Source organism: Lissotriton vulgaris, chromosome 4_1 (genome assembly GCF_964263255.1).
Source record: "Lissotriton vulgaris chromosome 4_1, aLisVul1.2, whole genome shotgun sequence".
Taxonomy (NCBI): Eukaryota; Metazoa; Chordata; class Amphibia; order Caudata; family Salamandridae; genus Lissotriton; species Lissotriton vulgaris.
Window position 1 is genome coordinate 1,605,554,879 of NC_141691.1, and position 72,089 is coordinate 1,605,626,967.

Genomic DNA, 72,089 nt, shown 5'->3' on the forward strand with positions numbered 1-72,089 from the left:
CAGTCACTTTGTTTTGATTTTAGATATATGTAGGGTTTCCACAATTAAGGTGATTTGTGCTCACCTTTTCAACAATGAGGTGATGTTGTTCACCATACTGTTTCCTGTATTATGTGTATTGTTGTTTATACGATACCTATTCTATCATTTCCAGCCCTGAAGAAGTCGGGGGTAATCCCCAAGCAACAAAACACTTGTAAGGCTGGACGTTTTGTTTGTTTGAATAAAAGGCAAAGAAAATACTTTATGTGACTATACTAGCGTCTGTGCTCCAACTACATGATGAACTGTCACAGAACACTTACAGAGTGTGCATAGAATCTTTTGTTACAGGGACGTGTAGGATTCGTTGATCCTTCACAATTTATGTTTTGCAGAGTGTTTTCCCCTACCTCTTCCACCACATAATCTATCGAACCAACATATTACACGCAGATATTGACAGGCGCCATCACTTGCTATACAACTAATACCCCACATCACTAAGAACCTAATAGTGGGTCTGTGTTCACAGGGATCCCTACACCCAGCTGAGACTTAACACACTCTTGGGTTAGACCTTTCCATAGTAGTGAAGTCTTTGTCTCATCTAGCTACTCACCCATACCCTTCTACCGATCTCCTGTTAGTTCCTTGCATCAAGTGCTCGCTTGCTCATTATCTCCTGACTGTCCTGTTTCAGGTTGCATCCACTGGTGCACCTCCAGGATCTTTAGCTGGCATGGGGAAGAATTCAATAACTCTTCCTCCTCTTGGTTCACACTATTTCACTTTTTCTTGGGTTTTGCTATCCTGAGACATAGACGTGGGAGGAGGCAGCTCAGTAGGAGTAAAAGCTCTAACTCCGTACCTTAAATGGCTTACTTGGTATTCCAGTTTTTACCTATGTCTGTTTCATACCATAAACTTGGAATTCAGGCTTGCATTTATTGGCTTTCTCCTGCTAGTTCAAAAGTGCAGGCCATTGCTTAACGTCTGTCTAATTTTTAGGGTCCTTCAATTTGTTTTTCAAGGTGCTCACCCAGTCTATATCAAAGGTGCCATGCTCAGACAAGATTTTCTTCCCATCCTCATTGGTGAGCCCCACCCACTATTTCAGACATTTGCCCTTGACTTTACAGTACTAGCGGTACATAGCGTGAATAGGAGCCCCTCTCTGTGGGGGTTCATTATGCTTTGAATTTCTGTCCCCCTTCCTGCTCCTTCATTCATACACTGAAGAGAAGAAGTCATCTGCTTCTCTTGTGCAGCAGCCCATTCCATGGAGGTAGGATTGGAAAGGAAACAGAATGTAAGGTATGGAGTGTAGGGAAGTCGAATAAACACACAGGAGAAGAAATGAAGATGGACGAGGTTTTATTTAGATGCTCTCGTCTTAAGTCCCAAGCACGTAATGCCCATAACTGTACACAGCGTTTTACTCCCCACATTCCACATCTTCAAAAGATCACACAGAATCCCAATGCACGAGCTTGTCACGAGCTACAGACACCTGAGCACTCGTGACAGCTCATGTGAACATATGTACATACCCAACACACCTTCCCCCTTTAAAATGCAAACAAAATAATAAAAAAAACAACAACAAAAAAAAAACTAGTTCATCACAAAATCATTAAATCGAACTGGTAAACGATGAGAACGTGTAACTCTAGTGTTGTCCGAGTTACATTCAGCACGTACACATTCCCCTTTATCACTCTGTTCTCCAACATCTAAAAAAACATTGCTGTCAAAATCATCCACTGATCGACTAATCCCATTAAACAGGGAAACTCTGCTCAAATTCCACACAGAACCACCATCAACCCTGACCGCATTCCTAAAAACTTCAATCACTTTCCTTGGACTTGACCACACAGGAAAACCTTTACTCACACCCTCTTTCTTTTTAATGCGAACAAAATCACCCACCTTAATAGAACGACTGGACGTAGAGCCCATCCTCTTAATCATATTATGTTTCATCTTATCCTTGTACAACTGAACCCTGTGTTGAACAGCTTCAAAATCCACTTTCAAACAATTCTCAAAACCAGCTAAATTTCTTTTTAACCACCAAGGAACTAACTTTGTGCTAGGCTTCCGTCCTCTTAAAAGCTCAAAAGGAGTGACCAAAGTCACTGAGTTGGGTGAAGTCCTGTAAGCTAACAACATAGATTGCAATGCATTTCTCCAATTCAAATTACCCTTGATAGAAAGTTGTATGGCTTCTTTGATCACACGGTTGAACCGTTCAACCTGGCCATTTGCTTCAGGATGGAAAACCGCAATCTTTCTATGAATGATACCACATTTAACAAAAAACTGTTCCATTTCCTTGCTCACGAACTGCGGACCATTGTCAGTCACAACTTCCTGAGGAATGCCCTCTCTGCAAAAAATCTCATCCAAAAACTCTATCACCTGACGAGAAGTAACCTCTTTAACCATCTTGACCTCCGGCCATTTGGAATAATAGTCTATAAGGACAATACCAAAAGCTTCCTGTTTTGGTAAACAACCAAATGGCCCAATAATGTCTATCCCCAGTTTCCGCCAAGGACCTGAAGGTAAGTCAATAGGACAGGGTTCGGGACGTAAAGCAACAGCTGTTTTGTCACTGTTAGAACAAAAAGAACAAGAACGCACAAAATGGTCCACACTAGAGTCAATCCCTGGCCACCAGAAAGACTCCTTTAAACGTCTTCTGGTGAAGGATATCCCCAAATGTCCCTCATGGGCAATTTCAAGTAGAGTGTTTCTAATAGAAAAAGGTGGAACAATCTTGTCACCCCGAAGAATTAAATCACTCTCCACAGCAAGTTCTTCCTGAACCTTAAAAAACCCCATCATATTTCCAGATAATTTTCTCTGTTCCGGCCAACCATGCACAAGATACTGCTTGACACTGCACAATTCCAAATCTTTACTCATTTCTTCCATCCAAACATCCTCTTGCAAAGAAAATTGTTCACCACACACTAAATTAACATCATAGAAGGTGAAAGCAACCTCACACTCCTCTTCGTTAACCACTTCAGGAGAATTCGTATCGGAAATCAGTCTGGACATGCAATCAGCATGTACATTCGCCTTACCCTGAACATACTCAATACTGCACTGAAAAGATTGCAATCTTGAAGCTAGTCTTGCAAGACGCACCAACATAGTTCTGCCTCCACCTGGAGCCATGAGATACACCAGAGGCTTATGGTCAGTTTTTATCAAAAATCTAGTACCCCATAGGAAAGGCTCATGTGAACATAGGTACATACCCAACATGGAGTCTCTCCGGAATTTCTTGAACTGATCTCTCATGGAGGGATGAAGGAAAGGTATCATACACTCACACTCAAAGATCCCCTTACTGTTGGAATTTCTTCAGTTCTTTGTTGGAGGAACTAGCGAACGGGCTAGTGCAGCTGGATCTGAGACCTTCTTTTTCACACACTTTTATCCTTCAGGGGTCTGTGCTTGGAGTCCTGGTACTTCTGCCTATCTTCTCCATTCCTGTACTATTCTTGAGAGCTCATTCGCTCCATGTGATGGATTGTTTACACACTGTTTCCCCTACAGGAGTGCTCCCATTCCCATTGACATGTATGGTATGGACCAATGCATGCAAAGCAAAGTAAAAAATAAAATGAACACAGTTACATTTCCCCTCAATATAGTTCATCGTTCTTACACAGTCCAGCCCATTCACTGAATCCAGTGCTGGATTCCACCTCAGTCCTTCTGCAGAAATATCTCTCTTACTTCTTGTGACTGATATTGTCATGTGGAATCCGCTCCAGTGCTTGTCCGCTTTTGCCAATCAAGATGTTTCCTGGCATAGCATGCACCCAGGTGCTGTGAAAGAAAAGAGAAATCTGCAGTTCTTGCTACCACTCATTGTGCAATCCACTGCATCCTGACTGTGCAGTTTTAAAAACGTAAATTAGACTTGTTGAAATAAACCCTTTTGACAGGCCCAAACTTCCTTTTAAATATTAATAGGTCACCCATAAGTAGGCCGTAATCACATCAGCGCGGCGCAGATTCCTGCGCTGTGCTGAACGTTCTAATGAGCCAACGGGCATGTTTCCGTCATGAGCACAGGCCAACCGACGCTCATGACGGAACCGTTCCGTCAATAGCATTGAAGGGGTTAATATCCATAAGGCATAGAGGATACCCATAAGGGGAGAGGATGTGGCCTAACAGATAAGGCGGTCAACCTCAAATCTGGGGATCCGGGTTCGAGTCTCGGCAACAACGCTCAACATCCTGTGATTCTGGGCAAATCACTTAATCTTCCTGGGCCTACCAAAAATGAATGTGTAATTGTGTAACACAACTGGTGCTAATGTAAAGCGCTCAGATACCTGATACCTTCGGGTCAGGTTCGGCTATATAAAACTCAGCAACAAACAAAAAGGCAGGGCGCATGGTATTTAAAAGCAGAACATGTAAAGGTTTAATGTTAAAATTCCTTACAGTGAAAAGGCCCTAAAAGCTATTTTCACTGTAGCAGAGTTGGCTGTTCCACAGGAAAGCATTGGGATTCAATATTAAGTTAATATATGTTATCTATGACTAGCAGACAGCTATAGATTTCATTTTTGAATTTTTTGACATATCTTTTACAAGCTCAATTCACTAATGAATTTGGATTTGTGATAAATATTTCGCAAAGATGACTTTTAGAAAAGCTACCTTTCCCCGCCTGAAGTCCCTGGTGGGAAATTTTGCATTTTTCTCTCCCAGTTCTGCCAGCCAGCAATTAGCATTTGAACAGGTGTGAATGGGGTATGAACTTGCTCCTATGAGCAAACAATAGACTGACCTGAATTGGCACACATCTGAATCAGACAGAATATGCAGGGTGGGGCTGTGAGGATCCTTTCTGACATTTAAGTGTCAAGTCCTGCTTGAATGGCACATCCTCTTTGACATGTATGCTAGGGTTTTTCATATGACACTTGGGGTACACTTCCGAGAGACCTCCTTTGTCACAGGCAAATATCAGTTGACACTTTGGGCAGGGCCCTTCTTTTGTCCCTCCAATCAGACAGGCCCCAATCACAGTGGGCTTCTTTTTAACATTACAATGTCAAAGCCTGTTTGATAGGTCTGCTGTGTTTACATATAAAAGCTGGGGCACACTCTGAGGAAAGGAAACATGATGCCAAAACAATTTGTGTTTATCTACTGCCTGGTTGCTGAAAACTCAACTTTATTCTACAAGACAATTGTCTCTGAGGGTGTTGTGTTTACCCTCCTCAAACAGGATTCTAATTTAAGATGTTGGAGGACACTAAGATTGCCATAGTACACTCCCCACCCACCACCCAGGGCTTAGAGTCCAGGTTGAATCTAATCCGAAGCCTTTGGCCACCTTGAAAATTGCATCCGACCACCTTGAAAATGGCCAAAGTAGGCATGGTTAGCACTGGGAACCTTTACTCCATTGTTGAGGCAACCCCAGGGATTATTCCCACCCAAACATTTGTGCAGGCGTAAATATGGCACCTTCAGGTGCCCACATCAGAACATTATTGGATCTGTGGAAGATCAGAAGAGGCCTGAACCTTATGTCTGAGACCTGAGAAGAGCCTAGAAGACTGGACGTGCTCTCATTTATGTACCCAGGACAAAGAAGTGGACTCCAAGGGTCATAAGGTTGACCTCCTATTCAAGCTACTAGGATACAACAAGCTACAAGAGGCCTTTTCCTGCAACTGACCAGCTGACCAGTGGCAACTGGGCCTGAGCTAGACTCTTCTGGTGGCCCACGGTTGCCACCTGGTGCATCTCTAAGTGTCTCGCCTCAGGTCCTTTGGGGCTTTAGAGGTGTACTCATGTAGTGGATTGGGAAAGAAAAAACTAAAGTCAGAAGGCAAAATCTTTGACCAGGATGACCCTGGTCAGAAGGACTCCTAGCTTCATATAGAAGAGAGCATATGCTCCGACACAGGGAAGTTACAGAAGCACCAGCAGGGATTTACTAATATTTTTGGTGGATTACAATAGCATTTGCAGTAAAAAAATGTTAACTTTCTTCAACAAAGCAGTTTAATTCCATAAGGGTGAGAGTTAAAACAATGTAGTTCCTGCAGTAGAAGCCAGATGTAAGTATCTAAACTTGACTGACCCATTAGATTGCCATACGCACTCAAATTCTCCATGAATTTGCACTTTTAGGTCACAGATTGCCGGGCTTACTTTTACCCATGACCGGGATTAGTGTATGCAGAAACTCTTTAATCAACTAATCTCACCATAATCCAACACAATCACCTATTAATGTAGAAGTAAGAAAAAAGGACACAATGCCATGAACAGGTACAAAATCCCCATTTCAAAATAACTTCTATGTGACTCAAATACAACAGTGTACTCCCCCAGAACTTCTTGTCGTGGTGTAGGAACTCATATGTGCTTGCCAACAGGCATGGGCACGTTGAAATGGACTCCAGACAAATTGAGGTCATAGATCCTACTCCAGGCACTTTGCCACTGTAAAGAAGAGAGGAGGTTTATGCACTGTTTTTGACCTGTACAGAAAACGTACATTTTTTCCTCACTAAATATTAGGCAGCTACAATAGTGCATATACTATCTTCCATGCTGTCTTCCATAATGGAAGGAACATCTTACAATTTATTGTATGGGCCAGTCACTAGTACAAGACATTTTTACATTTTATTTGCCCATATTGCTCGTTTCAGGTAGATTGTCTGGCATAGTAAATGGCTGCTAATCTAATTTGGAGAAGCAGAGTGAGAGAAAAGTGGGAGGTAGGCATAAAGGGAGTTTGCTCGCTGCATATGCTCAGTGAAATAATGCCATGAAACTAGCAAACCCTCTATCTATTTTATAATGCAGAATGACATGATACATTTCAAGTAAAATGTTTTTTGCAGTTTTAAAGTAAATTCAACAAATGAAGTGAACATATTGCAAAACGATGCCTACAAATTGCAGCCTCAATTCAGACAATGGAGCAAGCAGTTTATGAGCAAATGTCAAACAATATTTACTTGGTAACAAATCGACATAGTCTCAATTTATGTAATTTTTCAAAGGAAGCTTTCTGCCCTTGTCTGAGTCCCAAAAAAAGAGAGTTGCTTATTCTCCAGCCCCAGCCACATGTTGATTTAGATTAGTACACCATTTGATTGGGCAGAAGTTCTGTGTTCCCACTTAAAAGGATTGCTTGCTGCAGTCTTCCTGCCTCCTGTTTTTCCATCATCTAACAGATGGGTACTGTTAGATTTGGGGGTCTCTAGTTGGCAGAGGTAGGTACCTTTGACCAAATAGGGACCCTTGCGTCTCATCAGAGTAAGGGGGTACACTCCTAAAATAACCCCTGTTCACCCCCTTGGAAGCTTGGCACAAGCACACAGGCTTATCTCAGAGGCAGTGTGTAAAGCATTTGTGAACACATACAGAAACCCAGTGACAACACTCCAGATGGACACCACACAAGTTGTAGTATTTTTACATAGACTTAACACAAGACCACAAACAACAAAAATCCACGATACTGTACTTTAAAAATGTACGCACATGTGGACAGCTCGACGCACGTTTGTCTCTCCGTGCACGTGCACATGCTGAATTGATTACAAAAAGCCCTCGCATGGCGAGAGCAGCGCTGTGCGCTGTACATGCATTTGCAATCGATTTAACTTGTGCATGCTTATGGAGGGACAAAATAAATACACGCACAAGGGGACAGCCCGACGCCATCTTTGTCCCTCCGTACTCGTGCACATGCTAAATTGATTACAAAAAGCCCTCACATGGCGAGAGCAAAGCTGTGCACTGCTAACCCCAGGCGAGACCTACAAATGGTAAAATTAGCTTAGTTCTCTTAAGATGTAAAATGTGACACTTTGAGTTCAATGTACCTTTGGATGCGTAACGCTAAGTGTTGCAGGGAAGGTGATGCGTCGGTTCCTTACACGCAAGATTGGTGATGCGTTGGGTCCCTACTGATGCGTAGAGGATGCGTTGGTTCTTCTGGGCGTGGGGAGGTAATGCGTCGGTTTCTTACTGCGCTTCCGTGGCGATGTGACCAGCAACAGCGTGATGCGATGAAGATCCGGTGCAATGAACAAAAATGGCGTCTTTTCCTTGATGCAACACGATGCGTGCACGTCCGACGGTCGTGTGGCGACTCATCAATTCTTCTGAGCCACGACAGGCCATGCGACACGCTTCCCGTTGATGCGCGTCATTCGATAGAATGTCGATTCTCTTCTCCAGAGATGCGAGGCACTTCGGCAACGATGCGACAGTTGCAGCAGCGACACGCTTTCCTAGCGATGCGACAACAGCGTCTGCGTCTGCGACACGCTTCTCCGATGATGCGGCGGCGTCTGGTGCGACGTCGAACCTCTTCTCCGACGATGCGAGGCGCTTTCACGTTGTGAAGCAACAGCGGCAGTTCGGCGACATGCTTCTTCTTTGTGAGTCGACATTCCAGCTCCTTGCGACACGCAGTCCCTCAGAAAGCCCAACACCACTGCAGACACTTCAAAAGAACTCTTGAGGAGCTGGTGGGTGATGTTTGTTGTCCCTGAGACTTCAGCAGGAGGCAAGCTCTATCTCAAGCCCTTGGAGACACTTCACAAGTTAAATGAAAGTAGCACAAAGTCCTTTCTCCTCTCTTTGGCAGTCAGGCAATCACTGCAGGCCAATCCCTCATGCTTAGAGATAGTCTCTCCTCAGACTCTCTGGTTCCTCTCCTCAGAGGTGTACTCATGTAGTGGATTGGGAAAGAAAAAACTAAAGTCAGAAGGCAAAATCTTTGACCGGGATGACCCTGGTCAGAAGGACTCCTAGCTTCATTTAGAAGAGAGCATATGTTCCGACACAGGGAAGTTACAGAAGCACCAGCAGGGATTTACTAATATTTTTGGTGGATTACAATAGCACTTGCAGTAAAAAATGCTAACTTTCTTCAACAAAGCAGTTTAATTCCATAAGGGTGAGAGTTAAAACAATCTAGTTCCTGCAGTAGAAGACAGATGTAAGTATCTAAACTTGACTGACCCATTAGATTGCCATATGCACTCAAATTCTCCATGAATTTGCACTTTTAGGTCACAGATTGCCGGGCTTACTTTTACCCATAACCGGGATTAGTGTATGTAGAATCTCTTTAACCACATCTCTGCTGTGGTTATTTTTGCCCTGTGCTGGAAATTGCCATTTTGCTGGTGTCATGACGAGCTCAGCTCGTCATCAGCACAGCTCAACTGTGCCTCATGACGAGCTGAGCTCGTCATGAGCATGGAAGGGGTTAATCAACTAATCTCACCATAATCCAACACAATCCCCTATTAATGTAGAAGTAAGAAAAAAGGACACAATTCCATGAACAGGCACAAAATCCCCATTTCAAAATAACTTCTATGTGACTCAAATACAACAGTGTACTCCCCCAGAACATCTTGTCGTGGTGTATTGAGGTCATAGATCCTACTCCACGCACTTTGCCACTGTAAATAAGAGAGGTTTATGCACTGTTTTTGACCTGTACAGAAAACGTAAATTTTTTCGTCACTAAATAATTAGACAGCTACAATAGTGCATATACTATCTTCCATGCTGTCTTCCATAATGAAAGGAACATCTTACAATGTATTGTATGGGCCAGTCATTAGTACAAGACATTTTTACATTTTATTTGCCCATACTGCTCGTTTCAGGTAGATTGTCTGGCATAGTAAATGGCTGCTAATCTACTTTGGAGTAGCAGAGTGAGAAAAAAGTGGGAGGTGGGCATAAAGGGAGTTTGCTCGCTGCATATGCTCAGTGAAATAATGCCATCAAACTAGCAAACCCTCTATGTATTTTATAATGCAGAATGACATGATACATTTCAAGTAAAATGTTTTTTGCAGTTTTAAAGTAAATTCAACAAATGACGTGAACATATTGTAAAACGATGCCTACAAATTGCAGGCACTTTGAGTTCAATGTACCTTTGGATGCGTAACGCTAAGTGTTGCAGGGAAGGTGATGCGTCGGTTCCTCAGAAAAGGTTTCTTCTTGTTTCCCAAAAGTGATCTAAAGTTCTGGGGTTTGGGTTCCCTCTTGTATACTCATTTTCCCTTTGTTCTCTGAAGGCAGAGAGGCCTTGCCTAGTCCAAACAGTTCTGGTCAGTCCTGGAGCACTTTGTTGACAAGACTCCTACTTTCCTTTCACAGTGCAGGCCAGGGACATCAGACACACCACAGGAGGGGGAGCCAGCATAGTGGAGGGAAGGCATAGCCCTAATCAGGTCCCAGGTGCAACTCCCCCCTCCCATCTGCATGCAGATCTCTCTGTTCAGCCTTGTGCTAACTCACCCTGTCTCCTGGAATCTCCCAGCCCCGTCAATCAAACTCCAGACAAGAAATACACAACCTAGCAGAGGCAGGCATGGCTGGTTAGACAAGAAAATACCTACTTTCTAAAAGTGGTATTTTCAAACACAGAATGTTAAAACCAACTTCACTAAAAGTTGCATTTGATCATTCTGAGTTCAGGCATACTAAACTCGAATTTCTACCAAGTTCCCTGAGTCAGTTAGGATTATAAGATCTAATAATCAAACTGCCCATTCGGGCCTATGGAGAACAGGTAGCCTTGCAATAGTGAAAAACAAAAATGGCTGTAATTCACTATTAGGACATGCCACACACATCAGGGCTTGTCCTCCCTTTTACCTACAATGCACCATGCCCTTGAGCTAATATGCCGAAAAGGAAAGGTTTAGGGACTGGCAAGTGAGTCAACACCAGACTGCACACAGGCTCTGCAATGGCAGACCTGAGACACACTTTCATAAGCTGCTTCTATGGGTGGCACAACCAGTGCTGCAAGCCCACCAGCAGCATTTGATTTCCAAGCCCTGGGGCACACGCAGTGCACTGTACTAGGGTCTGACAAGTAAACCAAACCAGCCAATCATGGAGTCACTAGCCCATACATCAATTTACAATAGGGAGAGCATATGCACTTTAGCACTGATCAGCAGTGGTAAAGTGCCCAGAGTCATAAAACAGCCAACAACAGGTCAGAAAGAATGAAGGAGGAAGGCAAAAAGTTCAGGGATGACCGTGCAAAAAGGCCCAAGTCCAACAGGTACTCACAAACATTTACCTAGGGATCAACAAGTATAGTCTGTGGCATGCCTGAGAGACACATTGTTGACAGCAGGGTGTGGGTTGGTGTAACATGGACGTAGGGTGAAGCAAAGCATATTCACGGTGTGGATAACAAACTGAGCTTTCACGTGGCTTCTGTCTGCCACCCATGCTTTAACCTTATGCGCCAAGATTTTAAAGCTAAAGTATTAACTTTTTATCTAAAACATAAGAAGGAAGGAGATACTCATCTAGAGACTCAATTGCACAATGTGAAACCAAAAAGCTTGGGATTAATGTCAGCTTCCCCACTTTAACAAACTGTGTGATCATAGGCAACTATTTAATTTCACTTTGCCTCCCTTTTCTTCATTACCACATATGAGAGCACTTTGAATACACGAGTTCAGGATGTGTGCTGCACAAAACCTTCTCTTGTGTTTCATTTAATAAACTTGTATTGCTCCAATTATAATAAGAACCTAGACCACACAGAGAGTGCTCCTGACAAATTAAGCCTCTAATTTTACTAATGGCATTGTTATCGGAGGCATGAATGTAAGTTCATGTTTGAATATGATTACTTTGAATAAATGCCTTTAGAGGCAGTGATATAATCTGATGTACTAAGGTGAAATGCGACTGCATGTTAATGATATACACATTTTTTAATTTTGCAGAGTTTCCTTTATTTGTACATATTTAGTGCAAGATGTATTTAAAAATGATGGTGTTCCTGAAGATAAACTGTTCAGGACACCTCTTGCCCAGCTTTCCGAATGTCCGTACTCCATCAAGTAAACATTAGCAAATGGCTGCTGTTCACCAGGGGGCTGCATGTAACGTCATGTGCATGCGACCCCCAGACCATATTTTGAGTAGTACTGATCTAATATGACCGTCAAGTTCCCATCATAATTACATTATAGAATGTAAGACAAACGCCCTAAACCTATATATCATGCTGTAAAGGTACCCGTGTAGCCAGATTGGATTATTTCCTGCACAAATGGGAGACATGTTTCCCACTTGTGTGGGAGAAACACAACTGCCGGGTGACTGTTTTTTGGGCTGGTTTAGGTCCTGTGTGAGTCTATTTTTTCAAGGTGAGGTGGCATCCCGTTGTTCAATGTCTTAACATTAATTAATGTCATGAGCACTGCAGGCTGCTTTGCTGTCTGCCTGCCTCGGGCAAAGCTCAGAACCTCCTCTGCCTGTCTCACTCCCTCAGGCCAGCCACCAGCACCCGCTCTGACGCAGCAGCAGTGTGTCAGAGGCAGGGCAGGACTGGCCGTACTGTGCATCAAGCGTTTCCATGGGAGGCTGGAAGAAGTAGTGTGGCTCACTGGTTAGAGGCGGCAGACCCGAGAGCAGAGGACGGCCCGGGACCAGGGTTCGATTCCCGGCGCGGCAGGTTTCTGGACCAGGGTCAGCGGACTCGATAATTCTCTCGCCTCGGTGCCCACTCTGATCAGCGATCACACTCGGCAACTCTGGGCATTAGCTTGCCTCATCTTCACTAACAGCCCCACCAGACCACCGGGGATGCCTGGTCTCACCCTGGAGATACCCATTAAGGGACCATCTCTCAGGGAAGCCAGGAAGGGTTTCGCAGCGGTCGAAGCGCCTTGGGACCCTACGGGTAAGTAGTGCGCTATATAAATGCCAATACATTTACATTTACATATGGCCTGGTTTTCAGCAGTGGGGGCCGGTTTTGTTACTGGGGGCTGGTTTTGCAGCTGTGCAGCATTATGCCCCCCCCAGTAACAAAAGCAGCAAGCAGGTGTTCCCACCCTCCCAAGGGGAAGACAGTGGCTGATCCGAGACATTTGCTAGGGCTGCTTTGAGTTCCCAGTTCTGCTCGGGCCACAGGTTTACACTCAATAATAATACAAGTATTCACATCAAGCCGTGATGGCAAGTGCACCTTAATGTGACAAAGTTTGTTATTATTGACACCGTTCACCAGTGAGGTTTTGTTGCAGGGCCATCAATCTAATTCAGTGCACGAAAGCGCATACATTAACAGTCATGTTTGAAGAGAATGACCTGCCCAGCATGTCAACAATACTCCAATGATCATTGTGAGTGGTGCTCGGAAGGAGAGCCAAGCTTGGCATCAACTTAGTCTGCAAAAGAGCGCTGAGAATATTCTTCTCTCCTTTTCATGAGTTACTAAAGATTTCTCCAGGAGAGGCTCCTTTATGTGGGCGGAGGAGCGTCACCCCAATGCTTTCTCGCAGTGCGAGGAGCAGAAGTGTTTGGTTGGGGGTGGTGAGTGGACGGACCTTTTCTTGGGCAGGGGAGGAGTGGCTTGCCCACTGCTGAGGGCACTGACTGTTAGGTTGGCCCTCTGGGGCCGACCAAACCAGTCATGCGCACTCTGCCTTTTCTCAGCCTACATGGAGAATATGGCCTCCCCATAGTTGCCTGGCTGGTCAGCATCCCGACCAATCACAGCGTTGCCATTGCAGCATTATGATTGGCTTAGAGGAGGGAGGCTACCTGCTACCTGTTCAGGGGAGGAGCAGAGAAGCAGAGACGACGCGGGACTGGAACTGGGGCAGCGAAGGTAAGTACTTTTTTTTTTATTAAACCTCCGCCATGCGACCCCCTGCCCCCCCCAATCATGAGTCATACCGGCCGCGACTGGATTTCTGGAGTCACTCACGTGTTGAGCTCAAGGTTCGGCATGAGAGGGAAAAAATTAGCTCAGTCGGATGGCCTACCCATCTTGCTGTAGAGTCTGTGAACGCATGTGCCCAGAAATTTACAGAGGAATAATAATAACGGTAAGATAGCTCTGGTGGTTAATGCATGGGCTTGATTCGATATATGTGTGTGCGCGATTTAAAGTACTCTGACACTCTACCCTCACACTGGGATGAGTAGTGCTAAAAGAATACATAACATTTTTAAAAAAACAGTACAATTAAAAAAAATGTAGATACATTTCTGATGAATACTAGAGTTAAAAAAGTAAAAAAATATGCCTCCAAATCATAGTTTCTCCTACACACTTGTGAACTGATACCAATGTGAGTACAGTTGGTTCCCTCCATTGTATTGGCATCTAGGTGTTAGGCTTCAGCTAGCTACCAGTCTGCCTGAAATGCCAACAAAGGATGACTGAGGGCCCTTAAAGTAAGGCCTTTGTCTTGGGCCCAGTTGTATGTGACAATAAGAACTCCCCCTCAACTTCTGCAGGTTGGTGCTCTGAAAGGAAAGGAGACAAATAGCGCTGCAAAATTATTCTCAGTGTTTAAAATTACACTGGGACAAATTCAGCATATATAACTATTGCTGGCGCAGTTGAACATACGAAACTGTCTGTGACTTAATCTGCCACTGCATGGGCTCTGCTCTCATTCAACAATTGGCATATATGTGGCCACTGTAATGTGTGCTCTGAAGAGAGGTCAGGAATTGAGTGTACATGTAGTCTAAACTAAGTATGGGTGGAAAAAGTGTTCCGCTCGCGGAATTTGCGAATTTTTTGGAAATTTTGCGATCCGCGAATCGCGCGAAATTGCCCAAAAATCCGCAATTCGCGAGTTGGCAGATTTTTTTTTCTTGTTCGCGCTTCAAAAATACAATCTCGCGCGCGCGGCATTGACTTACCATGATTCTGCGTTCGCTGATGAGTTTTACTCCCTGTTCGTATGCGCTGCAAGATTTTGGTAGGTGGCCGAGCGATGCCGCGATCGCGAACACGTCATTGCGACCTGAAACAGGAAATTGCAAATGCGAACACGTCATTGCGACCCGAAAAAGGAAAAAAGGCCTCACAAGCAGGCTGGTTAAGTGGAAACAACATGTTCGCGACCGTTGCGATCGCATGCGCAAGTTCTCGTTCCCGAACTGGTAAAAAATCTTGAGAACTCGCAAAAAAAAATTATTTGCAAGCCAGCGGAATGTGGCGGATTTTTGCGAATCGTGATTACGAATTCACGTGAATTTGCGTATCCCGAATTCGCAAATTCCGTCCATGCTTAGTCTAAACACGTTATTGACCCACTGTCAGGTGCTGTGAGAAACTTGTACTGCTTTCAGCCTCAAGTAATCGTACCTTGTCATAAACATCCACCCACAACCCAGACTCACCCAAGCACTTGGAGATGACTCTGTTCACAATACGCACAAGGGTCATATTTTGCATGAAAAAATAACAAGAGAAACACACGCTGAAAAAGCAACTACTCTTACATCTATCACCGAAAGATTTGGGAAAGGAGGGGCATATTATCAAGAACGGCATTTAAAATTATTGCCGCTTTAGCCGCGGGAAACTGCCGCCAAAGAGGTGATAATGGGCTTGATAATATGCCCTTGAGAATTCCCATTGAAGCGCATGTTCTGGTGTGAACATGGGCATCTATGGAAATTCACAAGGGCATATTATCAAGCCCATTATCGCCGCTTTAGCTGCTGTTTCCCGCCGCTAAAGCGGTACCAATTTGTAATGCTGTTCTTGATAATATGCCCTGGAGTCTTTCTGCTCCAATAGCCATGCTTTCACTTGGGCCCTAAAAAAACTCATCAGCTGGTGACCGTCCTGAGCTCCACGAAGGCAGTCACTCCCCCACGCTGCTCCCAGACCAGTACCTGACCTGACCTGGTATCGTAGTGCTGCTCGCACTGTAATTGCTAATTGCACGAAAGCTGATCTCTGTGAACTGAAAGCATTGTCGCATTCTCGCGCTACTAAAGATTAATTGGATTGTTAGGAGCGCTGTGCCGCTAGACTGCGCATAGTTTGCTTATTGTTGTCCAGTGCTGCCTTTGCCTGATTGCCGATTTGCGCCTAATTGTGTAGATTTAACTAGCGATCTCTCTACCATTGGCTTTGCCTGTGCCCCAATTTCGCCCTGATTGACTTTTGGCTCGCTGCCATTTTGTTGTTGTTTGTTGTGCCTCCCAGCCCGGCTATCCGCCCCACTCCCGCCTACCAGCTGACCCTCCCTCCCTCTACGAGCTTAGATCCTACCTTCCACTTTAAGCACTGTGACCGTCCTGAGCTCCACGAAGGCAGTCGCTCCCCCACGCTGCTCCCAGACTAGTACCTGACCTGACCTGGTATCGTAGCGCTGCTCGCACTGTAATTGCTAATTGCACGAAAGCTGATCTCTGTGAACTGAAAGCATTGTTGCATTCTCGCGCTACTAAAGATTAATTGGATTGTTAGGAGCGCTGTGCCGCTAGACTGCGCATAGTTTGCTTATTGTTGTCCAGTGCTGCCTTTGCCTGATTGCCGATTTGCGCCTAATTGTGCAGATTTAACTAGCGATCCCTCTACCATTGGGTTTGCCTGTGCCCCAATCTCGCCCTGATTGCCTTTTGGATCGCTGCCATTTTGTTGTTGTTTGTTGTGCCTCCCAGCCCGGCTATCCGCCCCGCTCCCGCCTCCCAGCTGACCCTCCCTCCCACTACGAGCTTAGATCCTACCATCCGCTTTGAGCGCTGTGACCGTCCTGAGCTCCACGAAGGCGGTCGATCCCCCACGCTGCTCCCAGACCAGTACCTGACCTGACCTGGTATCGTAGCGCTGCTCGCACTGTAATTGCCAATTGCACGAAAGCTGATCTCTGTGAACTGAAAGCATTGTCGCATTCTCGCGCTACTAAAGATTAATTGGATTGTTAGGAGCGCTGTGCCGCTAGACTGCGCATTGTTTGCTTATTGTTGTCCAGTGCTGCCTTTGCCTGATTGCATATTTGCGCCTAATTGTGCAGATTTAACTAGCGATCTCTCTACCATTGGCTTTGCCTGTGCCCCAATCTCGCCCTGATTGCCTTTTGGCTCGCTGCCATTTTGTTGTTGTTTGTTGTGCCTCCCAGCCCGGCTATCCGCCCCCCTCCCGCCTCCCAGCTGACCCTCCCTCCCACTACGAGCTTAGATCCTACCTTCCGCTTTAAGCGCTGTGACCGTCCTGAGCTCCACGAAGGTGGTCGCTTCCCCACGCTGCTCCCAGACCAGTACCTGACCTGACCTGGTACCGTAGCGCTGCTCGCACTGTAATTGCTAATTGCACGAAAGCTGATCTCTGTGAACTGAAAGCATTGTTGCATCCTCGCGCTACTAAAGATTAATTGGATTGTTAGGAGCACTGTGCCTCTAGACTGCGCATAGTTTGCTTATTGTTGTCCAGAGCTGCCTTTGCCTGATTGCCGATTTGCCCCTAATTGTGCAGATTTAACTAGCGATCTCTCTACCATTGGCTTTGCCTGTGCCCCAATCTCGCCCTGATTGCCTTTTGGCTCGCTGCCATTTTGTTGTTTGTTGTGCCTCCCAGTCCGGCTATCCGCCCCGCTCCCGCCTCCCAGCTGACCCTCCCTCCCACTACGAGCTTAGATCCTACCTTCCGCTTTAAGCGCTATGACCGTCCTGAGCTCCACGAAGGCGGTCGCTCCCCCACGCTGCTCCCAGACCAGTACCTGACCTGACCTGGTATCGTAGCGCTGCTCGCACTGTAATTGCTAATTGCACGAAAGCTGATCTCTGTGAACTGAAAGCATTGTCGCATTCTCACGCTACTAAAGATTAATTGGATTGTTAGGAGCGCTGTGCCGCTAGACTGCGCATAGTGTGCTTATTGTTGTCCAGTGCTGCCTTTGCCTGATTGCCGATTTGCGCCTAATTGTGCAGATTTAACTAGCGATCTCTCTACCATTGGCTTTGCCTGTGCCCCAATCTCGCCCTGATTGCCTTTTGGCTCGCTGCCATTTTGTTGTTGTTTGTTGTGCCTCCCAGCCCGGCTATCCGCCCCGCTCCCGCCTCCCAGCTGACCCTCCCTCGCCCCTCCCCTCTCCACCATCCTCATTTGACAGATGCATTTGCGCACAGCGTTCACGCGCAGCGGTCGCGCCCCATGTGCGCCGAAGGTGCGCCAAAGGTAAGCCCGTCTACGCCCGTCCGCGCCTGGACCACGCCCAGCGCCAGACTCCCTGGTCCTCGCTATACGTCTCCATTCGCTTAACGTATGCCGCCGCTACTCTCCTTGCCCTTAACCCCGGACGCACCCCACAATGCTGCGTAGCTACCCCAGGACACACCCACCCCTGCAAATTCTCCAGCATCAGGACCCACACCAAACCCCCCTCCAAAAACATCTCCGACTCTAACCAACTGAAGTGCATCCTGCTGAACACCCGCTCGGTCCACAAACACGCCACTGAACTCTGGGACCTACTCGACACTACATCACCGGACGTCGCCTTCCTTACAGAAACCTGGATGAACGCCTCGTCAGCGCCCGACATCGCCATTGCCATCCTGGACGCTTACAAGATCATCCAAAAAGACCGCACCAACCAAACAGGAGGAGGCATCGCCATCGTCCACAAGAACACCATCCGAATCACGACCAGCTCCGACGACCACCTCGCTACCGCCGAACACCTTCACTTCCAGATCCACACCGACCCCAGGACCACACTCAGAGGCACCCTCATCTACAGACCACCAGGAACCCGCACACAATTCAACGAAGACATCACTGACTTCATCAGCCCACATGCCCTCACCTACGAGAACTACATTCTACTGGGAGACCTCAACTTCCACCTGGAAAAAAATAACGATAGCAACACCACCACCCTCCTGGACAACCTGGCCAATCTCGGACTCAAACAACTTGTTGACACCCCCACCCACTTAGCTGGACACACGCTCGACCCTATCTTCACCTCCAGCAAACACATCTCCTTCGATCACACCACAGCTCTCCATTGGACGGACCACAGCTGCGTTCACTTCAGCTACAAAAAGACCACGATCCACGTCCCACCACAACCCTTTCCTCGAAGAAACTGGAACAAAATCACCACCGACCAACTCTTCACATCGCTTAACCAAAACCCCCCACCATACCATCGGACCCAAACCAAGCTGCCACCAAACTCATATAATGGATCCCCCACAGCGCTGACGAACTAGCGCCCTTGAAAAACCACCAGATCAAACAAGGTAGCAAAAAGGCCCCCTGGTTCAACGATGACCTTAAGAAATCCAAGAAGCTATGTCGTACCCTCGAGAAAACTTGGAGAAAAAACCCAACCACTAACAACCTCACCACCTTCAAGGACGCCACTCGCAAACACCACCAATTGATCCGATCCACCAAAAAATCAGCATTCAAGGATTGACTCGACAACAACACCCACAACAGCAAAGAACTATTCAACAGCGTCAAAGAATTTACCAACCCCACCGCCGGCACCAACGACATCACTCCCTCCCAAGACCTCTGCGACTCTCTATCCTCTTTCTTCCACAACAAAATCGCCGACATTCATAACAGCTTTGATAACCTGTCCGAAGAACAACCCACTCCACCCACCTCCGAACCCAAAAACACTCTCACAACCTTTTCACCTGGAACCCAATCACGACTGAAGACACCATCCGTTTGATGAACTCCATCCACTCAGGATCACCAACCGACCCATGTCCCCACCACATTTTCAACAAAGCAGACTCCATTATTGCACCCCATCTCCGTGACGTCATCAACTGCTCATTCAACTCCGCTACCTTCCCGGAAAGCTGGAAACATGCCGAACTCAGCGCCCTTCTGAAAAAACCCACAGCGGACCCCTCTGAACTGAAGAACTACCGCCCCATCTCACTCCTCCCCTTCCCGGCCAAAGTCATCGAGAAAGCCGTCAATAGTCAGCTCGCCGCCTTCCTTGAATCCAACAACTCACTTGACCCCTCACAGTCCGGCTTCCGAGCCAAACACAGCACCGAAACCGCCCTCATCGCCGCTACTGACGACATCCGAACGCTACTGGACAACGGAGAGACAGTTGCCCTCATCCTACTTGACCTCTCCGCCGCCTTCGACACAGTCTGTCATAACACCCTCATACAACGCCTCAGCAACGTCGGAATACAAGGAAAAGCGTTGGACTGGATCATCTGGTTCCTCGACGGAAGAACCCAGAGAGTCCGCCTCCCCCCATTCAAATCTGAGGCCACCAAAGTCATCTGCGGCGTACCACAGGATCATCACTCAGTCCCACCCTCTTCAACGTGTACATGAGTCCCCTCGTATCCATCGGGCGACAACACAACCTCAACATCATCTCCTACGCTGACGACACCCAGCTAATCCTCTCCCTCACCAAAGACCCTAACACCGCCAAAATCAACCTACACGAGGGAATGAAAGAAGTAGCCGAATGGATGAAGAACAGCCGCCTAAAACTAAACTCTGACAAAACAGAAGTCCTCATCTTAGGATCATCCCCCTCTGCATGGGACAACTCATGGTGGCCTCCAGCTCTGGGCACAGCACCCATACCTACAGATCACGCTCGTAACCTGGGCTTCATCCTAGACTCCTCCCTCTCGATGACCAAACAAGTCAACGCCGTCTCATCATCATGCTTCAACATCCTACGCATGCTCAAAAAAAAATTCCGCTGGATCGCCACCGAAACAAGAAAGACAGTCACCCACGCACTAGTCACTAGCCGACTAGATTATGGAAACACCCTTTACGCCGGAACCACAGCCAAATTAAAGAAAAAACTCCAACGCATCCAAAATGCCTCAGCCAGACTCATACTGGACATCCCCCGTCAAGCTCACATTTCCGGCCACCTGAAAGATCTCCACTGGCTTCCCATCAACAAAAGAATAACGTTCCGTCTCTTCACCCACGCACACAAGGCCCTCTACGACATAGGACCCGAATGCCTCAACAAACGAATGTCCTTCTACACACCCACCCGCCAACTACGTTCATCTAATCAAGCCATCGCCCCAATTCCGCGCATCAATAGATCCACCATGGGAGGAAGATCTTTCTCCTACTTAGCGGCCAAAACCTGGAACTCTCTCCCCACTCACCTCCGCCTCACACAGAACCACCTTTCCTTCAGAAAGCAGCTAAAAACCTGGCTATTCGATAAGTAACGCACCCACCCTCCCCCAAGCGCCTTGATACTCTCTGGGTGAGTAGTGCGCTGTACAAATCACTAAACTTGAACTTGGACTTCTCGCCAAGACTGTGAAGTTTAGTTTAGTCTTTCCTGCAAGATGAAGGCAATTATGTAGATCCTTTATAACTTTAGTGCAAAAGTAAAGATTCACTGTGAAGGACTATGGAGTGGAGGAAGGGGACTTGTTAGAGTAGATGAATATCTCTTTTTTTAGCGTTTGTATATTTTACCTGAAGGGTGTGGGTCTGTCGTCTTACAGTGACGAACCCTGTAGTTTGCCATTCTGCTGATATTGGTATTGCTTTAACACCAGTGTGGTTTATTTATATTTAATTTATTGTTTGGTGTTAATCCTGCCAGATCTCTTAAACATATTACAGCCGTGCTGGAAAAATTATCTGAGTGGGAGTGCTGCCTTCTATGTACCATCACTGAAATAACAGGGATTATGAAAAATGCAAGATTCACACGACAAAAGGTTTAGCAAACGTGTCACGCACATTCAGCAGGAGAGTGGTAAATATGTGGCATGATGCCAATGGTGCATTTTGGAGGTCACTGTCGCAAATTTATTACTGAATCATGCTGTGGTATCACACTGCCATTTACAGATAGCACATTTTCCAATGAAATGTACACTTTGGGCCACATGTAGGAAGCCAAATTGTGATCGCAAACGCTGAAATTCACAGAATTTCAGCGTTTGCGATCGCAATTTGGGCAGTGTGCTATGTAGCAGACAAAAACTCACTCGCAAAATAAGGAATAGCAAAATTTGCACTTCAGGTTGGTGGGAATTTGCGATTTGTTTGAAAAATTCACTTTTTTGCATTTTTCAAAGAGCCATGTGACGCACAAACATGCTCTTAGCACATGTATGTGTGCCACATGTGCACACATGCCTATTTGAGGGGTGCAACAGGGTGTTCTATTGACACCCTTGCAACCTTGAAATTGCATTCTCAATTTGCGATTCTCTAATTGGAAAGGGGCGACCACTCGGTCCCCCCGAACGTATGGTTGGGGGCCCAGATCCTCCCGGGAAACCGTTTTGGGCGGGGGCGTGTCACGGCTGGTATGCCCAAAGCGGCGTAGCCGGGGCGCGCCTTTTCCCGCCCAAGAGGGGTTGTCCTAGACACCTACACCGATGGCCACGCCCAGTAGGCGTACCAGCGGAGGGTTCACGCCCTCCCGATGAGGAATAAAGAGAGCGGGAATCTGAAGAAGCATCCTGTTGTTCTTGTGCTTGGAAGCTGCACCCACTCGTTGCACGTGAGCCCTCGACGGAACAAGGAGCAATTTTGAGAACTTGTAATTCTTGTGTTTCTCTTTCAGCGACTTCGAGGCTAAGGATCCAGGACCGTGTTGATCGACTCGGAGCGAATATTGGGAAAACGATGTCTGGCAAGAAGGCAGGAAAGAGTTCCGGGACTGACCAGGTGCTTCGCATGTTGGTGAGCAGAATGGCGAAGATAGAACGAAACATTGGTCAAGTCCCAGCGCTTGGCCGTGATATGGCAAGCATGAAGAAGCAGATGGCTGCGATGAACAAGCCGGGTAAACCGAAGAAGGTAATAGGCCCGGCATTGCCGGGAGTCGTCCCTGAGGGTAGGGGGAAACGGGTCAGGAATAGGGCGGCAGGGGGGGAGGTTCCGGTCCCCGAGGTACCCCCGGTGAGCCCTGCCATACCAGTCGAGGCCCCGGTACCAATCCCAGACGCGGGTCAGCCGATTCCGGTTGTGATTACGCCCGCCAACGAGGATGACATGCCTCCTGAATTGGCCGCCCAGTTGGCCGCATGGCTCGGCAAAAAGACAGGGGGTGCTACGGCGCCCGGAGACACGGCCGAAGAGGCCAGGTTACTAATTCAGCAGTTACGGCAGTCGCGAGATGCCACAAAGGCGAATCTCCCTCTTGTCCCCCCACAGGTGACCCCGGAAGGACCGGCAGCTGGCATCGGAAAAACGGGGGGAACGACAACCGAACCGGGTAAGCTCGCTTTGCCAGTAGCAAGGGAGGGCTCCTTGCCCTCAAGACGGGAGAGAGTGGTTCAACATATCCCGTTGGCCACGAAAGAGTTGATATGGGCAGACAAGTATGTAAATATGTTTTCTCTGCTGACTGACCATCGCGAGATGGAGTATGCTAAGACGCAGAAAGATTTGTGGCATCCGAGTGTCTGGCGAGCCAAGATGGCGGGATTCAGGGTGGATGAGACGATAACAAATTGGGCCAAGGCCTTTGCAATGTTCACTGCCATTATTGGGGAACGTAAGCCCGAGGTTTTACCTGAATTGTCTTGCTATCAGGCACGAATAATGGATTTTTATGAAACATATGAGGGGAATGAATGGATGGGTTACGACATGAAATTCCGTAAGGCTAAAGAGTACGATTCATCTCTGACGTGGGATTGTCTCGACTCGATTTCTTGGCAGAAGCAGCTCCTGCCTGGCGCGACGAAGACGTCCTCGCCAGGCGGGAATGGGTCGGGGTTTTCCCGCCAACAGCCCGCAGTGCCCTTTCGAGCGGGCGCCGGTGGCGATCACCAACCAAGGACCGGTGGGAATGGGGGAAAGCGGGGGGTCTGTTGGAGCTTTAATAGAGGCAACTGCTCTACACCGCAAGGGGCATGTAAGTTCAAGCATGCGTGTGCGGGTTGTGGGAATTCCTCGCACCCGGAGAGTTCGTGCAGATCAAAAAATGGCGGGTCGGGAGGTAGAGGAGGGTCCAAACAAGACTGAGGGGGACCATTGTGTACCGTTACCTACCCCCGTTGATATCATGGCAATGATTCCCTGGCTAAACAAATACCCTGATCATGTCTCCGCTGGGGTGTTGAGGAACGGATTCTTATATGGTTTCCACATCCCGGCGGGGGACTTTCGTGGGGAACCACTTTGTAGAAACCAGCTTTCAGCTCAGCATAATCCAACTGTGGTGGAGAGAAAGTTTGCAAAAGAGGTTACCCTGGGCCGGGTTGCGGGCCCATATCGGCACCCGCCAGTAGCGAATTTCATCTGTTCCCCGTTAGGAGTAGTCCCCAAAAAAGACCCAGGGGAATTTAGGCTTATCCATAACTTGTCAGCTCCAAGGGGTTTCTCGGTGAACGATGCGATTGACCCGGGAGTTTGTTCGGTGCGGTACGCATCCTTCGATGATGCCGTCACCATGTTGAATCGCCTGGGGCCCGGAGCGCTGATGGCGAAATCAGATATCGAGTCGGCGTTCCGGTTGCTCCCGGTACACCCACAGGATCAGCGTCTGCTAGGCTTTGTGTTCCAAGGACGTTACTACATTGATAAATGCATGCCAATGGGTTGCTCCATCTCTTGTGCTTATTTTGAGAAATTCAGCTGTTTTTTAGAATGGGCATTCACCGAGGCCACTGGGCATAGACATGTTATGCATTACCTAGATGACTTTCTGTTCTTGGGGGCAGCCGGCGACACAAAATGTGCGCAGGCGCTACAGGACTTTTGCATCCTCATGAGGGAATTCGGAGTGCCATTGGCACCAGGTAAGACGGTTGGACCATCTACTTCACTGGAGTTTCTGGGAATTGAGCTCGATTCTGTGGAGGGATGTTTCCGTTTGCCGGTAGGGAAAGTAGCGAAATTTAGGGCTTCCCTGGAACTGTGCCTTAGTAAGGAGAAAGTGACCCTGCATCAGTTACAACAAGCAGTGGGTCAGCTTAACTTTGCCCTGAGAGTTATACCAATGGCCCGCCCCTTTTCACGCTCTATTGCACAAGCTATGGTTGGTCTCAAGGAAGGACACCACCGCACGAGACTGTCTGCAGAGGTTCGCCAGGATATGCGCATCTGGTTGGCATTTCTGGCGGACTTCAACGGTCGAGTAGTGTAGTGTGGAACAAGCCGCCAGCGTCTTCGGACGAACTGGGTTTGTGGACTGACTCGGCGGGGAGCGTGGGATTTGGCGCCATTTTTGGTAACCGATGGTCGGCGCAAACATGGCCGACATGGTGGCACACCAGCGGTCTCACAGGTAACATTGGGTTTCTCGAGCTATTCCCTATTTTTGTGGCTCTGATGGCATGGCCGGACGAGTTCAGAGATCGCTCTGTGGTATTTTGGTCTGACAATATGACTGTTGTTGAATGTATTAACAATCAGGCAGCACGCTGCAAGTGGATCTTGAGATTGTTGAAGGAGATTGTACTACTTTGCATGAGACTGAATGTACAGTTCAGGGCGAAACATGTGCCGGGTGTACTGAATCATGCGGCTGATGCACTCTCTCGTTCACATATGCAGGCGTTCAGGGGTTATCTACCTACTGCGGACCTAGCGGCGGCACCGTTCCCCGAAGCACTCTGGCTACTCGGTGCCCCGGATTACAAGACCTCGTGGCAGCAAGCTTAGCCCCCAGGACGAGGAAGGCATACGAAGGAGCGTTTCGTTCCTATTGTGCATTTTTGGGTCCGGCAGGGGATCAGAAATGGGGTCAAGAGGATTGTTTACTAAGGTTCCTGGTAGCACTGCACAGGGAAGGCCGATCAGCGGCAACGGCCAATAGACACCGGGCGGCCATTTCCTTCATGGCGCAGGTGCATGGCATCAAGGACCCAACAGCTTCCTTTGTGGCAAGGAATGCCCTTCGTGGCTGGCAGCGCCTTGAGGGTTATAGGCAAGACGAGAGGCGCCCGATTGGTTTAGAAAGGTTGTCCCTGCTTATGGTGATACTACCCACGACATGCTCCTCCCAATTCGAAGCAGTTCTGTTCCGGGCCGCTTTCGCATTAGCGTTCCATGGGGCTATGCGGGTGAGCGAACTGGTCGCAAAGAATAAGAAAGACGTGGAGGGAGGCCTGTGTCGGGATCACATCCTAATTAGGGGTGATTCAATGGTAGTCACGATAGCTAAGTCCAAGACTGACCAGAGAGCTATGGGAAACAGTGTTGTTGCCCAGCGCATGCGAGGGTCCCCCACGTGCCTGATAAAGTGCATTGAGGAATATTTGGCGCTGAGGGCGGATACATGAAGTGGGAGTTTGCTGAGACACATCGATGCCACCCCACTGACGAGGTTTCAGTTTCAGAGGGTGCTAGCACTGGCAATCGCAGCGGCGGGCATGGACCCGTTCAATTTTGGGACCCACTCCTTTAGGATAGGGGCTGCTACTGAGGCCACAGCCAGGGGTTAGAGTGCGGAAGAGGTGAAACAGTTAGGACGATGGTCCTCGAATTGTTTTAAAAGGTATGTGCGATTGCACATGTTGTGAAGTCAAGTTACATGCACTCACGCTTCTTGTCTTCTGTTTGATTTACAGTTTCGCGAGCATGTCATGCGGGGCGGAATTTGCAGTCGACCCAGCACCAGGGGACCAGCGGTCAGAGATCACCTGCTGAGGAGAGAGTGGTGTGGGTCGTGGGCCACTCATACGTGAGGCGGGCCGGGGACGTATTCAATGCAGGTGACGTGAATCACGCAGCTGGGGAATACGGGTACAGAGTGACCTTCCACGGAAGGGGCGGGCTCTGTATTGACCAGTTCGAATCTTTTGTCGAGGGACTCTTAGGGCGGCAGAGGTCACCGCCATCTGTAATCATAGTACACCTGGGGGGCAATGACATGGTGACACTCGGTAGGCGAGTATTACTCGAGCGAGTTTTGTCTACCGTTAGCTGGCTGGCGAAAAGAATCCCGGGGTGCACGATTGCATGGTCCCACATGATTCCCAGAAAGGTATGGCGGGGGGGCCTTTTGGTGTCAGCACTGAACCATTCAGTGAAGAAGGTCAACAACAAAATTGGTAGGTTGTTTCGCTCGGCGCAGTTGCACAGTATTCCGCATGGGTGTATTCGGGGTGATCACATGTATCTCGATGATGGGGTTCACTTGTCCCGGGAGGGGAATGTCTTACTCATAGGAGACTTCATAGCATGGTTAAGGGGTTTAAGGAAGCATGACCTTTAGGAGGAGTTTGTGGGGGGGCCGGATAGCCGGTCAACCATCCGGCCTGTGGCGGTAAGGTCATGATCGGTGAGCAGTAATTTCAAGGTCCCTAGAGGGGGGTGCCACCCACTATGGATGGGAGCGCCCGGGGGGAGGCGGCCATTGGCCCCTCCCATGGGGAGGCGGCACCCACTAAGTATGGGTCGCCTAGGGGAAGACGGCCATAGGCCCCTTCCAGGGGAGGAGGCGGCTATATGCCCCTCCTACGAATTTCCCGGGGCCCGGATATCCGCGACGGCGGATGTGATAGACAGTGTGGGGTGGGGGGGGGGGGGAGTCCACGCTGCCTTCTTACAGACACCTCACACGGGTCCTCGGACGACCTTTAAGATGGCGTCGAGTTGAAATGGGGGGCCCCCAACAAGACAAGGGAAATTGGAGTTGGCACAGAGGGTACAGTCCTCTGCGCGGCCGCCACTCACACCGTGAGGGCGAGAGTTTTGGTAGTAGGGATCTGACACCGGTTGCGACCTTGCCGTTGGCCCGTAATGCTAGGATGTACAATTTTAATTTAGAAAGTATGCATTTGCAGGATGTTAGACTCGGCTAGGAAAACCTTTGTATTAGAGATTTGTTAAGGTTAGCCAATGGACATGTTTCATCGAAATGTAATAAATGAAAATTGTACATGATATGAAACTTTTATTTAATGTTTTAATTTTGTTTCATATTTTAATAAATACGGCCGGGAGGGTAACTCCCTCCCGCCTTCCAAAAGTTCAGAGCTGCGTCCGTCTTCCCATCCTTGGGGATTGTGTTGGGAGGGGGTGACAGGCATCCCGGCTACATGAGAATCGCAAATTGAGAATGTCTTCCCATTCATTCCTTTGGGCCTTCTAGCCCTTAGGAAAGAATGGGAAGGTATTCCTTATTTGCAAATCTCAATTTGCGATTCGCAAATAATGAATATGTAGGATTCGCAGAATATTTTGCAAATACTATCTACGTTGCATTTTGCGATTCTCTAATTGCGATTCCCTAAGAATCGCAATTTGAGAATCGCAAAAAACGTTTGACCTACATATGGCCCAAAATTCTTAGTAACATGAAGTTTTACTGATAAAACTACATAGCGCACAAATGACTGCTTTTAAAAATCGAGTTACTGAAAATATTTATCATATGCACTTCACCAAGTAAAGAGCCTTGATTTGCATTGATCCTATTAAGAGCTACTCACACTTCAGAATTGCACAAAAAGTGCTTCATTTGTGCTGTCCTAACTGCTAATATATTTTGAAATATCTGTACAGTTCATTTACAGCTTTTCCATTATTCACACTCTTTTAACCGCAGAAAAATTGTCAGACAGTTCAATTAACAAAAGCCTTTTAATTTTCAGTCTGGGAAGAAATGTAAATACCAATCTCTGTGTTAAAATAATAAGCACCAATTTATCAAAGACATAACCTGATATTTTACCTCTGCCTATAAATGCACACCAAGGGATCGATTCGGATTCTGGAAAAAGCGCTCCGATTAGCCGTACGGAGCGTTTTTCCCGTACGAATCGTACACCTTCAACGTCCCCGTACGAACGAGCAAATACGATCCGAAACCAATGCGCCACTCCGTACGACTCGTACCAAACACCGTACAACTAGAAATTACATACGGATTGTCTCCGGGTGACGCTGTACTCTACGTCCGTACGTAAACTGGCAGCCATTTCCGAACCAGGAAGTACGATCCGTGTTGACGACACTCCGTATGACTCTTTTGCTACGAGAGCTGTAAACAGCCGTAAAACCTGAGTCCGGCCCGAACTGCACCTCGGTACGCGACATACACAACATGAACCCCCTCTAGCGTGTCATCCCAGCCCTGTACGCCTACGACCTCGGTGAGTACAACGTACCACAACAACGGAAGTATACCTGTACGGTCCGCCACAGGCTAGCGCATACCACCATTGCTACTGTGATATGTGCAGCACATACGCCATCAACGTGTGGGGGGGCATGGTGCGCCACACGCTAGCGCATATCACTATTGAAATAGTGATACGTGCCGCACACTCGTTTGAAATGTCGGGTACGGTGCGTCACATCTGAGTGGTGGGTGGCAAAGACCCCCAGCAGAGCCCAGACATAGGAGAGGGGTGTGCACAGGACCCTCAGCAGTGCCTAGACATAGGAGAGGGGGTGTGTACAGGACCCCTAGCTGTGCCCAGACATAGGAGAGGGGTGTGTACAGGACCCACAGCAGTGCACAGACATGATAGGGGTGGGTGGATATGACTCCCAGCAGTGCCCATACACAGGAGAGGGGTGTGTACAGGACCCCCAGGAGTGCACAGACATAGGAGAGGGGTGTGTACAGGACCCCCAGCAGTGCCCAGACATAGGAGAGGGGTGTGTACAGGACCCCCATCAGTGCACAGACATAGGAGAGGGGTGTGTACAGGACCCCCAGCAGTGCCCAGAAATAGGAGAGGGGTGTGTACAGGACCCCCAGCAGTGAACAGACATAGGAGAGGGGTGTGCACAGGACCCCCAGCAGTGCCCAGACATAGGAGAGGGGTGTGTACAGGACCCCCTGCAGTGCACAGACATAGGAGAGGGGTGTGTACAGGACCCCCAGCAGTGCCCAGACATAGGAGAGGGGTGTGTACAGGACTCCCTGCAGTGCACAGACATAGGAGAGGCGTGTGTACAGGACCCCCAGCAGTGCACAGACATGACAGGGGTGGGTGGATATGACTCCCAGCAGTGCCCAGACATAGGAGCGGGGTGTGTACAGGACCCCCAGCAGTGCACAGACATAGAAGAGGGGTGCGTACAGGACCCCCAGCAGTATATGACTCCCAGCAGTGCCCAGACATAGGAGAGGGGGTGTGCACTGGACCCCCAGCAGTGCACAGACATGACCGGGGTGGGTGGATATGACTGTGTGTACAGGACCCCCAGCAGTGCACGGACATGACAGGGGTGGGTGGATTTGACTCCCAGCAGTGCACAGACATAGGAGAGGGGTGTGTACAGGACCCCCAGCAGTGCACAGACATAGGAGAGGGGTGTGTACAGGACCCCCTAGCAGTGCCCAGACATAGGAGAGGGGTGTGTACAGGACCCCCAGCAGTGCACAGACATAGGAGAGTGGTGTGTACAGGGCCCCCAGCAGTGCACAGACATGACATGGGTGGGTGGATATGACTCCCAGCAGTGCCCAGACATAGGAGAGGGGTGTGTACAAGAAACCCAGCACGGCCCAGACATAGGGGAGGGGGTGTGTACAGGACCCCCAGCAGTGCCCAGACATAGGAGAGGGGTGTGTACAGGACCCCCAGCAGTGCCCAGACATAAGAGAGAGGGTGTGTACAAGACCCCCAGCAGTGCCCAGACATAGGAAAGGGGGTGTGTACAGGACCCCCAGCAGTGCCCAGACATAGGAGATGACCCCCAGCAGTGCACAGATATAGGAGAGGGGTGTGTACAGGACCCCCAGCAGTGCCCAGACATAGGAGAGGGGTGTGTACAGGACCCCCAGCAGTGCACAGACATAGGAGAGGGGTGTGCACAGGACCTCCAGCAGTGCCCAGACATAGGAGAGGGGTGTGTACCGGACCCCCAGCAGTGCCCAGACATAGGAGAGGGGGTGTGTACAGGACCCCTAGCTGTGCCCAGACATAGGAGAGGGGTGTGTACAGGACCCACAGCAGTGCACAGACATGATAGGGGTGGGTGGATATGACTCCCAGCAGTGCCCATACACAGGAGAGGGGTGTGTACAGGACCCCCAGGAGTGCACAGACATAGGAGAGGGGTGTGTACAGGACCCCCAGCAGTGCCCAGACATAGGAGAGGGGTGTGTACAGGACCCCCATCAGTGCACAGACATAGGAGAGGGGTGTGTACAGGACCCCCAGCAGTGCCCAGAAATAGGAGAGGGGTGTGTACAGGACCCCCAGCAGTGAACAGACATAGGAGAGGGGTGTGCACAGGACCCCCAGCAGTGCCCAGACATAGGAGAGGGGTGTGTACAGGACCCCCTGCAGTGCACAGACATAGGAGAGGGGTGTGTACAGGACGCCCAGCAGTGCCCAGACATAGGAGAGGGGTGTGTACAGGACCCCCTGCAGTGCACAGACATAGGAGAGGGGTGTGTACAGGACCCCCAGCAGTGCACAGACATGACAGGGGTGGGTGGATATGACTCCCAGCAGTGCCCAGACATAGGAGCGGGGTGTGTACAGGACCCCCAGCAGTGCACAGACATAGAAGAGGGGTGCGTACAGGACCCCCAGCAGTATATGACTCCCAGCAGTGCCCAGACATAGGAGAGGGGGTGTGCACTGGACCCCCAGCAGTGCACAGACATGACCGGGGTGGGTGGATATGACTGTGTGTACAGGACCCCCAGCAGTGCACGGACATGACAGGGGTGGGTGGATTTGACTCCCAGCAGTGCACAGACATAGGAGAGGGGTGTGTACAGGACCCCCAGCAGTGCACAGACATAGGAGAGGGGTGTGTACAGGACCCCCTAGCAGTGCCCAGACATAGGAGAGGGGTGTGTACAGGACCCCCAGCAGTGCACAGACATAGGAGAGTGGTGTGTACAGGACCCCCAGCAGTGCACAGACATGACATGGGTGGGTGGATATGACTCCCAGCAGTGCCCAGACATAGGAGAGGGGTGTGTACAAGAAACCCAGCACGGCCCAGACATAGGGGAGGGGGTGTGTACAGGACCCCCAACAGTGCCCAGACATAGGAGAGGGGTGTGTACAGGACCCCCAGCAGTGCCCAGACATAAGAGAGAGGGTGTGTACAAGACCCCCAGCAGTGCCCAGACATAGGAAAGGGGGTGTGTACAGGACCCCCAGCAGTGCCCAGACATAGGAGATGACCCCCAGCAGTGCACAGATATAGGAGAGGGGTGTGTACAGGACCCCCAGCAGTGCCCAGACATAGGAGAGGGGTGTGTACAGGACCCCCAGCAGTGCACAGACATAGGAGAGGGGTGTGCACAGGACCTCCAGCAGTGCCCAGACATAGGAGAGGGGTGTGTACCGGACCCCCAGCAGTGCCCAGACATAGGAGAGGGGTGTGTACAGGACCCCCAGCAGTGCCAAGATGTAGGAGAGGGGTGTGTACAGGACCCCCAGCAGTGCCCAGACATAGGAGAGGGTGTGTGTACAAGACCCCCAGCAGTGCCCAGCCATAGGAGAGGGGGTGTGTACAGGACCCCCAGCAGTGCCCAGAAATAGGAGAGGGGTGTGTACAGGACCCCCAGCAGTGAACAGACATAGGAGAGGGGTGTGCACAGGACCCCCAGCAGTGCCCAGACATAGGAGAGGGGTGTGTACAGGACCCCCTGCAGTGCACAGACATAGGAGAGGGGTGTGTACAGGACGCCCAGCAGTGCCCAGACATAGGAGAGGGGTGTGTACAGGACCCCCTGCTGTGCACAGACATAGGAGAGGGGTGTGTACAGGACCCCCAGCAGTGCACAGACATGACAGGGGTGGGTGGATATGACTCCCAGCAGTGCCCAGACATAGGAGCGGGGTGTGTACAGGACCCCCAGCAGTGCACAGACATAGAAGAGGGGTGCGTACAGGACCCCCAGCAGTATATGACTCCCAGCAGTGCCCAGACATAGGAGAGGGGGTGTGCACTGGACCCCCAGCAGTGCACAGACATGACCGGGGTGGGTGGATATGACTGTGTGTACAGGACCCCCAGCAGTGCACGGACATGACAGGGGTGGGTGGATTTGACTCCCAGCAGTGCACAGACATAGGAGAGGGGTGTGTACAGGACCCCCAGCAGTGCACAGACATAGGAGAGGGGTGTGTACAGGACCCCCTAGCAGTGCCCAGACATAGGAGAGGGGTGTGTACAGGACCCCCAGCAGTGCACAGACATAGGAGAGTGGTGTGTACAGGACCCCCAGCAGTGCACAGACATGACATGGGTGGGTGGATATGACTCCCAGCAGTGCCCAGACATAGGAGAGGGGTGTGTACAAGAAACCCAGCACGGCCCAGACATAGGGGAGGGGGTGTGTACAGGACCCCCAGCAGTGCCCAGACATAGGAGAGGGGTGTGTACAGGACCCCCAGCAGTGCCCAGACATAAGAGAGAGGGTGTGTACAAGACCCCCAGCAGTGCCCAGACATAGGAAAGGGGGTGTGTACAGGACCCCCAGCAGTGCCCAGACATAGGAGATGACCCCCAGCAGTGCACAGATATAGGAGAGGGGTGTGTACAGGACCCCCAGCAGTGCCCAGACATAGGAGAGGGGTGTGTACAGGACCCCCAGCAGTGCACAGACATAGGAGAGGGGTGTGCACAGGACCTCCAGCAGTGCCCAGACATAGGAGAGGGGTGTGTACCGGACCCCCAGCAGTGCCCAGACATAGGAGAGGGGTGTGTACAGGACCCCCAGCAGTGCCAAGATGTAGGAGAGGGGTGTGTACAGGACCCCCAGCAGTGCCCAGACATAGGAGAGGGTGTGTGTACAAGACCCCCAGCAGTGCCCAGCCATAGGAGAGGGGGTGTGTACAGGACCCCCAGCAGTGCCCAGACATAGGAGAGGGGTGTGTACAGGACCCCCAGCAGTGCCCAGACATAGGAGAGCGGTGTGTACAAGACCCCCAGCAGTGCCCATGTTAAAGATTAGACTGCAAACGTCAACATTATCGGCGCCATCTTGCCCCTTTCGAGCCCATTCGTGCGCGTAAGCAGCAGCCATTTTGAGCATCATGGTCTCCCGGCCCCTCGCTGATAGCCAGCGCGTCTCTCTCTTTCTCTCTCCTAACCTCGCAAACATCCCCCGCACGTTGACAACCCCCGCTCTCTCATGCCTTGGGTCATAAACCCCTCGTCAGCGCAGCTCCGCCACAGAATCCCATCCTGTTCCCAGCGCGACACCTCCCTTCATTCCTTTCATGGTCTCAGATCCTTTTGATGCAAACCCCCTTTTCCTGTGTCCCCGTTTGTCTTCCTTATTCCCAGGCCGCCACCTGGCCCTGCGGATACTGTTTATTACCCCGTACAGTAGGAAGCTTCCCCTCCCCATCAAAAGACCCTCGAGCCGATCAAAGCCCCCACCCTATGAGATCCGATCGACCCCATGCATTCCGTGAATCGGCGGAATGCCCTGCTGCGTGACAATCATCACCTGTTGTGACCGGGGTGGGGAATTCAACTGTAAATGTATGTGGGAACGGGCCTGTAGGGGAGATTCCGAGGATGTTCTTTCAAAATATCAAAGTGTTGCGAGAATGTGTTACGTGCAATAAAGGTCATAAACCCTAGTATAAGAGGCCAGGCCTCAGAAATGTGGTTAGAGCACCTCGTGATGATACTTGCTGTCTGAATTGATGTGTTCTCCTCTGGAGAGAATAAAATCCTCGTTTCCTGCCTTCCAGTCTCCAGCGCCTGCTTCTTCGTTGATTAATATTGGTGGGTCATAGAGGCGACATCGCCGGGCAACATAAAAGGGTCTTTGGTTACTGGTTGTCTTTGAACCCCTTTTTACAATTGGCGTCCCAAACGTGGGGCCCATCAGCGACTCGTGGATCCAGTGGGAGAGGTCCTGACGACAGAGTGAACGACTGCAACGATCGGAAGGTACCCTGTCCGATAGACCCTCGTCTGACAGCCGATCATCCGAACTTCACTGGTTCCGAACAGACCTCTCCCGAGTGATCTGCGGTCCTGACTGGGAACCATCAGGAGTGCCACGTGGATTACGAAGAGAAGAGGACGATCGGGCGCTGGATTCGGAAGACAAGAAACTGTCCATGCGGTCCGGGTAAGGTCGTGTAAACACGACGAATTGCGAAAGTGATTGATAATTGAAAGTGATTGATAATTGATGAGAAAATACTAGTATTACTTTTTGTTAATTTATTTGGAGATTCGCTGTCTGCAAACGGAGAAACAACAGGCTCTCCCTTTATAAACAGCGAAGGATAGGTACGCATCCGTCGGACCTATCTTTCTCCCCCACTGAACAATTGCCCCTCCCCCATTGATTAACTGTTATAGATTGTTTTCTGGAGATTCTCTGTCTGCAAACAGGGAAGAATAGGTCCCCTCTTTGCAGATAGTGAAAGGGTAGGTGACGCGGACCTTTGCGAGCCTACTTATTCTCCCCATTGACCATATTGATTTTTTATTTTTGACCTAACATTAATTGCTCAAGATTGGTTCATGAGGTATTCACTACCTGCAAACAACGTAGAATAGAAATATTCTGTCTAGTCTTTGCAAGCAGTGATAAGATAGGTAGTGCTGACTATTATCCCATTGTGATCCGTCATGCCTGTCTTCTCCCCCCTGGTTAGTAGCCTGTTTAGCCCGGACCGCTTATTAGAGATGAACCATCCGGCTCCGCTGGAAGGCACCCCTAATAAGGACATGTTCATGAAGCATAGATTAATCGCTATAGCCTATAGCCAGCTGTGGCATAAATATACGAAAAAGGATCGAGAAAGTCAGTGGCCACTGGTAGGATCCTTTGAAGACGATAAAATAAACGCACTAGAAACAGCCCTTGGTAAAAACAAGACGACGCCCACTATGCTTGACAGCTTCGGCATGTGGCGAAAAGAAGCCGAACAACGTAAAAAGAGAACTGAGAGTAGGTTGGGAAAAGAGCTGCGGAAAGCAGCCCACCTAGCGGCCCAGAAACTAGAGAAAGAGATAAAAGAAAGAGAGGATACCAAACAGAAACTAGAAATAGAAACGTCAAGCCAGTGTCTGGTTAGAACACCCTCCACGCTCTACCCTGAATTACACTCGAAACAGCGAACCAACGATGATCTGCTGCTAGGTCCTCCGATCATCCACATGCCCCCTCCATATGCCCCTTCCCAACCCTTAGCACAGCACCCACTACCCCCAGGTACAAGCGAGAGTAGCACCACGGCTTCAGCCCCCATGGCCTCTGTGCCGGCTGAACTCCTTGTATTAGATGCTACGCAAACGACAACGTTGGGCGACCCAGAGGCCCGAAGGGTTGGTCCTGCAAGAACATATAGACTAAACAAAAATGAGCGAGCAGGGGTCGACAAGATAGCAAAGATACTGGTAGAGAAGAGGGAAGATGAAGAGTCCGTCACGGATGTGTTTAATTCTTATACAGGGAGTCACAGACGACACTTTACTGTACAAATGTGTTACCACGTCTTAAACGCATACGAGGACCGATATCAAGAAAAAGGTCCCCAGAGCCTAACGACTCTGTACCGGAAGGTCGATATCGGGGATGAGAGTGAGAGTGATGTGACGGACCTCCTTACGCGTACGCTTGAGGTTTTCCGCCACCTCACTGAACAAAAGCCGAAAATCGAATCCACAACATCCATAGCAACCGAACCACAGACTGAACGATCTAACACCATGATGCCGATACGAGAGGCTGCCCCTTACTGGGTTCCTCCACGAGGTGAAGGGACTCACGATGACGCAAACAACAAAGACGCAAAGGGACGGGTAGTGTACAATTGGGTCTACCAACCATGGGACCGGCAAGAGATTCTGACCTTCCGGAAATCTCTGCCTGACCTACGTAAAAACCCCACTGCCTTCTATACTGAGTTGGGTACAGCCCTAGGATCGACGATTATGACTCTGGCTGACATCGACTTGTTTTTCGGGTTATGTCTACCAGCTGATGTGTGGAAACAAATCCGGAAAGTCGACCACTCTGAGCTGTTTGGACATAACTGGTCACAACTCGATGGCATAGACAGACAGCGAGAACCCGGACAAAAGCCTTTGAAAGCCATTTTAGACCTCCCGGATAAAATCGTACAGAAATTAAAAACCCTGATCCCAGAAAAGAAAGTGGACTGGTCGATAGTAACGGCTTGTCGCCAGAAACCTCAGGAGGATGTATCGGAATACTTCTCCCGGTTTGAAACGGTGTTCTCCGATTACAGCGGCCAGGACCTGACCACTGCAACCGGACACCATCTGTTTGTCCAGAATTACGTTAAGGGTTTATCACCGGAGGTCTCGCAGAAACTGCAGGCCAGCGAAAGTAGTTGGGCAGCCTCCAAACCTACGGCTATCCTCCAGATGGCCCAATATTATGAACATCAGAAAAACGAAAACGATAGGACAACAGAGAGAAAGAAGAAAGATTTAAAAGAGAGGGTGATGATGGCTCAACTGCAAGGGGTGACTCTGGGACGAGACCAATACCGGGGAAACCATCAGATGAACGTCCCTAAAACTGCACCTCCCAAAGACCGTACTTCGACTCCCCACATTGGACGTACAGACATTAGAGAGGACCAGTGTGCTTTCTGTAAAGGAACGGGCCACTGGAAATCTCAGTGCCCAGTTCTTTTGGAACTCATCAGAAATAGAGATCCTAGAGATACAGCAAGCGACCCAAGAAATAGAGGACCACAGCGAGGGCCCCCAAACAACGCAACTAATGATAGATCAAGTAGGCCAAACACATTTGATCGACCCCGACAGAACCAATGCCAGCAATCTGACTACGATGATGTTCATGACTTTGCATAGGACTGCCTAGGGCAAGGGAGGGATCCAGTCGAGCTCCATGTTGACCAGCAAGGCCCTTATGTCACTGCTAAGGTCTTGGGTACAAAGTCACCATTCCTGGTAGACACTGGCGCAACACGTAGTGCATTATCTAAACGACTGATTCCAAGGGCACCCTTGTCTGGCTCACTAATAACATCGACAGGTTTCGATGGAACGCCCTCCACTAACCCTTTGTCCGCCCCGATCCTCTTTGACTTAGAAAACAACACCACTGACACTACGTTTTTGCTTTCCTCCAACAGCCCTGACGCAATTATGGGACTTGACTTATTGAAACACTTCCGAGCAACAATTAGATGTTCCCAAGATGGAGTCCGAGTTTTCCTTTACGACAATCCTGTTCTGCTTAGACATTGCCCTCCCAGACACATGTTTTCCATCACCGACGCTGACACTTCCCTGCTTGACACTCTGCCTCCGTATCTGTGGGCCAAAACGGATTCGGATGTAGGGCGCATGATGATTGACCCAGTGCACATTACTGTTCGACCAGATGCAACACTCCCAAAACTTCCACAATATCGGATATCGCCCGAGGGCGAGAAGGCATTGGTAGAAATCATCCAATCACTGATAGACGCAGGAGTGGTAGAGGAAGTGGTTAGCAACGTTTGCAACAGCCCAATCTTGCCCATCATTAAGAAACAGGGAGAAGGAGATGAGAAAGCATACCGCTTCATCATTGACCTTCGAGAGATCAACAAAGTGGTGGTACCCCAGTACCCTGTGGTCTCGGACATTACCACCATCCTGACTTTGATTCCCTCCACTGCCACCACCTTCACTGTCATTGACCTCAAAAACGCATTCTTTTCCATCCCCATCCACCCAGACAGCCGATATCTCTTCGGTTTCACCCTAAAAGCCCGCTCGTATAGGTTCTGCCGAGCACCCCAGGGCTACACAGAAAGCCCTAGCATCTACAGCCAAGCCCTCAAGAGACAACTGGATCAAGTCCAGTTACCCGATGGAGTGGTGTTAGTGCAATATGTCGATGACATCCTCTTGGCAGCCGACACCACTCCACTAGCTGTCACAGCCACCATTCAACTCCTGCACTTCCTTGCAGAAAATGGCCACAAGGTCTCTAAGAAGAAGTTGCAATTCTGCCAACCCCAGGTCACTTACCTAGGCCACCTTTTGTCCAAAGACGGAAGGAAACTGACTCCTGACCGAATCCAAACCATTCTCGACACCCCCATCCCTAGGACCCAGAAACAGGTCCGCTCCCTACTAGGCCTCACCTCCTTCTGCCGACAGTGGTTACCCAACTTTAGCCTCGTAGTAAAACCACTGCTTTCACTGCTAGCTAAGGATATCCCTTTCCCACTCCCTTGGACCCCTGAGTGTCAGGCTTCCTTCATGCAACTACGAGATGCCCTTTGCTCGGCCCCTGTGTTGGGTACCCCCGATTACACAAAGCCCTTCTCCCTTTACACTCACGAAAGGGAGGGGTGCGCCTTATCTGTCCTGACCCAGTCCATCGGCTCAAAGCAACGACCATGCGCTTACTTCTCAGCCACCCTTGATCCTGTAGCCAGAGCCCTGCCTGCTTGCCTTCGAGCCGTAGCTGCTGCTGCGATCTCTATCCGACAGAGTGAGGGGATCGTGCTCTCGAATTCCCTCACAGTACTGGTACCCCATGCAGTTGACACCCTCCTAAACCAAACCAAAACGCAACACCTGACGAGTGCACGACTGACTGGATACGAACTGACTCTGCTCGCACCCCACATCACTCTGAAGAGATGCACCACACTGAACCCAGCAACCCTGCTGCCCTTACCAGAAAACGATCCCAATGTGCACCCTGTACACGACTGTGTGACCCTCACAGACAAACAGACCAGAAGTAGGGTTGACCTCAGAGACACGGCCTTTCCCGACCCCGACGGAGAGCTGTGGGTGGACGGTTCTTGCATCAAACTCCCCGATGGCACCACTTCAGCTGCCTATGCAGTCACCACGGCTCGAACTGTAGTCGAGACAGCCCGCATAACGCAACGATCTGCCCAGGCAGCGGAACTGATTGCCCTGACACGGGCCTGTATTCTAGCAGCAGGAACCACAGCAAACATTTACACCGACAGCCAGTATGCCTTTGGGGTGGTTCACCACTTTGGGCTCCTTTGGAGGGAGAGGGGATTCTTGACCTCACACGGCACCCCCATTTTGCACGGGGATCTAGTCTCCGCCTTGATCGAAGCCGTCCTTCTCCCCAAAAAGCTTGCAGTCATCAAATGCCAGGCACACAAAAGGGTGACAGACATTATTGGACAGGGAAATGCACTAGCCGACATCACTGCCCGAACGACAGCTGAAAATAGGACGACAACACGCATGTACGCGACCAGGTCACAAGCAGAAAAATGGTCTGACGCTAGGGACACTATTAGAGACATTCAAATGGCTAGCACACAACACGAACTGACTGAATGGACACGGGTGGGATTGAAAGATGACGAAGGCTGCTGGCGGACAAAAGACACAAACAAATGGTTGCTACCTGACTCGTATCTGATTCCCATACTGACTATGGCACACTCCCCTGCCCACATAGGATCAGCCCCCATGATTGAACTTGTCTCCAGAGTTTGGCACAATGATAAGATCACAGAGTCCGCCAAGCGCCTGGTCCAACAATGCTTGATATGCCTGCAACACAATCCCGGGAAAGGAACTGTAGTACCCCGGGGAGGGTTTGGGGTCCCAAATCACCCGTTTGAAGTCCTGCAGATGGACTACATCCAACTAGACAGATGTCAAGGCCTGAAATATGTACTTGTTGTGGTATGCGCATTTAGCAAATGGGTGGAAGCATACCCAACCCGTGACAACACTGCTATGGTCACAGCAAAAGTACTGTTAAAGGAGTTTTTCCCCCGTTACGGCCTTTGTCGAATTTTGTGGAGCGACAATGGCCCCCACTTCGTAGCCGAAGTTATCCAACTCATTTTGAAGGGGTTGGGTGTAAAACAAAAGTTCCACGCAGTCTTCCACCCCCAATCTGCCGGACTAGTTGAACGACATAACGCCACACTGAAACTAAAATTGGCCAAAATAGTGGCTACCACAGGACTGAAATGGCCAGACGCACTCCCCCTGGCATTGCTCTCAATGCGTTCCACCCCTACCAAACACCACTTGACACCATACGAGGTTGTATTCGGCCGGCCTATGAATGTCTGGTCTGCACCGAAACCAACTTCCATTCATGACGTCCCGGACGTCCTAATGTCTGATTACTTATGCCAGTTGACTAAAACACTGTCTGTTATCCATCAACAGGTGCTGCATGCCATCCCTGACACTTCCAGGGGTCCCGGACACACCATCCAGCCTGGGGATTTCGTCCTGATCCGGAACTTCCAGCGCGCCAAGAGTCTGGAACCCCGGTGGACGGGCCCCTGGCAAGTCCTCATCACCACCCGAACAGCACTTCGAGTGGAGGGAAAACGCAACTGGCTGCATGCACACCACTGTAAGAAGGTCTCCTCGACCCTGACCTCGACCGAAAACATCGACAACCAAGAAGAGCTCCTGAACAAGGACCAACCGTCACTAACCTGCTATCCTGATACCGAAACGCTTGAACTTTCAAAATTCTCTGATCCCACTGTGCCATCGAGAGAAGGGTATTTCCTGCGTCGAAAGGAGGGAGCCTCGGCTAAGTAGACCACGGACTGAGTTAAATCTCAGAACGGTGACCTAAACACTACCAAGGGTTACCCGGAGAGAAGCAAAACAAAATCTGTGGTTCTGCCCGCTACCGAGCACCTTGAAGATGATGGAAGCGCCAGATAAGAAGATGATGGAAGCACCAAATAAGAAGATGATGAAGGCAACAGGAAATACCCACCACAGAAACCCAAAAGCAGACAGACTCCACAGCTCAAAGACAATTGCACTCTTCATCACAATCCTTTTCTGCTTTCTCCTCATGACCACACTCTGGATTGTGGAAGAAAATGCACCTGCTCACGAAACATTCCTGACCACTGCTCAGCCTACCACCATGAAGGAACATTATCTGATTTCGCTCTCTCCCCAACTCAGAGAGAGGCGAAAGGAATTTTGGAATAACTCTTTCGTACAACTACTTCACCAGCACAACCTCGCCACCAATGCCACCAACTGCTAGATCTGTGGGTTGCTACCCCACGCCACTGGACACTCGATACCATTCATCCCTTCACCTTTCTCAGTTCACGGCTCCTGTCTTGCTTGGCTGATGCTTCTGCAAGAAAGCTTTAAGGACAATGCCACCTCCAGCAAAACCGTAACGCATTTCTACCACGGGGTCTGGCGGAACAGAACAAAGACACACTTCTGCCCACAGACCACCAACAAAACAATCCACTTGCACATCCCGGCTAAAGAACAAATCGAAATGCAAGTGTTCAATAATCCAACCAGAACCACCTTCTCCTACCTGCGAAAACGAACGGCTGCCACTCTGACTGTGGCCCTGTCAGTCATCAACGTCACCGGCCACATGTGCATGGAAGGGCTTGGGACTCAGCTGGTAGGCCACAGTGCTTGCCGGTTTTCCAGAACTCTGGACTCCACCGACCCACCTTCCTTTGTGGCATCTCCAAACACGTATTTCGTCTGCGGCACGAAGGCTTACACCTGGCTCCCCAAAGGCTGGGGGGGCACTTGTTTCATTTCCTTCATCCTTCCTCCGACATATGTGGCACCAGCAAATCATCACAGACAAAAACGAGCCAAAGACATTGAACAAGCCGACTCAACAGGAGCGCAGTTCCTCGATGCTATGAAGGGACTTGTCCCCCTCTGGGGCCCGATGGCGAACAGCCGTGCCATCCGACATCTGACTCAAGCAGTTGAGACAACAATGAACATCACGGCTGGTATCCTTGCTAACAACACCGCTGAACTTCAAGCGGTCCGCTTGGTGGCCCTCCAGAACCGCCTTGTCCTGGATGTGGTTCTTGCGGATCGAGGTGGAGCATGCCGCATTATTGGGTCCAGCTGCTGTACGTACATACCGGACAACTCACCCTCAGTGTACAAAGCCATCGAACATCTTCATAGGCTCTCTTCGGAAGTCCACCAAGAACAAGAAGAATGGTCGCTTGGTGGTTGGTTCTGGAGCACCGTTAAGAACTGGGGCTGGAGACTATTCACCATTATCCTGATTCCTATAGTTGTAATATGCGGTCTATGCTTAGGAATTCAATGTCTGCCACCTCTGTGTACATTATGCGTAAATTGTATTTGCCCTAAGACTGTGGACTTTGGGAACGAACATATGAGAGCAATATATGATGCCGAGGTTAGGAATTTGATGAAGATTGACATTGAGTAAGCAAGTTGGCTAAGATATGTTGAAAAGGGAGGACTGTTAAAGATTAGACTGTAAACGTCAACATTATCGGCGCCATCTTGCCCCTTTCGAGCCCATTCGTGCGCGTAAGCAGCAGCCATTTTGAGCATCATGGTCTCCCGGCCCCTCGCTGATAGCCAGCGCGTCTCTCTCTTTCTCTCTCCTAACCTCGCAAACATCCCCCGCACGTTGACAACCCCCGCTCTCTCATGCCTTGGGTCATAAACCCCTCGTCAGCGCAGCTCCGCCACAGAATCCCATCCTGTTCCCAGCGCGACACCTCCCTTCATTCCTTTCATGGTCTCAGATCCTTTTGATGCAAACCCCCTTTTCCTGTGTCCCCGTTTGTCTTCCTTATTCCCAGGCCGCCACCTGGCCCTGCGGATACTGTTTATTACCCCGTACAGTAGGAAGCTTCCCCTCCCCATCAAAAGACCCTCGAGCCGATCAAAGCCCCCACCCTATGAGATCCGATCGACCCCATGCATTCCGTGAATCGGCGGAATGCCCTGCTGCGTGACAATCATCACCTGTTGTGACCGGGGTGGGGAATTCAACTGTAAATGTATGTGGGAACGGGCCTGTAGGGGAGATTCCGAGGATGTTCTTTCAAAATATCAAAGTGTTGCGAGAATGTGTTACGTGCAATAAAGGTCATAAACCCTAGTATAAGAGGCCAGGCCTCAGAAATGTGGTTAGAGCACCTCGTGATGATACTTGCTGTCTGAATTGATGTGTTCTCCTCCGGAGAGAATAAAATCCTCGTTTCCTGCCTTCCAGTCTCCAGCGCCTGCTTCTTCGTTGATTAATATTGGTGGGTCATAGAGGCGACATCGCCGGGCAACATAAAAGGGTCTTTGGTTACTGGTTGTCTTTGAACCCCTTTTTACACCCAGACATATGAGGGGGGATGTGTACAGGAGCCCCAGCAGTGCCCAGACATAGGAGAGGGGTGTGTACAAGACCCCCAGCAGTGCCCAGCCATAGGAGAGGGGGTGTGTACAGGACCCCCAGCAGTGCCCAGACATAGGAGAGGGGTGTGTACAGGACACCCAGCAGTGCCCAGACATAGGAGAGGGGTGTGTACAGGACCCCCAGCAGTGCACAGACATGACAGGGGTGGGTGGATATGACCCCCAGCAGTGCCCAGACATAGGAGAGGGGTATGTAGAGGACCCCCAGCAGTGCCCAGACATAGGAGAGGGGTGTGTACAGGACCCCCTGCAGTGCCCAGACATAGGAGAGGGGTGTGTACAGGACCCCCAGCAGTGCACAGACATAGGAGAGGAGTGTGTACAGGACCCCCAGGAGTGCACAGACATGACAGGGGTGGGTGGATATGACCCCCAGCAGTACCCAGACATAGGAGAGGGTGTGTACAGGACCCCCAGTAGTGCCCTGACATAGGAGAGGGGTGTGTACAGGACCCCCAGCAGTGCACAGACATAGGAGAGGGGCGTGTACAGGACCCCCAGCAGTGCACAGACATGACAGGGGTGGGTGGATATGACTCCCAGCAGTGCCAAGACATAGGGGTTTGCATGTCCAACAGCAAACCTTAGGTAAATGCTTGTATGTGTACATCCATAACTGGGAACACTCATAATAGTTGGATAGCAACACATCACACACAGCAGTGACCTACTTCACGGAGAATGGTATCCTGTCACACACTGTGTGACACACCACATGTGGGTGTATTGTCAGATCCCACATGTATATCCACCCGTCTAGTTCGCTGCCCCCCCCCTCCATCCTGACTCAATAGTGTGCAGTCATGTAACAGACCACCAAACAAATGAAGCACACATGTAATAATAAAGTGTCATGTACATCCCGGACATGATGTGAATGTCCAGGTGGTGCAACATGTACTCCCTCATGGATGTAACAGGGTAGAAATCCCCTAGATACAAAGAAACAAATTCTATTTTGTGTGTCCAAATGTACAATCTGAATCATAACGTCAAGGCTGATAACATTGTCATGCATAGTCTGATAAAGTTTGATGGTCTCCCTGAAGGCATTACTACATACTACAAACCAAAGCACAGTGAGTAGCATGGATAGCACTGACCAATTATCTGAATTCATCTGTGAGCAGGCATGGCCATTGATGAAGGTACGGTACAAATCTATAGGGAATCAATAAGAAACGTTATCACCACTAATGTGTAACTGTCCGTAGTGAACATCACGTGTCACTGAGGAAGGGACACACTTTGGGACAATGTCTGCATGCAAACTGCAGACACACCAATCTAGATAGTTTGATGCAACATTGGGATAGCACAAACATACCATGCATGGTCCAGCTCATTACCAACAGGAAATAGACATATGTTACAGTAAGCAAATATGAACATCACAACAACTCGTAGGCACACAGCAGTCCTGAAATGCAAAAGTTCAGAATGAAAAATGACAAGCTTTATTCGGCGCCACAATTGAAAAAATGAAATAATGAGTCCAGGCTCCCAGAAGGCCAATGGCCAGTCCAAATAAAGTCCCCAACAGTGGTGGTGTAGTGGATGTTGTCACACCCAAACTTGCCTGCACATCGAGATCAGATGTCTGTGGACACATGGGGGCCATCATCGGGGTAATTGTCTGGCACCACAGGGACAGGAGAGGGAAGGGCAGGTGTAGTGGGTGCAGTTGGAATGGAATCCTCCACAGTGTCTGGTGCAGCGCAAATGGATGACAAATATTCTGCTCTGCACACTGCTGCCAGTTCTGACAAACTACCACCTGAACCCGGGGACACAATGGGGGTGGAGGTAGAGGGCTGTGAGTCAGGTGTCGTGTGTCTGTGGATGCGTGTGTGGCGTCTGTCCCCTCTCCCTGTGGGTGTGCCTACATCCTGTTGAGATTGGGTGCGTGGAGATTTCCGTTTTGTCTGCTGTGTGGGTGTGCTGGATGTGTCTGTTGTGGTGTCTGACCTGTGGCGTCTGCGTGTAACTTGGACAGGTATGGGAGAGGGTGATGTGGATGGGTCAGAAGGAGTGGGGGGGGGGCTGACACTGCAGGATGGACAGTGCTGCTGTCAGTAATGACTCTATGACTGCCAAACTCCGATTTTGGCCAGACATGGCTGCTGACATGCCCTCCATGTATGACAACAACTGGGTCATGATGTGTGTTTGGCCATGGAGGACAGTCAGCATCGATGTCTGACCAACTTAGATCTGCCGGAGCAGGTCCACAGACTCAGCACTGAGGGCAGCAGGGGAGACAGGGGCAGGGGCTGCGGTGCCAGGGACAAAGGAGACACGGGGGTAGCACGGACCCTAGGGACCCTAACAACTGGGAGGGTGGAGATGGTTCAGGAGGAGGGTACAGGCAAAGTTGTTGCAGATGACATAGCTGCATATTCCCCCTCCTCCTGGAAGTCAGAATCCGAGCCGTCCGCATGGTAAGAGGTGTTGTGGTCATGAAGTCCGGCCACCTGACTCCCCTCACCCTCTGTGCCACTGTCTCCCTCCGACTCCTCAAAGCTGGTGGCACTGTTGCTGGGTCCCTCTGTCCGTTCCCTGCCTGTGTATCCTCCAGATTGTGGTGATGATGCTGTTGGCAAGGAGAAAAAGACAAATATATCAGTCGCCTGTACACATCAGACATATCTGCAGAAAATTATTTTGTGGACTTTTCTAATCATGGCATGCATCATGAGTCACATGCCACATAACTAAGCACATATATAAGTCTAGTAATGCACAATTGTAATAGACACAATGCTCATTGTATACAAAGATACAAGTAACAGACAAGGCCACCACTTGTATGAGAGTCACAATGATGAGCCACTGCCTGTCAACAGGATAGGTGTTGATCAATCACTGTTCAGTTGCCCACTCTGCCACCCAAGTCCAGACATGGCCATGTCAAATCTGTTTGACCCTGTGCCACATGGGAACAGTCCTGCCCAAACTGCCATGTGATGCCATCCCTGGACCTGAAACAAGTTTTCACTCACCTCTCACTGGCATCACAGCTGTCTACAGCCAGGCCTGTGTGAAACACAGATGTGTATACAGACAAGCATGGCTGAAGACGGCTGTAATGCCAGAAAGTGGTTCCATTAACCTTGTTCCCAGTCCAGGGAAGGCATGGCTTGACAATAATGGTTGGACTGTTCCCATGAGGCACATGGACAGACAGATTTGCAGATGCTTTGAACTTGGGGGGCAGAATGGGCAACAGAGAGGTGATGGATAAAACCCTGACCTGTTAACTTTGTGTGAGTATATGATTGGTAGAGAGGCTTCCTCCATCCCCACACACTGTAGTGACACTCCTCACAGGGGCAACTATCACCACACCATACAGTTGCTAGCACAGAACACCCACTGGCTGTCAATTGAAGTTGCACACATGTCCAGAATTCCGAAAATGACAAAGCTAATGTGCCTACAATACTTCAGTGTGCACACCAAGAAAATACTGTATTGCACCACCAATCCATACATGTAGCAATAAACGATGTGGAAAAATGATCTCTGGGAGCCAATTACATTGCCTGTAAATCCAACAATGACTGCATTGTCCAGCAGCACAGGCTAAGTGCACAGTGACAATTTCACATCAGAAATAACATACACAGCACACCACTGACAAGGCCAAATGGGCAGGCCCATCACACTTCCCATGCACAACACCCCAATCAATCCGTCAATGTGAGTGATACAGCTCAAGTAGTGAGAACTCATAATCTGGGTATCAATAACTGGGCAGCTATATCAAGTAAGCCACGGTCACATTGTGTGGCAGCCAATCAATATTACTTACAGCCAACCTGCAACATTTCTTGTGAATATGCACACACGCACTGCCCAGTGGGAGTATGTACAAGCAAAATTCTGTATACATGGATAGTGTGCACATGGAGCTAACACATGAGAAGTACAAAGTATACCAGGGACAAAGGCCACTGAGGCAGACCCCTGCTGAACTCCATGTAGAGACTCATGATCAGTGCCAACATATCATGAAGGCCAAACACAGTGCACATGTAGTGCAACAGTTATGGTACCAACACGTGTCACAGACCTCCCTGCGACATGATGATGTTATAAGCAATATGCATATTAATACATTGCACCCTAGGTGGACATGCGCAAAAATGAAAGACCCAAACCAGGGGACAAATGTGGAGGAGGGGAAGGGATGTAAAAGAGCATCTGCTGAATATGGGGCATTTAAATGACAATGCATAAAGTGCCTGTCTGACCACCCCACCCCAACTGTGGGAGTGTTACCAGGCTTCAGAGTACTGCAGGTAGCATGTGACACACATGACACACATGACAACAAACAGACATGTACCTACCCCCTCTTTGCTGCTGTCCCTCCTGAAACTGCCTATTGAGGTCTGGGAAAACCACTTCTAGGACCCGGAGCATGTGGGGGGTGAGGTGACGTCCGCCACCATACCGGCGTGGAGGTGACAGCTTCAGCTGGACACGGGCGATACGGCGGGTCCAGCACCGGATGTCCTGCCACCTCTTGTGGATGTTAGATATCCTCCGGCAAAGGCCCCCCTCACTCCTGACAGCCCTGGCTATGGCCAGCCAGATCTCCCCCTTCTCATAGGCAAATACCTGTCAGGAAGATAAAGTGAAACAACATTAGTACACCTGGTCCAAGTCTCAAAGACACACACTTGCACCACATTGATGATGACAACAGGGCATAGGATGCTGACTGGACTTGCATCATTGTCCATGTGAATGTGGCCTGTGAGCAAACACCAATGCACTACATGTCTTTGAAAGGCTAGAGATGCCATAAGGGCTGCAAACCACTCACTGAGCATGGCACACACTGCACAAGATATGCTACTTCAGGGTGTTGGACAGCACGTGACATGCTGTCACATATCCCAATACACCCAAGAACCCTCAGCAGACAACACATGCACACCCTGGCACAGATCATTTGCTTGTCATTGTCTACAGTGTATACAACCTCTCTTTGCACATGTCACACTTTAGGAAGATGTGACACAGGCCTCATGCTAACTGTCCAAGTTATGCACACAGCACGGCATACTTGTCACATCAGATGGGTACAGCTGTGGCATACGTCATGCATCAGTGTTGCTAAGCCGCACATACCCAATTAGCCAGGTGACAAAGAACATTCACACTCTTCAATGTCCATGACTTCAAACCATGCATTTGTTCAACATCCACACAGGTGATGAATAACAGTCATCAACAGTGAGTACAGTTATCTGTCACTCTGGGGGGAACACTGTCACACCTCAGTAAATCATGCCACAAAAACATGCAAGGTGTGGTACAGCAGAAATTGTGATTCACATTGCATTGAAAGTCACAGCTAGCACAATGCAGGTGAGCAGTAAACACAATTTCACCACATCATTCACTGCATGGGAGATACCACAATGTACACAGCCGGCACTCACTCAAAACGACATTGCATCTCAGTTCCATTAATACACAATGGCTGTAGTGTCACACACACAACAGGTGCACAGTCCGAGGTAGTGCAGTCATCACTCACCTGATCCCCTGGTTTCCCATACAGCTTGCTGTAGTTTGGCAGGAGGGCATCCAGCAGGGCCTTGTTCTCCTCCTCACTGAATGCAGGTGCCCTCTCCATGCTCAGCAAAATCAGGGTCCAGGGAATGCAGAGACAGCAGCAGTGTTGTCCACTCCAATGTTGTGCAGGCAAGTGCCCTCTCACAGCCACATGCAGCCTTAAATCAGTTCTGCTGAGAGGCTGTCAGCCCAAGGAGTACAGTGTGATAGGCCACATAACTTTGCATCCTATGTTTCATCCAATCCCATCACACATAAGGTCATGACACACATTTGAATGGTTTAAAAACTGAGCTTGAGCACCACAACAAATTTTGCAACATTGTATAGCTTTGTCCAACTGACTTTTTCCAGAACACCTGTAGAACACACTCAAATCTCGGTTTCCTTGACAACTAGCCTGCATTCTGGGCATTCTACTCGTCCCCTAGATGTTCCCTATGTATTACCTGGAATCCCCACACAAGTACGGTGCGTTTTCCGTCGCGAATGCAACTTATACAATAGTGAAACGACCCGTACACACGCACGTACCATTGGGGTAAGCTCTGCTCGCGTATGTCTACAATGCAATAGGGAGACGACCCGTACAGACGCACGCACCATTGGGGTACGCTCTGCTCCCGTATGTCTACAATGCAATAGGGCGACGACCAGTACACACGCACGTACCATTGGGGTACGCTCTGTATGTATGTATGTATGTATTTGCATACTTATATAGCGCTACACTGCCACCCAGAGGGTATCCTGGTGCTTTGACTCAGCAAGCCGAAACCACCGATGCAGAGCTCATACTACTCTTGGAAACAGATGGGTTTTCAGCCCTTTTTTGAAGGCTAAGAATTCACCCTGACTCCTTAGCAAGAGCGGAAGAGAGTTCCAGAGTCTAGCGGCCGCAAAGCTAAACAACCGACCTCCCATCCTTATCCTCTGAACTCTGGGGACCGTCACCAGACATGCAGAGGAGGAGCGTAGGCTCCGAGATGTGGAGTACCAAGAGAATAAGTTCTGCAACAAGACTGGACCCTGTCCATGTACAGCTCTAAAAACCCGGCAGGATGCTTTAAAAAGGATCCGCTGATGGACAGGCAGCCAGTGTAGATCCTGTAGTGCCATGGTGGAAGAGGCAGCGCGCGGTTGAGAAAGTGCCAGCTTAGCTGCCATATTTTGGACCCGCTGCAGCCTACCCACCAGCGTTCTGGGCGCCTCCAGAAGCAGTGCGTTGCAGTAATCCAATCTGCTTAGGATTATACCCGGCACTACCTCTGGCCTAGCCTGCGCTGGGAGCAGTGGTAGGACTTCATGCAACATCCGAAGCAGCATCATACAGGTGGCTACGGTTTTGTTAACGAAAAGGTCCAGTTGTAGGTTAGGGCCAAACATAACCCCCAGATTTCGAGCAGACTCTGCTGCAGTCACTGTCCCCGAAAAAGAAGGGGGCCACAAGTCATCCGGTAGTGAGCTCGGGACACGGTCATTGGAGCAGTACAGCACCTCCGTTTTTGATCCGTTAAACTGGAGGGAGTTGGAACGCAGCCAGTTCGATGTGGCAGTCATACAGCGGTGAAATGTCTCTAAGGAGACAGCGTCTTTGCCCTCCAAAGAAAAAAACAATTGGGTATCGTCGGCGTAATTAAACACCGAAATACCGAAAGATTTTATCAATTGGATCAGAGGGCAGAGGTACAGATTGAATAGTATAGGGCTGATGGCCGAGCCCTGCGGCACCCCCTGCCCAACTTTCCGCACATCCGACTTAAAAGGCGGCAAAGCCACCACCTGCTGCCTGTTGTTGAGGTATGAGACTAACCAGTCCCTGGCCAGCCCCGTAACCCCGATCTCCTCCAGTCTCTCAATGAGGGTGGAGTGGCTGACCGTGTCGAACGCGGCCGACATGTCGAGCAGCACTAAAAAGGCTGCCAGAGCTGTGTCGACCCGCGAACAAAGATTGTCTAGCACGGCCACCAGTGCAGACTCCGTCCCATGCGCTGGCCGGAACCCAAACTGAGCCACATCCAGCCAGATATTATCCTCTAGGAAACTGGATAGAGAACGGGTAACCAGCTTCTCCAAGATCTTAACCGGGAAAGGGAGCAAGGAAATGGGCCTGTAATTTGACAGACAGGTGGGGTCAAGTGTGGGTTTCTTCAGGAGGGGAGAGACTACCGCCATCTTCCAGCTCTCCGGAACTGTCGCGTTGACGACGACTGATGACAGATGGAATACAGAGGGTAAAAGAGTTCTTCCTGGAATAATTTCCAAAATTTATGCGGAAGAGGATCCAGCGGAGAGCCTGATGACCCAGTCTGTGCCAATTTTCAAAACTCCTCAAAAGGAGGAAGAAAGAAGCGACTCAGCTGAGGTTGATTGGAAAGTTCAACCGGAGCTCCCAGACTAAGGGGGGAGCAGTTCCGCCGGGATCGACTAGGAGATTCCTCCAAAGCCTCCAGGCTAGGGGAGGGGCAACTCAGCTGGGGACGATAGGATGGTACTCCCAGAGCTTCCAAGCTGGGAGGAAAATAGCTCAGCTGAGGTTGACTGGAAGGTTCCTCCGGAGCTCCCAAGCTGGGGGGCAAACAACTCAACTGGGGTCGACTGGAGGATTCTTCCGGAGCTCCCATGCTGGGAGGAAAACAACTCAGCTGGGGTCGACTAGAAGGTTCTTCCGGAGCTCCCAGACGGAGAGAAGAGCGACTCCGCTGGGGTCGACTGGAGGACTCTTCCGGAGCTCCCAAACCGAGAGGCGAGCAACTCGGCAGGGGTCGACTGGAAGGTTCTTCCGGAGCTCCCAAATGAGAGCAGCATGGGGGATCTCCTGAAACAGCCCAACTAGATAGATTGTCCGAAGGGGCCAACAGGGGTGAAGCCCCCCCAGCAAGTCCGCTCAGAATCGTGACGATCTTATCCTCAAAGGCGGCTGCAGGAGAATCACATAAGGCCTGTGAGACTGGAATATTATTCATGGCTCCAGCCGGATGGGAAAGATCATTCACAATCTTGAACAAGGTCTGTGACTTGTTAGTCGCCTGGTTTAAGATATCCTCCAGGTAGACTGCTTTAGCATGCTTGATCTGTGCTTTGTATTCCTGTAATGCTAGCCTAAAGGTGACTTTCGCTGCATCTAAATAGTGCTTCCTCCACGCCCTCTCTGCCCGCTTGCATCTCAGCTTCAGCTGCAAGAGGTCGGTGGTATACCAAGGCATAGCACGGTTCTGTCTGTCCCTTAATCTGCTCAATGGGACCACTTTGTCCAAGGAGTTGGATATCTGCCGACATAGACTGGCGTAACTTTCATCAACACCACTTCCTAGTGTAAATCCTTCAGGGAGGAGAGTAGGCAGGACTGGAGATTTTAGGAGTCTAGACCAAGGTCTGCCTATTTTGGTATGTCTCAGCCCTGTGTCACTCAGAGGGACCGCTGTTAAATAAAGATGAAAGGAAACAAGCGCATGATCCGTCCAGCATTGGGGCATGATGTCATTTACCACTACATGCTGGGCGTCAGCAAAAACCAGGTCCAGAGCATGACCTTTCTGGTGAGTAGCAGAGAGAACCAGCTGTTGCAGCTGAATATTGCTACAGGCCTGGCAGAGATCAATATAGGTAGAGTCTAAAGGCCCGTTTGGCCACAGATTGAAGTCTCCCAATACTAGCAGTCTATTATGGGAATTGGAGAGATCATAAATGAGGTCAATAAGATCCGGCAAAGTAGATGGGACATTACCCGGTGGTCTATAACAAAGAACCCCTGAGTGTAACGTTTTCTCCTGCCCTTTAAAGGAGAAGCCCATGAGCTCAAAGCCCGGTACTTCCTTGATCTGTAACTGCGAAAGTGCTAAGGTTTTCCGGAAGATAACACCTATGCCGCCACCTCTGTTCTTCAGGCGGGGAGTATGCCTGATTTTATATCCCAGAGGGCAGGCCAGGCCCAGTTCTAACTCACTGTCCGCCCGGGTCCAAGTTTCCGTAAGGAAAAGCACATTAAGTCCACAGGACTCAATGAGAAAGACAATCTGCTTGCGTATGTCTACAATGCAATAGGGAGACGTCTCGTACACACGCACGTACCATTGGGGTACGCTCTGCTCGCATATGTCTACAATGTAATAGGGAGACGACCCGTACACACGCACGTACCATTGGGGTACGCTCTGCCCGCGTATGTCTACAATGCCATAGGGAGACGACCCGTACACACGCACGTACCATTGGGGTACTGGGCGTTTCACACGCTCTAGTGAATGCATGCGTACAATGCATTCAACAAGCTCACGCATGGCACCATTACTATAGTGAGAACAGGAAAACACATGGCAGGGATGTGGGTGTGGGGTCATCATGAGGATGTCCATGTAGGTGTTGGCATGGCATACTTACATGAGCAGGCCCTAGGTGTGGCACACAGTTCTATAGCAGAGGGCATGTGATCTAGTGGCACAGTTGATGTGTGATGGGCTGTGGAGACATGACATTTGTGATGGCCCACTATGTTGTTCACATTACCTTCACACTTGTCACATGAGTAACATCATGAACATGTAGTTCACATGAACACTGGTATGTCACACTCTTCAGTACGGGCATCTGTCACATGATGCCAGGGACAGGGGCACTGTCTCACTTGACCAATTGACGCTCAGCATTACCCTGTGCGACAATGTAATGCGTGTGCCATGTAACAGATTGGACATGTTGTTTGTATCCAGTGAACGTAATCCTCTTTAGGTGCATCTGTGATGGGTCTGTGTCGTGATTGCAAGTGTCTCACATGTACGCACACTATGCCACCGGGGCATTTCTACAGCTCATGTGTGTGATGGCATCATAGAGCATTTGTCCACAGACATACAGATCTGCATTCTGAGGATGGGTGTGGTGTAGTTTAGTCAAATGCACAAATCAGGCACAACATCACAGAAATTTAAAAAATATAGCACGTGACGTGGGTGTGTTCCTTGCAGTCAGCTGTCTGGATGTGTTGACAACCTTCTCATGCAGGTCACGTGACGTGTGTCACTGACGTGAAACATTGTTCTGGTAACTCAGAGCAGACCAGCTGAGCATTTCAGGGCTTGTCATGTCCATTTCACTGACAACCGGTGAATCAGTTTTGTTGTAGAAGTGCCAACTAGCTGGCATAAGTGTCCATGATGTATAGCCCACGGCACAATCTTTTTTCATTTGATGTGTTGAAGCAGTGTTGATTGTGCTATGTACATTGTAATTGTTGTATGCTGATAGTTGTACACCTTTCTCCCCAAACATGTTATGCAGGGCACCCCCTCTGCCAAGGCCGTTGCCTGACTTGGATGCCATGAGGGACCGTGATTGCATACGCCGCTACAGATTCACGCGCGAGTTGATTCAGAAGTTGACGGACAGGCTGGAACCACATCTCCAACCGCAACACAGGTATCCAACTGCGCTGACACCCAAGGTAAAGGTGATGGCAGACCTACATTTCTTTGCCACAGGTACGTTCCAATTCACCATAGCTGATGTGGGGGGGATGTCCCAGACAATGTTCAGCCGTGTACTACGTGATGTCTTAGCTGCTATGTTGGAGCACATTGATGAATTCATTAAGTTCCATACTCCAGAAGAGTTGACCAATGTCAAGGGTGAATTCTATGCCCTGGGACACATGCCACATGCAATTGGGTCCATTGATGGGACACATGTTGGACTGGTGCCACCACAGGCTCAGGAGCAGCCTTCCACAACAGGAAACATTACCACTCCATAAATTCCCTGGTGGTGTGTCTTGCTAACATGATGATTTCCCATGTTTGTGCACGTTTTCCAGGTTCGTGCCACGATGCATTCATCATGAGGCGGAGCAGGGTACCACAGATGATGCTGCAACTGCGCAACCATCGGGCATGTCTTGTTGGTGGGTAAACACTGTTTCTCATGTATGTCTTAATGTGATTTGTCTATGTCACGGCTTCTCTTTACGCACTAATTGCCATGATGTATTGTTGTAGGAGACGCCGGATATCCAAACATGCCGTGGCTCATGACTCCACTACGCAACCCCAGAACTGCTGCAGACCAGCGGTACAACAATGCACACGGGCAGACCAGGCAAGTGATAGAGCAAACGTTTGGACTCCTGAAGAGCCGGTTCAGTTGTCTCGACAAGACAGGCGGATCCCTACCATACGCCCCGCTCAAGGTGTGTAACATCTTCATTGTGTGCTGCATACTGCACAACATGGCAGTGGAGAAGGACGTGCCACTCATCCTGGATCCTGATGATGAGGAACATCCACCCGTTGAGGATGAAGGCCTCGGCCAGGATGCTAGCGGTGAGGAGGATGATGATGATATCCGGAGTCAGCTCATACGCAACTTCTTCTCATAACGGTGAGTACCTGTAAAATAGTGTTAATGCTACTACCATGGAGTGACATGTGTAGCATGCTGGGTGTCCAGCAGACTGTCTTCAATGTCACTTTGATGTTTGATGTTTGATGTTTTCTATTCTGTACCCTCCCCGCTCCCGCCTCCCAGCTGCTCCGCCCACCCGCGCACTTGGCCTTAAATGGCGACCGTGCGACGCAGGTGAGTGTGACCCACTTGTGGAACACCCCCGCGCCGCACGGCCACCAGCTGCTGCGTGTGCCCCTTGCCTGCCCTCTGCCTCGCTGCTGCCTCGTTTGCCGGTTGCCGGCTGCCTCCGCTGCGGTTGTTTTTGCCTTGTTTTGTCGATAATTTGTGCCTGTTTTTTTAATTTCATTTTGCCTGTGTTTTGTTTTTTCCTTCCTTGTTGTCCGCCTACCTCGCCGCCCTCCGCCCTCCCTTCCCGCCACCGCCGCTTTTCCCCGCCCCTTTTTCTATTCTGTACCCTCCCCGCTCCCGCCTCCCAGCTGCTCCGCCCACCTGCGCACTTGGCCTTAAATGGCGACCGTGCGACGCAGGTGAGTGTGACCCACTTGTGGGACACCCCCGCGGCGCACGGCCACCAGCTGCTGCGTGTGCCCCTTGCCTGCCCTCTGCCTCGCTGCTGCCTCGTTTGCCGGTTGCCGGCTGCCTCCGCTGCGGTTGTTTTTGCCTTGTTTTGTCGATAATTTGTGCCTGTTTTTTTATTTCATTTTGCCCGTGTTTTGGTTTTTCCTTCCTTGTTGTCCGCCTACCTCGCCGCCCTCCGCCCTCCCTTCCCGCCACCGCCGCTTTTCCCCGCCCCTTTTTCTATTCTGTACCCTCCCCGCTCCCGCCTCAAAGCTGCTCCGCCCAGCCGCGCACTTCGCCTTAAATGGCGACCGTGCGAACGCGCAGCGGTCACGCGCAGCGGGCGCGCCGATTGTGCGCCGAAGGCGCGCCAAAGGTAAGCCCGTCTACGCCCGTCTGCGCCTGGACCGCGCCCAGTGCCAGGACCCCTGGCCCACGAGGACCCCGACCGACCCGCCTGACGTACTCCGCCGCCACCCTCACCGCTCTCAACACCGGCCGACTCCCAGAATGCCATCAAGCCACTCCACGACGTACCCACGGACCTTTCAGCTGCCACGCCTGCAAGTTCACCTGCATCCGGACCTGCCTCGCACCAGCCCCCGCCAAGCCGAACTCCAGCAGCACCCACCTCAAGTGCATCCTGCTCAACACCCGCTCCGTCCACAGACACGCCATCGAACTCTGGAACCTCCTAGACGCCACAGCCCCTGACGTTGCCTTCCTCACGGAGACCTGGATGAACGCCTCTTCAGCTCCCGACATTGCCATCGCCATCCCAGACGGCTACAAGATCGTCCGGAGGGACCGAAACGCCAACCAGATGGGAGGAGGCATCGCCATCATCCACAGGAGCACCATCCGTCTCACGACCAGCACCGACAACACCCTGGCCAGCGCCGAACACCTGCATTTCCAGATCCACACCAACCCGAACACCACCCTCAGAGGCACCCTGATCTACCGACCCCCTGGACCACGCACGCAATTCAGCGAGGACATCGCCGACTTCGTCAGCCCGCATGCCCTCCCCTCCGCTGACTACATCCTCCTGGGAGACCTCAACTTCCATCTGGAGAACAACAACGACCGCAACACCAGCACCCTGCTCGACAACCTCGCCAACCTGGGACTCAAGCAACTGGTGTCCACCCCCACCCACCTCGCCGGACACACACTCGACGCAGTCTTCTCTTCCAGCACAGACATCGACTTCAGCCACGCCACAGAGCTTCAATGGACGGACCACAGCTGCGTCCACTTCACCTTCAAGAGAACGACGACCCACCAACACCAGCAACAGGCCGCCCGCAGAAGCTGGAACAAGATCACAGCAGACCAGCTCGCCACCTCCCTGAGCCAGCACCCTCCTGCCAGCTCAGCGAACCCCAGCCAGGCCGCCGACAACCTCACGAAGTGGATCAGCAACTGCGCGGACGAACTCGCCCCACTGAGGACCCCGCCTAGCAGACCCGGCAGCAAGAAGGCCCCATGGTTCACCGACGAACTCAAGAGCTCCAAGAAGAACTGCCGAGCCCTCAAGAAAGTCTGGAGAAGGGAACCGACACCGGACAACAGGACCTCCTTCAAACTTGCCACCCGGAAACACCACCAGCTGATCCGCGCCGCCAAGAAAACAGCATTCAAGGACCGGTTGGACAACAACGCACACAACTGCAAGGAACTCTTCAACATCGTGAAAGAGCTTTCCAACCCCAGCGCAGGAAACAACGACATCACCCCATCGCAAGACCTCTGCAACTCCCTCGCTTCATACTTCCACAACAAGATCGCGGACATACACAACAGCTTCAACAACCAACCAACGCACACCATGACCGAACAACCACCCCCCACCACCACCCTCCACGCCTGGACCCCTATCAGCACCGAAGACACCATCCGCACGATGAACTCCATCCACTCCGGATCACCGACCGACCCCTGCCCTCACCACGTCTTCAACAAGGCCGACGCTGTCATCGCACCCCACCTGCGAGACATCATCAACACATCCTTCGACACCACCATCTTCCCTGAGAGCTGGAAACACGCTGAACTCAGCGCTCTACTCAAGAAACCAACAGCGGACCCCACCGACCTCAAGAATTACCGCCCCATCTCGCTCCTCCCGTTTCCAGCCAAAGTCATCGAGAAGACCGTCAACAAGCAGATGGCCGCCTTCCTCGAGACGAACGGATCCCTCGACCCCTCACAGTCCGGCTTCCGAGCCAACCACAGCACCGAGACCGCCCTCATCGCCGCCACCGATGACATCCGAGCCCTGATGGACAATGGAGAAACAGCGGCCCTCATCCTCCTAGACCTCTCCGCGGCATTCGACACGGTCTGCCACCGCACCCTAGTACGGCGCCTTAGCAACATCGGAATCCAGGACAAGGCGCTGGAATGGATCATCTCCTTCCTCGACGGAAGAACACAGAGAGTCCGCCTACCACCGTACAAGTCAGAGGCCTCCGAAGTCATCTGCGGCGTCCCCCAAGGATCATCTCTGAGCCCCACCCTCTTCAACGTCTACATGAGCCCCCTCGCGGCCATCGTACGCAAACACAACCTCAGCATAATCTCCTACGCCGACGACACCCAGCTGATCCTCTCCCTGACCAACGACCCCGCCGCCGCCAGAGCCAACCTGCACGAAGGGATGAAAGAGGTAGCCGAGTGGATGACGACCAGCCGCCTGAAACTGAACTCGGACAAGACGGAGGTCCTCATCCTGGGCTCCTCACCCTCCGCCTGGGACGACTCCTGGTGGCCTCCCGCCCTGGGCACCGCACCCAAACCGACAGACCATGCACGCAACCTGGGCTTCATCCTGGACTCCTCCCTCTCCATGACCAGGCAAGTCAACAACGTCTCCTCGGCGTGCTTCAACATCCTACGCATGCTACGGAAGATCTTCTGGTGGATCCCCACCGAGACCAGGAAGACCGTCACCCAGGCCCTCGTCACCAGCCGACTGGACTACGGCAACGCCCTCTACGCCGGTACCACCGCCAAGCTCCAGAAGAGACTCCAGCGGATCCAGAACGCCTCAGCCAGACTCATCCTCAACATCCCACGAACCAGCCACATCTCCGGACATCTGAGAGACCTTCACTGGCTCCCCGTCAACAAAAGAATCACCTTCCGCCTCCTCACCCACGCACACAAAGCCCTACACGACCAAGGCCCGAGCTACCTCAACAGCCGAGTCAACTTCTACGCTCCCAAACGCCACCTCCGATCAGCCAACCACGCCCTCGCCGCCGTCCCCCGCATCCGAAGAGCGACTACAGGAGGAAGGTCCTTCTCCTACCTGGCCGCCAAGACCAGGAACTCCCTCCCGACTGACCTGCGCCTGACCCAAGACCACCTCTCCTTCAGGAAGAAGCTGAAGACCTGGCTGTTCGAGCAGTAGCGGCACCCCCCCCCCCCCCCCCCCCCCCCCACCAGCGCCTTGAGACCCTACGGGTATGTAGCGCGCTTTATAAGTGTCACTGATTGATTGATCACTGATTGAGTGTCTCACAAGTGCAGATGTGATGCACACACATGATCGCAATGAGTGAACTTTGAATATACAAGGGTACGACATTGTTAGTGTTCTGTACATGACGATGTCAGAATTAATATATCCATGACGTGACCCCTTGTGTGCCTGTCCTTTCCAGGTCGCCCTGCCTGTTGTCTGTTTGTGTCATCTTGGTCCTCCTGCTATTCCTCTTGATGATGGCAACGTCGGATGAATCTGCGATCCCTGCACGGACATGTGGAAATGTCAGTTTGGGTAAGGATTACAAACAGGAAGTTTATTGTTGGTATGGTTTATAAATGTGTGGAAACTGTTCATGTGCATGTTGTAGGCCCATACATACATTGTCACGTTACCATGGATCATTTTCATGTTGCGCCACTCCCATGACAAGACACTCACCTTTCTTGACAATCATCTGTAGTTGAGTATTGACTTTGGTGAATGCATCAATGTGTAGTAACATTGAGCCTGACACATTGCGGATGACACGGTGTGTGACATCACAAACACAGGCTCCGTGGAGAATTGCAGCCTCACTGTGTGCAGCAGGATGTGTCCCAATCATCCACTCAACCTTGTGGGTCAGTACAGTTTGATTTCCAGATGACAATGTTGTGTCGGTGTGGGCCAGTGTATGTCCCACATGTTCTGTCAACTGTCCTGTGAGTCTGTTTGCATGGATGCATTGCCCCTAGTGGCAGTATGTCATGTCACTGTCATGTCGTTACCTCAGTGCCGGTGGAGAACACTGCTTTGCTAGCCTTCTCGGTGAGTTGATGTTCACTTTCCAGTCCCATGATGCCAGGTATGTTGCTCTGATGTCATCACTATGTTAGGCTGTAGCAAATGTTACATGTCCGTGGCACCAGTCAAGTGAGGTAATTCACAGGATTATCTTGTGCCATGCAGCATCTCATGGTCACGGTAGGCTTATTTTAGTGGCTTTGTTCCTCATTACTCGCTGTTGAGTTAGGTCACACCTGCTTGTCATGTTTAGCATAGTGGGGCACAGTTACAAGAGCCAATGACTGGCTCCTGTGGGGCTTCCTTGTGTTTAGGTCATTCCTTTCCTCATTTGAGGTGCAGCTAACGGCTCTTGCTGGTGATGTCTACTGTCCTGTCATGGCCCTCACGGATTCACAGGGCTACATACGGATTGTTGTCCTTGTATCAGTAGCACTACTATACATTACATTTTCTGAGAATAGGACCCTCAATCATACACTGTGAAATATTTGATGGCCGCATGGATCTAATTGCATAGTAGCAGCCTCGTGAGCGTTACACTTGCTTTGTTCAGGTGAGAAACTGTACTACCTATTTATCTTTTGGTGTTGATGCATCTGATCTAGTCTCATTGCTAAATCTGAGATCACACATAGGGTACAGTGCCAGTGGTTACACTTCACAGGTGTGACTGGTACAGTGTAGGTGCAAAGGTATTCTGTGATTCTGTGACAAACGTATTGAATCCTTATGCATGTTTAACTTTGTTTCAGATCTCCCTCCATACAGTTCCCATCCTCTCCTTCCCTCGTATGATCTCCCTTTTGTGTCTGTCATTTGTACTCAGACCAAGGGGCTATTTGGAGATGGAACCCTTTCTGCTTCGCACCACTCTGATGATCAAAGGTACGGCCAGTCCCTGGCAGTCGTGTGGAGAATCTTTCTGCCGCATTACAGGTGACATCATTGCATGACTGTTATTGTCTTCAGAGCAATGCCACAGAGCATGTACAATGGCTAATGCAGCATGGCCTCACAAACAACGTTATCCTATTGTGTACTAAGTGTGTTTAACACAGTACATTGTGTCTCATTGCTGTCAACGCACATCTCTTGCCAGTCTGCATGCGTTAAATATGGCCTTGTTTATGATGGTTGTTCACATGTGATTACGTGTACAGTGACAACATGCATGCTGTTGGGAATGGCAAATGTACCATATAGTGCCAGACGTACATGGTTGTGTATGTGTTTTTTAGCTTGCTACACACGACGTGCATGCTACACATGCTGACGCTGTGTGTCCTGTGCCCCGCTTGTCCTTAGGCTACCTAATCCTGTGCCCATGATCTTTGGCGACTGTTCAGACATTTACCTCGCGTTGAGCCATGGGTGACCAGACACTCCAGCCTTCACATACACATGTCACTTTGTGCCCTGCTAGAATCTTTGGATTTGTGTGCTTGTTTAGCATGTTGTCAAACCCCTTCTGGCGTGATGTGCTCACTCATTTGTGCTGCTACATCCCCAGCCACAACGCAGCACCGAGTGGCCAGATCCTGCACCACACACACCTACAAGACACTACTCCATCCATCTATTCCTAAAGCATGCCGCAGCTTGTCTGTGCCACTGTTGCACAACCTCCATGAGAAAGGCAGGTCCGTCAACACCGGCAACAAGCACACTGCAAGACGCTCACCTCTTTTCATGACTCATATGACTCAACAGACTCTTGCTCCAGCCACCCTCCACACAGTGAACACCAGACAATCATCCACCCGGTATCACGCTACCACAAACAGACCCATGACAGCTTCTCAGCCTGTGTGTGCAACTCATACTGGCAAACGATGCAGCCCCACCTAACAGTGTGTCTACGTGCAAATGGGCCTCGTACAGCACACACACACCTTACAGCAGCACCATATTGTACTGTGTTACCTCGTCAACACTACTGCACCACACATCGCCTTCATTACTGTAACGTGGTAGTACGCAACATCATAACAGCGCTTCTACATAGCCATCATAGATGGATAGTCCAAAACCCACAGGGACCACAGACCAAAACCAGGATTATAATTGGTCCAACTTAAGGAGGTACACCCTCAGAGTCACATACAACACCAAGGACACACTCCGCATTGTCAAACATCTGCACATACGGGATCACACCAACTGCCTGTCCACCCTCATTGTGACTATCATCTACAGCTCTCCAATCCTACACACACAATTAGGCTAAGCCATCTCTCAAACAATCAACCTATTCTATTAGTAAGCGCCCAACCTACCTGTGAGGGTCTTAATGCGCTGGTTGGGGGGCTGCTACATATTGAAAATCCCAGTCTGGTGAAGTCTTCTGAAGGCCAGCAGGTCCTGGGTCAGTTGTAGCCTTGTAGTGAGTATGTTCCAGGTCTTTGAGGCAAGGTAGGAGGAGGATCTGTCACTGACGGTGGTTTTCTGGAAGTGAGGGACTGTGGCAAGTGCGAGGTTTGCAGAGCAGAGGCTGCGGTGGGTGTGTATAAGCTGAGTCGGTTGTAATGGTATGCTGGTCTGGTGTGGTTAGGAGCTTTGTGTGCACGGATGATGAGTCTGGAGGGGATCATGTTGACAGGGAGCCAGTGCAGGCCTCTCAGGTGTGGTATGATGTGGCCGTGTTGGGGAAATGGACGATCATACGTGGCAAGGCGATCTGGATGATTTGCAGCCGTCTCATGTGTTTGGTTGGTGTAGCTACATAGGGTGCGTTCCCTAATCCAGTGAGCTCGTGGAGAGGGCCCAGATGACTGTTTATCAAGAGTTTGAGGTGATCCATTTCAAGATCGTACTGGCCATGCAGAGGGTGTTGAGGCAGGAAGATGAGATGGCATTTTCCTGCATGTTCATGGTGATGGAGGATTTGAGGATGACCCACAGGTTGAGTGCGTGGTTGGTGTATTCTGGGGCAGTTCCTAGCGATGTTGGCCAACAGGAGTCGTCACAGGCTGAGGTGGTGGGGCCGTGGATGAGGTCCTCTGTTTAGTCAGAATTGTGCTTCAGCCTCCTGTCCTTCATCCATTTGGCAACGGCCTTCATTCCTCTGTGGAGGTTTCCTTTGCCAGTCTGTGGTTCTTTGGTGAGGGATATGATCAGCTGTGTGTAATTGGCGTAGGAGATGATGGTGAGGATATGTTGTAGTGCAACATGGGTGAGTGGTGCCATGTGGATATTGATCAACGTCGGGCAGAGGGATGATCCCTGTGGGACGCTGCAGATGGTCTCAGTGGTCTTGGAATGGAAGTGTGGGAGGCAGACGCTCAGGGCCCTGCGGGAGAGGAAGGATGTGGCCCAGTCCAGGGCTATCTCTAGGGTTCCGGCATCATGGATGCATGCTGTTAGGGTGTCTTGGCAAACCGTGTGGAAGGCTGGTGAGAATCCAGAAGGATGAGGGCGGATGTTTCTCCTTTGTCCATGAGGATGCTGATGTCGTTGTTGGCGGTGATGAGGGCGGTGTCCGTGCTGTGGCAGCAGCGGAATCCAGACTGGTATGGTCCCATGATGTTGTGGTCTTCGAGATAGCGAGTCAGCAGTCTGTTGACGATCTTCAATGTGACCTTTTCTGTGAGGGGGAGATGGGCAACAAGTTCTTGAGGTATTTGTGGTCCGCATTTTGCATATTCACTGAGACGTTGAGCTCAGCATTCTCCCGGCTCCCACTGAAGGTAGCTGTCTGGAAGATGATGAGGATTGTTTTTGGGAGAAGAGGTGCGCTGGATTTTTTAATTTCAAATTTGTTTTATTGAATTCAAAAGCAGAGAGAGGCATTACAGAACAGCAGGAGCATGGCAGGTGTAGCAAGCGTGCGAGACAGACAGGCACGTCTTCTCTAGAAATCAGCAAGAGAGCAAAAGTAATACACCAACGAAGGGATGTAGAGCCCGTGCTATAACCAAAGTGCCATGTGAAATGGTCAAGTGACCCAAACCAGAGAAACCCATCCCCTCTCCCCCATCCCAACTCCCCTGCCCTCCCTCCACCCCGACCAGTATGCCTTGCACAAGAGATCTGTGGAATGACACTGTTGGAGCCGCGCATTGAAGGACGTTTAACCACACTGCGGGTTACGTGGTGGCTCCGTGAGTCGCAGGAGGCGAAGATACTTGGGGCATGTGATTTCATTAAATTCTTTGGACAACAAAGATAGAAGCGGTTGCCAGGCCTTCTGAAAGGAGTCCGTGGAGTGTGTCAATGCGGCTTGGATGCGCTCCATGCCTAAAGTAAACCATAGTTTGTGTAACCAGCCCGTGTGGGTAGGGGAAGTGGGTGAGCCCCAAAGTGATAGGATGTGCTGTGATGCTGCTTGCATGTCGATGCCCATTTGTTTGCCGCGTATGGACCTCAGGGGGAATGTGAGCGCATCGGGTAGTCCTAAACCTGCATATGCGGGGAAGCGTGGAATTTCTGTCTTGAAGGTGGAGTCAATGTCATCCAGGACCTCCTTCCAGTAGTCCCGGACAAAGTGGCAGTCCCACAGCAGATGAGTCAACGTGCCCTGTTTACCGCATCCTCTCCAGCATAACGCACTCCGAAGAGGGTTGCCCCGGTTAAGTCTGACCGGGGTGAGGTGCCAGTACATGGCCAGTTTCATCGCTGATTCCCTGGCAGCCGTGTTACGGGTGGTATGTGCCGCTCTGTAATAAACAAACCCCCATTCTTTGGGTGACAATGCCCTGCCAAGTTCCGATTCCCAGCGTTTCTGCCCTGCCGTTTTGTGTGGGCTGGGAGCCGGAGAGAGCATCTTGTAAATATCTGAGATAAGGTGTCTGTCGGAGTCTTTGGTGATCAGCCATTTTTCGAACGGGGTCAGTAGCCGACACATCAAGGGAGCACGATCAGGGTGCGCCATCCAGTGGCGAAGTTGGAAGTATTGGAACATGCGAGGGTCGGTCACCCCATAGTCTTGCACAATGTCGGCAAGAGAGAGAAAGCTTTCGGATTCAAAAAAAGAAGCCAGCAGAGCGGCATTCTGTGCCGCGCCATTGTGGAAAGGCGCAGGGGTCGTTACCTGGTGGGAAATCCGGGTTGTCTAGAATTGGGGTGAGTGGGGATGGGAAAGTTGTTAGCTCTCTCTTGACCGCTACTGCATCCCAAGCCCTCATGATGGTGCGCATGATGGGTGAATGAAGGAGATATTTTGGCCTATGTTGACGGACGAGGAACGGTATCTTCCATAGGGAGGTCTGGGCCATCGCCCTGTCTTGGAACAGCCACCTTTTTTAGGATTCCGGCCTGTACCATTCCACCAGGTAGCGGATTTGCAAGGCGCGGAAGTATTGTTGGAGGTTGGGGACCCCGAGGCCACCCTCATCCACCGTCCTGTATGCAACCTGTTTATGCAGGCGTGTGCACTGTTTTCCCCAGATAAACTGGTGGAGAGCGGTTTGCAGATTCGACAAGGCCCCGGCCGGCGGGGGGATCGGTAGGGTCTGAAAGATGTACAAGATCTTAGGCAAGGCTGACATTTTCACCGTCGCTACACGACCTAACAGGGAGAGGGGTTGTTTTGACCAGCGGGCAAGGTCAGCTTGGATCTGGGAGGTGAGCGTTTTATAATTAAGGGATGCCGTCTCAGCAGTGTTGGAAGTGAGGGTGATTCCCAAGTATGGGAGTTGTGAGGAGAGCTGGAGGTCGCAGCCAAAGGTTGGTGTAAGGGTGCGCGAATGGGCATTGCTGCCTAGAGGCAGAATCAAAGATTTCCCCCGATTGATCTTGAAGCCAGAGATAGCTCCGAATGTGTCCAGCTCCCCTAAGAAAGCGGGTATGGATCGGGATGGGTCATTGAGAGTAGCAATGATATCATCAATCAATCAATCAATCAAAGACATTTATAGAGCGCACTACTTACCCGTAGGGTCTCAAGGCGCTGGGGGGAGGGGGGTGCCGTTACTGCTCGAACAGCCAGGTCTTCAGCTTCTTCCTGAAGGAGAGGTGGTCTTGGGTCAGGTGCAGGTCGGTCGGGAGGGAGTTCCAGGTCTTGGCGGCCAGGTAGGAGAAGGACCTTCCTCCTGTTGTCGCTCTTCGGATGCGGGGGACGGCGGCGAGGGCGTGGTTGGCTGATCGGAGGTGGCGTTTGGGAGCGTAGAAGTTGATTCGGTTGTTGAGGTAGCTCGGGCCTTGGTCGTGTAGGGCTTTGTGTGCGTGGGTGAGGAGGCGGAAGGTGATTCTTTTGTTGACGGGGAGCCAATGCAGGTCTCTCAGATGTCCGGAGATGTGGCTGGTTCGTGGGATGTCGAGGATGAGTCTGGCTGAGGCGTTCTGGATCCGCTGGAGTCTCTTCTGGAGCTTGGCGGTGGTACCGGCGTAGAGGGCGTTGCCGTAGTCCAGTCGACTGGTGACGAGGGCCTGGGTGACGGTCTTCCTGGTCTCGGTGGGGATCCACCAGAAGATCTTCCGTAGCATGCGTAGGATGTTGAAGCACGCCGAGGAGACGTTGTTGACTTGCCTGGTCATGGAGAGGGAGGAGTCCAGGATGAAGCCCAGGTTGCGTGCATGGTCTGTCGGTTTGGGTGCGGTGCCCAGGGCGGGAGGCCACCAGGAGTCGTCCCAGGCGGAGGGCGAGGAGCCCAGGATGAGGACCTCCGTCTTGTCTGAGTTCAGTTTCAGGCGGCTGGTCGTCATCCACTCGGCTACCTCTTTCATCCCTTCCTGCAGATTGGCTCTGGCGGCGGCGGGGTCGTTGGTCAGGGAGAGGATCAGCTGGGTGTCGTCGGCGTAGGAGATTATGTTGAGGTTGTGTTGGCGTGCGATGGCAGCGAGGGGGCTCATGTAGACGTTGAAGAGGGTGGGGCTCAGCGAGGATCCTTGAGGGACGCCGCAGATGACTTTGGTGGCCTCTGACTTGTACGGTGGTAGGCGGACTCTCTGTGTTCTTCCGTCGAGGAAGGAGATGATCCATTCCAGAGCCTTCTCCTGGATTCCGACGTTGCTGAGACGCTGTACTAGGGTGCGGTGGCAGACAGTGTCGAATGCCGCGGAGAGGTCTAGGAGGATGAGGGCCGCTGTCCATCAGCGCTCGGATGTCATCGGTGGCGGCGATGAGGGCGGTCTCGGTGCTGTGGCTGTGCTATCATCAGCATAGAGGCTCACCATGTGTGGTTCACGGCCAAAGGTGATGCCGTGGATGTTAGGGTTATCTCTTAGTTTCTGTGCCAGTGGTTCCACGTAAAGGGCGAATAGGAGGGGCGGAAGAGGGCACCCCTGACGCGTACCCCGCTGTATCTCAAAGGGATTAGATTTAAGACTGCCTAGGCGGACTTTGGCCTGAGGATGATGGTAGCAGGCCGCAATCCACGATTGGAATCGGTCGCCCAGCTGATAACGCTGCAGGACTTTCTGCAGGTAGGCACAGTCGACACGATCAAACGCCTTTTCTGCGTCTATGGCTAACAGTGCCGGATCCGAGTCCTGAAAGTGCGTTTTGTCTATCAAGTGCAGGAGCCTTTTAGTATTGTCGCTGCATTGGCGGTTTGGTACGAATCCCGATTGATCTGGTTCGAGGATGCCCGGGAGGCAGGGGCCTAGGCATGCTGCTAGTATCCCAGTGAATAACTTCAGGTCCAGGTTGAGTAATGAGATGGGACGGAAGGCTGAGCAATGTGTAGGGCTCTTGCCCGGTTTAGGCAACACTACTATGTCTGCTGCGAGCATGTCGGGGGGTATGGAACTCGGGCCTTCAAATGAGTTGAACAGCTTCGTAAGTGTCGGTGTCAGAAGTGGGCCAAGCAGTTTGTAGAAGCCCGATGAGAAGCCATCAGTGCCCGGGGATTTGAGCGTCCGTAAGCGGGAAATTGCGGTCAGGACCTCGTCCTGTCGAATGGGAGCGTCCAGGGCGTCCGAGATCGACTTGGAAGGGGTGTGATATGCGCGGAGCGTAAATAAGCATCTATGTCCGTGGGTGGTATTTGGTCTTCCTTATATAGGGAAGCGTAAAATGAGCGGAAGGCGTCAGCAACTTTTGCCTCGTCAGTGATGGTCTCCCCAGAATCATTCAGGAGAGTGGTGATTTTGGAACGCTGGGTTTTGGCTTTGAGAGCGCTAGCTAAAAGGCGTCCGGTGCGGTTGCCTCCCACGTAGTAGGAATGGCGGAGCTCTGTCAGTGTCAAGGCTAGCTAATTGGCCCTGGCAGCCTTCAACTGCCTCCAGATCCTTGTGGCACCAGTGCGGCTGTGGACCCGTTCAAGTTCAGCCACTTGAGCCGTGAGGGTGTCCCGTTTTTCCTTTCGTAGCTTGGCGTCTGCTGCCGCTATAGCAATTAGTTCCCCCCTCACTACGGCCTTCAAAGCGCCCCAGAGGGCCGAAGTGACAGAGCCATCATTGGTGGCAAGGTATTCCGAGATGCATTTACGGATTTGCGCAGCGACGGCCGGTCTCTGCAGCATGGTTTCGTTGAACCTCCACGAGGTCGGGGTGCGCGCGGTAGCGGGCACTGTGAGCGTCAATTCTACCACGTCGTGGTCGGAAAGAGCTGCAGGGACTATGGAAACATCGGTGACGAGAGGTGTTAGGTCGGAGGAACCTAGGAAATGGGTTAGGCGCGCATAGGTGCGATGGACATGGGAGAAGAATGTGAATTGTGTTGAGTTGGGGTGTGTCGCTCTCCAGAGATCTGACAGGCCCCTGTCCTTTAGCCATGACCCTCCCGCTGCAGATAACGCGCCAGTGTCCCCATGGCGATGGCCAGACCTATCTTTATGTGTGTCCATTACGAGGTTGAGGTCCCCCCCAATGAGTAAATGGGTGCTAGAGGGCTGCAGCGCTTCCGAGAGTGCGTTCTTAAGAAATGTTCCCTGGCCGGTGTTGGGGGCATATATGGAGCCAACTGTCATCGAACTAGTGCCCACCAGTAGGGTGTATGATAGGAGGCGGCCCTTGATTTCTCCCGCTTTGACCCCCACCCGGCCCCGAAAGCGTCGGGATACAAGCATCGCTACCCCTGCTTTTTTGGTAGTAAGAGAGGAAAAGAATTGTTGGGGGAAGGCTCTTGAGCGCATCCTGTGCCAATCCTTAGCTAAGAGGTGAGTTTCCTGTAACAAGCATATGTCCGCCCCTGTTCTAGATATGAAATCACAGCCCGCCTCTTAATGGGATTGTTGAGGCCCTTTACATTGAGAGACAAAACCTTAAGTGTATCAGGCATCTTGGGGTGTTGTGGGCGTGGCGCAGCGCAGTGGCAGTGCTATTCTTGTGCACAGCGAGCAATCTACAGTGTGCGAAGCTCGTCCATGTCCCTTGGCATACTGGTCCCCTCCCTCAGTCCCCCCCCTGCCCCCGCTGTCCAAACAAGCCCCATCCAAATTCCAAACCCCACCCGAAGCGGCGCATTGTCCATAGTCCCGCCGGGTTAGAACTGTCCCAATTCCCCCCACCCCACAACCACGTCCACCCGTTCCCACCCTAACCCCAACGTCCAACATCCAACCAGTAGTCATAGTCCCGGGCCTATTCAGGGTCAGTTCAGGCCCGTGGTGTGAAGAAGTAGAAGAGACTGTGGCAGTGGCGACCCATGTGGCCCCCCGTCCTCTCCCCCATCCCCCCCACTCAGAAGAAGTGAGATTGCTATGGCTCCTCCGTTGAGTCATGCTCAGGAAGGAGCGGCGGTGTCCTTAACAACTTCCTCTATGCCTGCAGCTTTGTCTTTGGCAATGGTCCCCAAGTCTGGGCGGAGGCGATGCTTGGGTGCACGGCGTCTTCGTACTTGTTTCCAGTCGTTGCCTGGGGGCTGTGGGCGGTTAGCTGGGGAGGACCCCATGGTGGAGTCCCCGTCAGAAGCATCATCTGGCAACTCCAGGCCCAACAGGGCGCATGTGTCTTGCAGCGAGCGGAGCTGGTGCAATTTGCCCTCCCATTTAAAAATCAGGCGGAACGGGTGCCCCCAAGAGTAGGGCACGCCCTTGTCTCTCAGAAACGTGGTGACGGTCTTGAAGTCTTTGCGCTTCTGGAGGGTGATGGCGGAAAGGTCTTGGAAGAGCTGAATGGAGTCGCCTCGGAAGCGAACAGGCTGCGCTTGGCATGCTGCTCTCAGTATTCTCTCCTTCAAGGGAAAGTCTGGGAGGAAGGCTAGGATGTCCGGAGGGGGCGCCGGGGCACGGCGGGGCAGACCCACTTGGTGCGCCCTGTCAATGCGGATGGGGAATTCGGCGGGTTCGCTGAGGATCTCTCGAAAGAGGTCTTGAAGATAGTCTGTGATGTTGTCCCCTTCCGCTTTTGATGGCACGCCTCTGACCCGTATGTTATTCCGTCTGGAACGGTTTTCGAGGTCTTCCGCATGTGCCTGAAGACCCACCTGTTGTTCCTGAAGGCGGAGAACCTCTTGCTGTAGGAGTGCCAGGTCTTCGCCACAGGTTTGATTAGATTCCTCCATTGCCACCACTCTCTCACCCAGCCCATCCAGGTCTCTGCGCAGTTCTCTCTGTTCACTGACCAGATCGTGTTTCAGGGCCTGGAAGTCCGTGCGCAGGGTGTTGAAGAGGCTTTCAAGGAAAGATTTCGTTATGGGGGCGTCTTCAGCCTCCTTGGTCGGGGCGGCCGCTGACGTCGAGGGCGATGTAGGTGCAAGGGATTTCTCGGGTTTGGAGGACGATTTCGTGAGTAGTTCATTGATTGGTCGGCCTCCTCTGCGGTTGGTGGAAGACATCGTGAGGCGAGGCGAAGATCGATCCGAAGCCTCAGGGGCCAGGGGCGCGCTGGCAGAGGGCGAGCGCAAGAAAGGCAGTCCCGGGAGGGCCTAGAGGTCGTCCCCGGGCACGACCCGCACCGGTGTAGCAGCTCCCTGCGCGGTGGGGCCGAGAGGGAAGTCAAGCCGCGCCGGGGGCCCGATCCACTCCCCCCGAGTACAGATGAGGGCCGGGCGTTGCTATGTGGGTAGAGCACTGGGACACAGTGCTAATTGGGGTGCGAGCGGAGCTCAGGCTGCGTCCGCACCGTCCTCCGGCGTGATCCCCATCAAGGCAAAAGTGGATGAGTGGTGGGTATGTGTCAGTGCTTCTCCCACCGGGGGCGCGACCACCAGGCCCCCGAATGTCCCCCTCTCCTCACCTCGAAGTCCTGTAGGTTTGGTCTGCTGGGTGCCTCACAAGCAGCATCAGGGGGTCTGTGCACAGCCGGGGTAGGATCCGATGATTCAGAGGAGAGCGAGGCCCAGTCGCTCACCGGAGGCGGAATGGCTCGTCTTAGGCCCCAGCGCCGCACACGTGGCGCTCACTGCACCACAGATGCCTCTCAGAGATCTCAGATCGTGGGTCGCAGGCAGCGCACCGTAGTTGGGGACCCGTGATAGCTGTAAGGTGATGTGGGGACCTCCGTTGCAGCCCCGGATGCATGCCGTTGGGGGCT